The sequence below is a fragment of the Parasteatoda tepidariorum genome, chromosome 9, assembly GCF_982258835.1.
Source record: "Parasteatoda tepidariorum strain Cologne lab strain chromosome 9, Ptep-v5.0, whole genome shotgun sequence".
Lineage (NCBI taxonomy): Eukaryota > Metazoa > Arthropoda > Arachnida > Araneae > Theridiidae > Parasteatoda > Parasteatoda tepidariorum.
Genome location: NC_141763.1, coordinates 14,013,254 through 14,080,437, shown reverse-complemented (window position 1 = coordinate 14,080,437; position 67,184 = coordinate 14,013,254). Strand labels below are relative to the sequence as shown.

Sequence of the window (67,184 nt, the reverse complement as noted above, 5' to 3'; positions counted from 1 at the left end):
ATAAATAATAAAAATTTAAAATCGACTCTTACAGGGTTTCGAACTCAGGACCTCTGGGACTACAGATCCACCTTGCACACAGCGCTACCAACTGCACCACGCTTCACATGCTAGCCTCGCGAATATTTAGCTAAATACACCTACTCCCGGTTAGTCGACAAAACTTATTTTGGTCCTTTGTAGGGCTACTAATTAGTCTATAAAAAATTCATTTATTACAATTGTTTGTTATATTAAACTGTAATTCCCGACCGAGTTTGAAATTTATGGGGAGTTGCGGGGTGTGATGTGTGCGTGCCCCCTGTTACGACATTTGTTCCTTATCCAACCGTTATTCGCTCTTTAACAAAGAAAAATAATTATTTTCATATACAGAACACTTTATTCCCTTAAAAATATTGAAAAAGAAGTAAAAAAAATAACATAAAATAAAATAAATCAATAAATAAAAATTATCCTATATTTATTCGTTTATTAGCTATTATCCGCTATTTCCCAAAGAAAAAATAGTTATTTTTATATACAGAACACTTGTTTCGCGTTATAATATTCGAAAATTATATTTAAAAAAATAGTATAAAATAAATAAAAAAAATTTAAAATCGACTCTTACAGGGATTCGAACCCAGGACCTCTGGGACTACACATCAACCTTGCGCACAGCGCTACCAACTACACCACGCTTCACATGGAAGCCTCGCGAATATTTAGCTTAATACATCTACTCCCGGTTAGTCGACAAAACATATTTTGGTCCTTTGTGGGTTTACTAATTAGTCTATAAAAAATTCCATTATTACAGTTGTTTGTTATATTAAACTCTAATTCCCGACCGAGTTTGAAATTTATAGGTTAATATTATAGGGAGTTACGGGGTGTGATGTGTGCGTGCCCCCTGATACGACTTTTGTTCCTTTATTCAACCATTATTCGCTCTTTAACAAAGAAAAATAATTCTTTTCATATACAGAACACTTTATTCCCTTAAAAATATTGAAAAAGAAGTTAAAAAATAACATAAAATAAAATAAATCAATAAATAAAAATTACCATACATTTATACGTTTATTAGCTATTATCTGCTATTTCCCAGAGAAAAAATAGTTATTTTTCTATACAGAACACTTGTTTCGAATTATAATATTGAAAATTATATTAAAAAAAATAATATAAAATAAATAAAAAAGATTTAAAATAGACTCTCACAGGGTTTCGAACCCAGGATCTCTGGGACTACAGATCTACCTTGCACACAGCGCTACCAACTGCACCAAGCTTCACATGCTAGCCTCCCGAATATTTAGCTTAATACACCTACTCCCGGTTAGTCGACAAAACTTATTTTGGTCCTTTGTGGGGCTACTAATTAGTCTATAAAAAATTCATTTATTACAATTGTTTGTTATATTAAACTGTAATTCCCGACCGAGTTTGAAATTTATGGGGAGTTGCGGGGTGTGATGTGTGCGTGCCCCCTGATACGACATTTGTTCCTTATTCATCCGTTATTCGCTCTTTAACAAAGAAAAATAATTCTTTTCATATACAGAACACTTTATTCCCTTAAAAATATTGAAAAAGAAGTAAAAAAATAACATAAAATAAAATAAATCAATAAATAAAAATTATACTATATTTATTCGTTTATTAGCTATTATCCGCTATTTCCCAAAGAAAAAATAGTTATTTTTATATACAGAACACTTGTTTCGCGTTATAATATTCGAAAATTATATTTAAAAAAATAGTATAAAATAAATAAAAAAAATTTAAAATCGACTCTTACAGGGATTCGAACCCAGGACCTCTGAGACTACACATCAACCTTGCACACAGCGCTACCAACTGCACCACGCTTCACATGCCAGCCTTACGAATATTTAGCTTAATACGCCTACTCCCGGTTAGTCGACAAAACTAATTTTGGTCTTTTGTGGGGCCACTAATTAGTCTATAAAAAATTCATTTATTAGAATTGTTTGCTATATTATACTCTAATTCCCGACCGAGTTTGAAATTTATAGGTCAATATTATAGGGAGTTACGGGGTGTGATGTGTGCGTGCCCCCTGTTACGACATTTGTTCCTTATCCAACCATTATTCGCTCTTTAACAAAGAAAAATAATTCTTTTCATATACAGAACACTTTATTCCCTTAAAAATATTGAAAAAGAAGTTAAAAAAATAACATAAAATAAAATAAATCAATAAATAAAAATTACCATACATTTATACGTTTATTAGCTATTATCTGCTATTTCCCAGAGAAAAAATAGTTATTTTTCTATACAGAACACTTGTTTCGAATTATAATATTGAAAATTATATTTAAAAAAAATAATATAAAATAAATAAAAAAGATTTAAAATAGACTCTCACAGGGTTTCGAACCCAGGACCTCTGGGACTACACATCAACCTTGCACACAGCGCTACCAACTACGCCACGCTTCACATGGAAGTCTCGCGAATATTTAGCTTAATACACCTACTCCCGGTTAGTCGAAAAAACTTATTTTGGTCCTTTGTGGGTTTACTAATTAGTCTATAAAAAATTCCATTATTTCAGTTGTTTTTTATATTAAACTCTAATTCCCGACCGAGTTTGAAATTTATAGGTTAATATTATAGGGAGTTACGGGGTGTGATGTGTGCGTGCCCCCTGATACGACTTTTGTTCCTTATTCAACCATTATTCGCTCTTTAACAAAGAAAAATAATTCTTTTCATATACAGAACACTTTATTCCCTTAAAAATATTGAAAAAGAAGTTAAAAAAATAACATAAAATAAAATAAATCAATAAATAAAAATTACCATACATTTATTCGTTTATTAGCTATTATCTGCTATTTCCCAAAGAAAAAATAGTTATTTTTCTATACAGAACACTTGTTTCGAATTATAATATTGAAAATTATATTAAAAAAAATAATATAAAATAAATAAAAAAGATTTAAAATAGACTCTCACAGGGTTTCGAACCCAGGATCTCTGGGACTACACATCAACCTTGCACACAGCGCTACCAACTACGCCACGCTTCACATGGAAGCCTCGCGAATATTTAGCTTAATACATCTACTCCCGGTTAGTCGACAAAACTTATTTTGGTCCTTTGTGTGTTTACTAATTAGTCTATAAAAAATTCCATTATTACAGTTGTTTGTTATATTAAACTCTAATTCCCGACCGAGTTTGAAATTTATAGGTTAATATTATAGGGAGTTACGGGGTGTGATGTGTGCGTGCCCCCTGATACGACTTTTGTTCCTTATTCAACCATTATTCGCTCTTTAACAAAGAAAAATAATTCTTTTCATGTATAGAACACTTTATTCCCTTAAAAATATTGAAAAAGAAGTTAAAAAAATAACATAAAATAAAATAAATCAATAAATAAAAATTATCCTATATTTATTCGTTTATTAGCTGTTATCCGCTATTTCCCAAAGAAAAAATGTTATTTTTATATACAGAACACTTGTTTCGCGTTATAATATTCGAAAAGTATATTTAAAAAAATAGTATAAAATAAATAAAAAAAATTTAAAATCGACTCTTACAGGGTTTCGAACCCAGGACCTCTGGGACTACGCATCAACCTAGCACACAGCGCTACCAACTGCACCACGCTTCACATGCCAGCCTTACGAATATTTAGCTTAATACACCTACTCCCGCCGGTTAGTCGACAAAACTTATTTTGGCCCTTTGTGGGACCAGTAATTAGTCTATAAAAAATTCCTTTATTACAATTGTTTGTTACATTAAACTCTAATTTCAGACCGAGTTTGAAATTTATAGGTCAATATTATAGGGAGTTACGGGGTGTGATGTGTGCGTGCCCCCTGATACGACTTTTGTTCCTTATCCAACCATTATTCGCTCTTTAACAAAGAAAAATAATTCTTTTCATATACAGAACACTTTATTCCCTTAAAAATATTGAAAAAGAAGTTAAAAAAATAACATAAAATAAAATAAATCAATAAAAAAAAATTACCATACATTTATACGTTTATTAGCTATTATCTGCTATTTCCCAGAGAAAAAATAGTTATTTTCCTATACAGAACACTTGTTTCGAATTATAATATTGAAAATTATAGTAAAAAAAATAATATTAAATAAATAAAAAAGATTTAAAATCGACTCTCACAGGGTTTCGAACCCAGGACCTCTGGCACTACACATCAACCTTGCACACAGCGCTACCAACTACGCCACGCTTCACATGGAAGCCTCGCGAATATTTAGCTTAATACATCTACTCCCGGTTAGTCGACAAAACTTATTTTGGTCCTTTGTGGGTTTACTAATTAGTCTATAAAAAATTCCATTATTACAGTTGTTTGTTATATTAAACTCTAATTCCCGACCGAGTTTGAAATTTATAGGTTAATATTATAGGGAGTTACGGGGTGTGATGTGTGCGTGCCCCCTGATACGACTTTTGTTCCTTATTCAACCATTATTCGCTCTTTAACAAAGAAAAATAATTCTTTTCATGTATAGAACACTTTATTCCCTTAAAAATATTGAAAAAGAAGTTAAAAAAATAACATAAAATAAAATAAATCAATAAATAAAAATTACCATACATTTATACGTTTATTAGCTATTATCTGCTATTTCCCAGAGAAAAAATAGTTATTTTTCTATACAGAACACTTGTTTCGAATTATAATATTGAAAATTATATTTAAAAAAATAATATAAAATAAATAAAAAAGATTTAAAATATACTCTCACAGGGTTTCGAACCCAGGACCTCTGGGACTACACATCAACCTTGCACACAGCGCTACCAACTACGCCACGCTTCACATGGAAGCCTCGCGAATATTTAGCTTAATACACCTACTCCCGCCGGTTAGTCGACATAACTTATTTTGGTCCTTTGTGGGTTTACTAATTAGTCTATAAAAAATTCCATTATTACAATTGTTTGTTATATTAAACTCTAATTCCCGACCGAGTTTGAAATTTATAGGTTAATATTATAGGGAGTTACGCGGTGTGATGTGTGCGTGCTCCCTGATACGACTTTTGTCCCTTTTTCAGCCATTATTCGCTATTTAACAAAGAAAAATAATTCTTTTCATATACAGAACACTTTATTCCCTTAAAAATATTGAAAAAGAAGTTAAAAAAATAACATCAAATAAAATAAATCAATAAATAAAAATTACCATACATTTATACGTTTATTAGCTATTATCTGCTATTTCCCAGAGAAAAAATAGTTATTTTCCTATACAGAACGCTTGTTTCGAATTATAATATTGAAAATTATAGTAAAAAAAATAATATTAAATAAATAAAAAAGATTTAAAATCGACTCTCACAGGGTTTCGAACCCAGGACCTCTGGCACTACACATCAACCTTGCACACTGCGCTACCAACTACGCCACGCTTCACATGGAAGCCTCGCGATTATTTAGCTTAATACACCTACTTCCGGTTCGTCCCCAAACCTTATTTTGGCCCTTTGTGGGTTTACTAATTAGTCTATAAAAAATTCCATTATTACAATTGTTTGTTATATTAAACTCTAATTCCCGACCGAGTTTGAAATTTATAGGTTAATATTATAGGGAGTTACGCGGTGTGATGTGTGCGTGCTCCCTGATACGACTTTTGTCCCTTTTTCAGCCATTATTCGCTATTTAACAAAGAAAAATAATTCTTTTCATGTATAGAACACTTTATTCACTTAAAAATTTTGAAAAAGAAGTTAAAAAAAATAACATAAAATAAAATAAATCAATAAATAAAAATTATCCTATATTTATTCGTTTATTAGCTATTATCCGCTATTTCCCAAAGAAAAAATGTTATTTTTATATGGGTAATTCTCACAAAAACAGTCATTTTCATGTCCCCAGTATATTTTATGTTTGTTTTACAACTTACGAAAAAAAAATTTTCAGGGAAAGTGTCCTTCAGAATGCAAGCTAACAAAAGAACAAAAATAAAATTATCAATTTTTATTTTTTATTAATTTTAGGTAATAAAAATATACCAATATGTCATTCCCTCACTTGTCCCCACTGCTGATTTAAAAAAAGAAAAAAATTGTTTCTGATATAAATTTTTTTTTTTTACACATTTGTATTTTTTATTTGAGAATATTGAAATATAGAATTCAGAAAATCAATTTTAAATTTAATTTCTGATAAAAATGTTAACACAGCACTATTTTAAACTTTGTCCCCAGTGTTTCGCGTCATTCCCTCACAACAATGTTCTTATCACCTGCAATCATCTTAGAATAAAAATATTTTAATAAAAACTTCAGAAGTTAACAACTGGCATCATAGAACAAAATTGCAGTATGTTTCCATCTTCAACTTAAAGAAGCTTTGCTGTGGAATAAATTTGAATGAATCAAACCAGGTAAAATTTTTTACATTTGTCATTCCCTCATGTCGTTTTTTAGAGTAAAATAAAATACAACTTCATCGAGAAAGTGGATAATTATATGTTGCTTTCTTGTATGAATATAATTGTATGTGATTGACTTCAGAAATTAATAAAGCCTAACTGTTATTTTTAAATTTTATTGAATTCATCATTCCCTCACTAGTGTATAAAGTGAGGGAATGACGCTGAAGTGAGGGAATGATTCAAGATGAGTATATTATTAAATTTTTTTTTGTTCAATCGTGCCAGCCAATTTTATTTCCCAAACCTGTAAAAACTATTAAATATATAAGACTAAATTATAATAAATATTAGATATACTTAGTATGTTATCATTTTCAAACTTTAGGTAGATGTAACTTAGATAAAAACATGTATTAAAATAAAATATCATTCCCTCACTATTAGTGTCAGTCCCTCACTTTTTAAATAGTGAAAATAATTAATTTACTTATTAATTAATTTGAAAAATAGATTAATAAATTGATTTATTAAACTAATTAATTTATTTATTAAATTAATTAATTAATTATTAATTATTATAAATTAATAATTATAAATTAATTATTTAAAAAATTAATTAATTTAAATATTAAGTATAATTTATAGGATATATACTTTCTTTATTATGCCATTACATATTTCTATTAATATAGAAAGTTTCAGAGCTTTTTATTCACTTTACTTTTTTGGGATTTTATGAACTGAAAAATGACAGTTTTCGTGAGAATGACCCATATACAGAACACTTGTTTCGCGTTATAATATTCGAAAAGTATATTTAAAAAAATAGTATAAAATAAATTTAACATCGACTCTTACAGGGTTTCGAACCCAGGACCTCTGGGACTACAGATCTACCTTGCACACAGCGCTACCAACTGCACCAAGCTTCACATGCTAGCCTCCCGAATATTTAGCTTAATACACCTACTCCCGGTTAGTCGACAAAACTTATTTTGGTCCTTTGTGGGGCTACTAATTAGTCTATAAAAAATTCATTTATTACAATTGTTTGTTATATTAAACTGTAATTCCCGACCGAGTTTGAAATTTATGGGGAGTTGCGGGGTGTGATGTGTGCGTGCCCCCTGATACGACATTTGTTCCTTATTCAACCGTTATTCGCTCTTTAACAAAGAAAAATAATTCTTTTCATATACAGAACACTTTATTCCCTTAAAAATATTGAAAAAGAAGTAAAAAAATAACATAAAATAAAATAAATCAATAAATAAAAATTATACTATATTTATTCGTTTATTAGCTATTATCCGCTATTTCCCAAAGAAAAAATAGTTATTTTTATATACAGAACACTTGTTTCGCGTTATAATATTCGAAAATTATATTTAAAAAAATAGTATAAAATAAATAAAAAAAATTTAAAATCGACTCTTACAGGGATTCGAACCCAGGACCTCTGAGACTACACATCAACCTTGCACACAGCGCTACCAACTGCACCACGCTTCACATGCCAGCCTCACGAATATTTAGCTTAATACGCCTACTCCCGGTTAGTCGACAAAACTAATTTTGGTCTTTTGTGGGGCCACTAATTAGTCTATAAAAAATTCATTTATTAGAATTGTTTGCTATATTATACTCTAATTCCCGACCGAGTTTGAAATTTATAGGTCAATATTATAGGGAGTTACGGGGTGTGATGTGTGCGTGCCCCCTGTTACGACATTTGTTCCTTATCCAACCATTATTCGCTCTTTAACAAAGAAAAATAATTCTTTTCATATACAGAACACTTTATTCCCTTAAAAATATTGAAAAAGAAGTTAAAAAAATAACATAAAATAAAATAAATCAATAAATAAAAATTACCATACATTTATACGTTTATTAGCTATTATCTGCTATTTCCCAGAGAAAAAATAGTTATTTTTCTATACAGAACACTTGTTTCGAATTATAATATTGAAAATTATATTTAAAAAAAATAATATAAAATAAATAAAAAAGATTTAAAATAGACTCTCACAGGGTTTCGAACCCAGGACCTCTGGGACTACACATCAACCTTGCACACAGCGCTACCAACTACGCCACGCTTCACATGGAAGTCTCGCGAATATTTAGCTTAATACACCTACTCCCGGTTAGTCGAAAAAACTTATTTTGGTCCTTTGTGGGTTTACTAATTAGTCTATAAAAAATTCCATTATTTCAGTTGTTTTTTATATTAAACTCTAATTCCCGACCGAGTTTGAAATTTATAGGTTAATATTATAGGGAGTTACGGGGTGTGATGTGTGCGTGCCCCCTGATACGACTTTTGTTCCTTATTCAACCATTATTCGCTCTTTAACAAAGAAAAATAATTCTTTTCATATACAGAACACTTTATTCCCTTAAAAATATTGAAAAAGAAGTTAAAAAAATAACATAAAATAAAATAAATCAATAAATAAAAATTACCATACATTTATTCGTTTATTAGCTATTATCTGCTATTTCCCAAAGAAAAAATAGTTATTTTTATATACAGAACACCTGTTTTGCGTTATTATATTCGAAAATTATATTTAAAAAAATAGTGTAAAATAAATAAAAAAAATTTAAAATCGACTCTTACAGGGCTTCGAACCCAGGACCTCTGGGACTACACATCAACCTTGCACACAGCGCTACCAACTGCACCACGCTTCACATGCCAGCCTCGCGAATATTTAGCTTAATACACCTACTGCCGGTTAGTCGACAAAACTTATTTTGATCCTTTGTGGGGCCACTAATTAGTCTATAAAAAATTCATTTATTACAATTGTTTGTTATATTAAACTCTAATTCCCGACCGAGTTTGAAATTTATAGGTCAATATTATAGAGAGTTACAGGGTGTGATGTGTGCGTGCCCCCTCATACGACTTTTGTCCCTTTTGCAGTCATTATTCGCTCTTTGACAAAGAAAAATAATTCTTTTCATATACAGAACACTTTATTCCCTTAAAAATATTGAAAAAGAAGTTAAAAAAATAACATAAAATAAAATAAATCTATAAATAAAAATTACCCTATATTTATTCGTTTATTAGCTATTATCCGCTATTTCCCAAAGAAAAAATAGTTATTTTTATATACAGAATACTTGTTTCGCGTTATAATATCGAAAATTATATTTGAAAAAATAGTATAAAATAAATAAAAAAAATTTAAAATCGACGCTTACAGGGTTTCGAACCCAGGACCTCTGGGACTACACATCAACCTTGCACACAGCGCTACCAACTGCACCACGCTTCACATGCCAGCCTTTCGAATATTTAGCTTAATACACCTACTCCCGGTTAGACAACAAAACTTATTTTGGCCCTTTGTGGGCCCACTAAATAGTCTATAAAAAATTCCTTTATTACAATTGTTTGTTACATTAAACTCTAATTTCAGACCGAGTTTGAAATTTATAGGTTAATATTATAGGGAGTTACGGGGTGTGATGTGAGCTTGCCCCCTAATACGACTTTTTCCCTTTTTCAGCCATTTTTCGCTCTTTAAGCTAAATATTCGCGAGGATGGCATGTGAAGCGTGGTGCAGTTGGTTGCGCTGTGTGCAAGGTTGATGTGTTGTCCCAGAGGTCCTGGGTTCGAAACCCTGAAAGAGTCGATTTTAAATTTTATTTATTTATTTTATATTTTTTAAAAAAATATATTTTCGATATTATAACGCGAAACAAATGCTCTGTATATAAAAATAACTATTTTTACTTTGGGAAATAGCGGATAATAGCTAGTAAACGAATAAATATAGGGTAATTTTTATTTATTGATTTATTTTATTTTATGTCATTTTTTTTAACTTCTCTTTCAAAATTTTTAAGTGAATAAAGTGTTCTATACATGAAAAGCATTATTTTTCTTTGTTAAATAGCGAATAATGGCTGAAAAAGGGACAAAACTCGTATCAGGGGGCATGCACACATCACTCCCCGTATATTAATCTATAATATTAACCTATAAATTTCAAACTCGGTCGGGAATTAGAGTTTAATATAACAAACAATTGTAATAATGGAATTTTTTATAGACTAATTAGTAAATCCTCATAGGGCCAAAATAAGTTTTGCTGACTAACCGGGAGTAAGTGTATTAAACTAAATATTCCCGAGGCTGGTATGTGAAGCGTGGTGCAGTTGGTAGCTCTGTGGGCAAGTGTGATGTGTAGTCCCGGAGGTCCCGGGTTCGTAACCCTGTGAGGATCGATTTTAAATTTTTTTTTTATTTATTTTATATTATTTTTTTTATATAATTTTCGATATTATAACGCGAATCAAGCGTTCTGTATATAAAAATAAAAAATGCAGAAGCGTTGAATCAGACTCGCAATACTTAATCCAATTTTAAACTATTGCGTCCGATTGTCGTTAACAATCACTTCTAGCGGTTCCCATGATTAGAGTATGGCATCAGACTATCCCACATTTGATTTAGGACACGCTAAGTTTAGGCAGAATTAAGTGTTCAGAATTAAGTGTTCAGAATTAAGTGTTCAGAATTAAGTGTTCAGAGTTCAGTGTTCAAAATTAAGTGTTCAAAATTTAGTGTTCAGAATTCAGTGTTCAGAATTCAGTGTTTAGAATTAAAAGAATTAAGTGTTTTTCTGAGACGGAGACACCCACAATATTCAATATACCGTAATACATTCGAGCTCTTCTTTACTGGAAATACAGAGCTATAAGCTAACGCATAGCGCGCGTCGCACTTTTCTACAATATGTTTCTACAGCAACAAAGCTTTCTGTTTTGTAATCATAAAGCAGTATGATTTCGATAAAACTTTTATCTTTGTTATCTCTTTTATTTGACTGATAAACTGTGGATTGTGTCGTGAAGGTGTAAACTCTGTATTATCGTGCTGATAAATATGTGTGAAGCATGTGCGGTGGCTATGGATGACAATTTCAAAATCTTGAAATGAGAACAATGATTTTAGATCTTAACTTCATTTTCTTGACTCTTGTCATAGGGGCATTTGCTTTAGGCTTATATTTCCGTAATTCAAACATTAATCGCTTTAGTTTATATGTGAGTACATTAAAATATTTCTATTGTGTGATATTTCCATTGAAGATTTTTAAGCAGTGTTGTGTTTTATTACGTAGAAATACACCAGTATGTTTGCAGTTATTGCTGATGGAATTCTTTACGTGATGTTATTCAATAATTTAGAGTAATCACTCGTCCCTTTTAAATAGGATCACTACTCAGTTATATATGCTTGCCCCTATTACCTTTGCCTTTTTGTTATTACATTTTGTTAAAAAAAATTTAATAAAGTGTATTCAAATTAAAAACGACAACGCTAAGAATGTGTTGTGCAGGGTATCTGTTGCATTTTAGATTTTCATGAATAATTCCAGGAATTTTTCATGACTTACCGAAGTTACTATTTTCTCCACGAAGACACAACAATAAATAATAATAATAATAAAAAAAAGCATTATAATAACATTAATTGAAATGATAGGTATAACAGAAACTGTTATACTCTGCATCTTCATATTTACAGATTTTAAACTTAAAAAATAGAGTAACGAATGAGTCGAAGCAATAAAATAGCTGAAAAAATATACAAAAGCAAATAATTAAATACTGTCAGATACACGTAGTTATTTAAAACTGTATTATTTCTTCTTTTAAGTAAGTGTAATATAGAAAGCCTAAACTAGAATTTTAAATTGATAAAATATAAAATTAAATAATAAATACATAAAATAATTCTGAAATCACAGAAGTTTAAAAGATAATTCGCTCTAGAAATGATGTTACTTCTTTATTTTTTGAAAGCACACCATAATTTTTAAAGAACAGGATAAAAATATTTTATATTTTAATCGAATATGACTATGAGGGGGATTTTGGTACAAATTTAGACATTTGGAACACTGAAATTGGGAGGGAGGTAAATTTCATTTTAAAAATTAGATTTTTCAGTGACCTGAACCGATGACTTTCCATTATTTTTTTATAAAAATAGTTAAAATCATGACAAATTTTGTTCAATACCGAGATCCATGATTTTTCATGACTTCTCCCGAAGCATATTTAAAAATCTTCTGTGTCAATTTGTGTTAGCATATTTATTTAACAAAAGTAGATATTTTGTCTTGAACTGCATCTTAAATAGTGTAAAAATTGCATAATTTCTAATATTTTTATCGCTCTTTCCTTTAAGAACTGTTAGCAGTGGTGAAGGTGAGGTGAAAAAAAAATAAAAAAGAAAATTGTCATCTAATCATATTTCCCACTTTCTCAATAAAGTGGTAAAAGAAGTTGTAATCTAGTTATGATCCCCATGTTCTAAAATGATACATTTCAGCATTTAATTTTTTTAAGGAAGTACAATGAAAAAAAAATACATTCGATTTATCTTACTTAGATGCAAATAATATGTTTATTTAATTTTAATTGGTTAAATTTTTTCTTTAAATTTTTCTACTTTATGTTGAATTTTTAGTTGTTTTTATTTAGGAAGGAGGCTTTGCTGTGGTTGAATTAGTGAAGGTTTTAAAAAAGGTAGCTATTTTTCCATTATAAATATATTTTTATATTTGTACTATATAATTGCTAACAACATTAAACTTTATACAGGGGTGATTGTATTCCGGGGGTACACCGGAATTCCAGTTTTTTTTGGTTTGCTTTTTATTTTCGTATTTACCTGATTTAAAGGTTATACATTGTGATTAGTATTTACACAATTTTAAAAATCCTGCATTGCGATTCCTATTCATGTGATTTAAGAGCCAAATATCGCGATTGGTATTCATGCCAGTTTAATATCCAATATCAAGATATATATCTTGTCATAACAAAAACGATTTTTGTATTTATACATGATTTAAAAACTATATATTGCGATTCGTATTCCTGCGATCTAAAAATTATGCATCGTGATTCGTATTTATGCAATTTAAAAATTCAATATCGCAATTTGTATTTTCGCGTTTTTAGAATCCATTATAGCGATTCATATTCACGAGGATTTCAAAGTCCAAATAGTGATTCCAGGCCCCTCTTCCCCACTGGGCACTATGGGCACGTGCCCAGGGCCCCGCGATCGAATGGGGCCCCCTAGTTCCTGCCAGATTACCAAATGATAACCGATACATTATTACCGAAAAACATTAATTTTGAAAAATCTGATGATAATGACTTACTACAATACCTACGCTTATTATATTAGCTTTAGTTTGCCGCATGCGGATAGCTATACCTTGTACAACATAGCTTGAACTTTTTGACAGATGGGTCAGTGATGGGAAACAGAAAATATCTATTGGTGTGAAAAATGTGTTGGCTAAATATGTGGCTGTATGTATGTTTTAAACTATTCAAAATAAATAAATTCATTCGTCAATCAATTTTATTGCACTAGACATAAAAACATTGGGTAGGTAAGAAACCATTGTTTTCAGTTTTTCTATTTAAATTTTACCTCGAAGCAATAAAAACCACTTAAGACTTTCGGAAAATGCTTGAGTCCTTAACAGGTACTTTTATGTTGTGTGTCTATTCTTATGATTATTATCAATTTTTAATATTATTAAAATAAGAAGATATTGTTCGTCGTTGCAAAGTTATATCGATTTCAGATTTGACATCTGTCAAAAAGAAAGATCAAACTAATAAATAAACAGGGTATAATACTCCACTCTCTCTCAAAAATAAGTTTTTCCGATATTAGTATGTTTAGGTTAATTTAAATACCTATATGTAAGTATAAGAATACAATTTTAAAAAAAATTATTAAATTAAAAAAAGAATTATTTGATGCGGTGTGGTTTATGTCTTAAAGAAACCTATTCGAACGTCATTCGTAATACCAAAGACAAAAAAGGGGAATTCCCGATTCCCGATCGTCGTTTGACTTGACGAACGGGAATTCCCTTCAAGTATTTGTCTGCGATGTTGTGGCGTTTGTTTTGTTTGTAGTTGTTAGTTTGTTACTGACTGTGCTCGAGCTCTGATAAAAAAAATAGTATTGTTTGATTAAATCGTCGTTTTGTCTGTTTTGTGTTAGCGAATATTTTCGTTATAAAATTAATTAAATAGTGAATTATAATATAAAATGTCGAAACGGTCATATCCTAGTGGATCTGAAAAAAGGAAAAAAGCTCTACATCAGAAAGAAGTAATTGAAAAGTTACCAAAATTAACATCATATTTTACTACTACTACTGGAGAAACTTCTGTAAGTAGCAATCAACTCATAAATGTTCCACATGATGACTCAGCTCAATTACAAATTGCGGGAATTTCTAAACCTTCATGTTCCAATTTTGAAAAAGAGATTGAATCAGAAAGCGACTATTCCTACGACGAAAGTGCAACGACTTCAGTGACTTCACTAAAACCGACAACTCCAACTGTGTCAATTGAACAGCAGTTTTCCAACACAGAAGAATTAATATCGCACGATCCCGCCGATTATTTTCACGAAAAGTTTGTTGAAATAAATCGCGAAATTTTAATTCGTAAGGGACCAGTATATTTTCAAAATAAAGATTCTGACTTTTCCGAGGCATCCAGAACATACAAAGATGGTAATAAATTAGTAACGAGATATTTCAACAAAGCATTATTTATTCGCAAATTAAAGAACAATGAAAGCGTCGAAAGAAAATGGTTGCTGTATTCGCCTTCCAAATGCTCTGTATTTTGTTTTTCATGCTGCTTATTTAACCCAACTGATGTTAATCTTTGCTCTCGGAATGGATGTAATGATTGGAAGCATATTAATCACATAATTTTAACACATGAAAATTGCCCAGCGCATAAGCAATCTATGATGACTTATCTGGCACGAAGTAAAGCGGTTGGTAGAGTAGATATAGACTTATTATCTCAACATCAAAAGGAAGTGGATTACTGGAGAAACGTACTTAAACGGATTGTAGCTGTTGTAAAATTTTTGGCATCGAGAGGGCTTCCATTTCGCGGCGACAATGAAATCCTAGGATCTCCAAACAATGGAAATTATTTGGGTTGTGTGGAATTATTGAGTGAATTTGATCCATTTCTTGCAGATCACTTAAAAAAATTTGGGAATCCTGGAAAGGGTAACATTTCTTATTTATCAGCAAATATCTGTAATGAGTTTATTGAAGTAATGGGAAAACAGGTTCTAAAAAAAATTATAAATGAAGTTAAATCAGCAAAATATTTTTCCATAAGCGTTGACAGTACGCCCGATCTGTCTCATATTGACCAGCTAACTTTCATCATTCGATACGTAAAAGACTGTGTTCCTGTTGAAAGGTTTTTGAAATTTATACCTATTAAAGAACATAAATCTAAGTATTTAGCGGAGACCATCTTAAATTTTTTAGAGATACATGATATTCCCTTAAAAGATTGCAGAGGACAAAGCTACGACAATGCTTCAAATATGTCGGGAAAGTATAGTGGTCTACAAACAAGAATCAAGGAAAAATGTGAATTTGCCACCTTTATACCATGTGCAGGACATTCACTAAACTTGGTAGGTGTCCATGCTGCTGGGTGTGTACCGGAGGCATCACAGTTTTTTGAAATAGTTCAGAAAGTGTACAACTTTTTTTCGGGCTCTACCCACAGATGGAATATGTTAACAGAACATTTAGGTTCAAAAAAAGTTGTTAAGAGTCTTTCACAAACCAGATGGTCAGCCCGAGCTGATGCAGTAAGTGCTTTGCATGGGGGTTATAAAAGAATATTAGAAGCTTTAATCACCATCGCAAACGATACTGAACAGGCACGAGAAACAAGAGACGAAGCCCTTAGTCTGTCTAGAAAAATGGGAAATCTAGAATTTATTATACTGACGGAAATCTGGAGCACTATATTGGAAAGAATAGACAAAACAAGTAATTATCTTCAGAAAGAAACAATAACACTGGACGTTGCAACCAATTTGTTGACTTCACTTTATGATTTTATTACTAACCTCAGGGATAAATTTGATAACTTCGAATCATCTGCCAAAGAAAATAACCCAGAATCTGACTACAAGGATCTATCTCAAAGAACAAGACGTAGAAGCTCACGGCAGAGTTTTTTTGATGGCTCTGCGCCATCAGTCCAATTGAATGGAAAAGAGCGATTCAACGTAGAAACCTTTCTCCCAATAATCGATACCTTGAGTGTTCATCTAAAACAGCGACAAAGTTCATATGAGATCGTCAGTCAACGTTTTAGTTTATTTTTTCACTTAAAAACTCTGAATTCCGAAGAGATACGACAAGGATGCAAAGAATTTTCTCAAATCTATCACGAAGATGTAAATGAAAAAGAGTTAGAAATAGAATGTCAACATTTAAAAGAATACTTAATAAATGTTCAGAGTGAAAATGAAGCATCTAACAGTGTACAGGAAGTATATAATCTATTAAAGCAAAACAAAATTGAAGACACATTTCCTAACGTAGAAATTGCATTGAGAATATTTTTAAGCATGATGGTAACTAACTGCAGCGGAGAACGCTCCTTCTCCAAATTGAAACGAATAAAAAATGAATTAAGAAGTACAATGCTTCAAGAGAGATTAAATAGTTTGTCGCTGATGTCCATAGAATGTGATATTCTCAATACCATAGATTTTGAAGAAGTGATTAACGATTTTGCTCATCTTAAATCTAGAAGGGTACCTTTGCAATCAACATAGAATTAATCTAAGGATTTTAAGTTAAGCGAGTTACTTTTGTAGATTATTTTTTATATTTCCTATTTTTTTATAGCTAGTAACTAAATAAAAATAAATTTAGAACCTTGTTTGTCTTTCTTTATCTATTGTAACTAAATAGTGTTTTCTCAAGGTCATAGGGGCCCCATGATCCTAATGTGCCCAGGGCCTCAAATAGTTTAAAGACGGCCCTGAGTGATTCTTGTAATAAGTAAGTGTTTTCTTGGATTAGTTACTCTAAAGGTGTAGTATTCTGCATACGTAGCTAATTTAATTATTAATGATAGTTCAAAAAATTATGTTAAATATGAAACATGTATGGCATATAAATTGATATCGAATTGTAGCACATAAATTTCTTAGGGTTTTGGGCTTTGTGTTACTATTACCTCTGCTTGTATCACAAACTCAAAGGGAGATACTGTAAAGTTCATAATGTTAAAAACCATAAAGTTTTTTATATTTTTATCAAAATGCGGAATATGTTGTCTATTTTAAATTTCTTGTTTCAGGAAGAAGAGTGAGTTAGTAAAAGCTTTTAAAATGGTTCAGCTAAATTCATTGTTTTAACACTAAAATGAACAACATTTTTACCTACTTGAAATAATTTGGGCTGCAATAAGTAAACAAACATAAATATTTGATTTTTAATCAAATTACAGTAAAACCTCTTTTACAATGTAGGAGGGATATAATATAACCATACAATATTGGATAATATATGGTTATAGGAGGAACCTTGATGAAATAGGGTTATAACAGGACATGCTTAGGGTTTTTTTCTACCAAATATATTCTTAAAATTATTTTGTACAATTTAAGCTTTAAGCACTGTTTTTTATTCTTTTTTCGTGAAATTTTTTTAACTGTTAAATTAGATTATCTATTTTTAAAACATTTTTTTTTAACTTTTGCTCCACACCGGTAAGTTTATTTTCTGCTTTCTTTTATTTCAAACTCATTTTTAATTGCATTTTTATTTTTTATCAATATAGATTCGTTATAGAGAGTAAATTTTTTCATTGGATAATTATTCTTTATTCAGAAATATCTCATTCATAGTAAAGGATGTGTTCTGATGAAGACCCTTACGTGTTTTCATTAAAAAATTTTCTATTTTATTTTATTCTTCTTTTTGTTAAATATATATATAAATGTATATTTATGAATATATATATAAATATATATTTATGAATATATATATAAATATATATTTATGAATATATATATAAATATATATTTATGAATATATATATAAATATATATTTATGAATATATATATAAATATATATTTATGAATATATATATATGATATATTTTTAGGCCTGCCCAGTGCAAACTAGTAATAAATGGAAACTCCTGTCATTATCAGAGAGTCATTGTTTTAGCAAAAATATTTTAATGCCTGGTCTCAAAAGCAGCTTAAAATTGTATGGAGCTACCTGTGCTGTTGCTTGTTCTACTATGGTAAGTTTTTATAGCTTTATTTCTTTTAAATGGTGATTTTTTAAAACTATTTTTTTCTATTTATGCAAGACATTCTTCTATTATTTTTAAACTTGTTTAAAAATAGTGGATAAGTTTTCACTTTTACCTAAAATTTGTATTGTTTTTTAAAAATGTAAAAGAAATTTCTAGTCTATAAAGCATAGCTGCCAACTGTTCTGAACTTTTCGGATTTGTTCCTAATTTTTAAATCAAATCTGAAAATCTGATATTTTTATAAAAAATCTGAATTTTCATAAAATTGCAGTATATTTGCTTTTAAACCAATACCTTATTCTGATCGCTGCAACAGCGCTTCCTGTGTTTATTGTGCTGAAGTAATTTTTAGTAGCTTTTTATTTGAAAGTACTATTCCAATAGCTGTTGCTGATCATTTCACTAAGATGAATCTTTAACAACTATTATTATTTTTTAAAAAATTTATTGTAGTATTTTAACACTTGCATCAGAAATATTTGTTAGTGATGTAGATTATTATTTACCTGTGTTTTATAATTTTCAGAAGAATAATTATGTATTAATAGGTAATGGTTGCTTTTAAATTATTATACCGGTATTCATAATTATAAAATATTAATATTATTAATTTCCCACACAAGATAGTGTTTATAGTTTTGTTTTACTAATTTACATACGGTATTTAAATATATGTCTATTAGTGTTATTATTTAATAGTTAAATTTTGGTCTTACTCTCCTAATTTTTGCGTATTATTTTGTCGCATATAGTGTTCCTAATTTTTGATTCCTAAGGTTGGCAGCTATGATAAAGCAGAACTTAACATAAAAAGTTCCTTTTTTCATTTTTATTTCCGATATACAGTGAACGCTCGCTACTGTGATATCCGATATAACAATAACTCCCTTTATTACGAATATGTTTCATGGTCCTGACAAACTTGCATATGAATTAATGTCATGCTTGTCTCATACGATATTCTCTGAAGCAATAAACCCCTGTAAAACTATTTTTTTTCCAAATTTCAACCTTATTTTCTCCATTTCTTATTGGTTTTCAAATAATGCGAAAAATCTTATTTTATAATCTTTTGCCATTTTTCCCCATCTTTTCTGACAAGAGAAGACTCACTGCTCAAGAGTTTCCATTCTTAGGATTGCCTCCCTTATCTCTTAAGAAGTCACATTCCTATCTGATTTCATTACCTTTATGTTAAAAGCTGATCATGAGTCACAAATGACCACAAGCATCACATTAACACCTGAAAGAGAATTTTTTTTTCTCCATAGAGGATGGGTAGAGCACCATTCGCAAACGAAAATCATTTTCATGCTTTGGACTCACTGCATACTTTGTTGGTTGACTTGACAGTCAAATAAATGAATAAACAAACAAAAATATCAGATTATTTTTAATAAATACTGTTTTCAGTTGTGTTTACTACCTTATTTTCTGAATTTATTTCAATCGTTCTTAATATTTAACCATAATTACTACTTTGTAAATTAATTTTTTGCATGATATATAAATACATTTATAGTTAATACATTTATAGTTAATACATTTATAGTTAATACATATACAGTACAGAAACCTTTATCCGGAAATCAGAAAATCGGAAAACCAAAAAGCCTGAATGAAATTCGATAAATTTACCGCCATTTTTTTTTGAAAAATGTTTTTTTTCCTCATAAGGTTTTAGGATTCTTCTTTCTTTTTTGAAAGATGTTTACCTTACCATTATTTTGGAAATAATCATTATTGTATTAATTCATTGTTTTTTCTTCTTTTTAAGATTATCTCCAAATATTTAATTTTTTTTAGTTGGGTTTAATAATAAAAAAACTGGCTTTTAGTAGCAATTCAGAAAACTGGAAAAATCAGTTATCCAGAATAGTGATTGTCCCGATCGTTCCGGATAATCGGTTTCTTACTGTATAAAATTAAATTTTAAAAAAATCCCAGGGATGTGATTCTTCCGCGGATTCGCAGATTTCCGCTGAAATTTTTTTTTGCACAAGTTAAAATATTTTATGAGGAATTAAATTTTCCGCTACGCGAAAGTATTGAAGTCCTCATTCCTACCTCAAACATTGATTTTCGTAATTACCTGATTTAAAAGTTGAACGTTGTGATTCTTAATCAGGCGATTTAAATGTCGTACACTGCGATTCTTATTTACGAGATTTAAAAATCCAATATCGCGATTTGTAATTACGCTTTTTTAAAGCCCTATATAGCGATTCATATTCATGCGAGCTTAAAATCCAATGTCGTGATTCGTTTTTGCGGTTGTAATATCAAACATCCATTTTCCTATTTATGTGTGCTTTAAAAATTAGACAGTGTAATTCGTATTCGCACTATTTAAGAATTACACATCGTGATTCGTATTTACGTGATCTAAAAATTAAGCATCATGATTTGTATTTTCGCATTTCTTAAATACGATATAGAGTTTCATATTCATGTGATTTAGAAGCCTCATTTCGGGATTCATATTCTCTTAATTTTAAATCATGCATGTAATTCATATTCTCTTAATTTCAAATCATGCATGTGATTCATATTCTCTTAATTCAAAATCATGCATGTGATTCATATTTATATATAAATGCAATTTTAAAATTAATCATCGGGATTTATAATCACATGGTTTACAAGTTTAAAAATTGCACTTTTTTGTCAAATTTTTGTGTATATATATATATATATATATATATATATATATATATATATATATATATATATATATATATATATATATATATATATATATATATATATATATATATATATATATATATATATATATATTCATTCTTGAATTTCCTCTTTTTTACTTTCCAACTACTCTCATCCCTGGTATCCCCAAAGTATGTAGGTCCTTGATATAACAATATATCCCTCTATAACAATATATTTATTTGGCCCCCAAAATATTGTTGTAGCAAGGTTTTACTTACAGAAAATATTTATTTAGAAAAAAAAAACATAATTTCCTTGATTGTCTTCCTCCCATTTGTTTTTAAGTTTCAATTAATACTTATTGAATGATCCTATTCTATTTTTGTTTTTTTGAATTTCATCTTGAAAAGATTGGGTAGTATTTATTTACTTTCCTGATTAATATTCATTAATTTATGTCCATTAACTGTGTAAAATGCAATCGCAATGCTCTATGGCTCTTAATAATCACAATTTAATGTCACACAGTTGCAATTATGCAGATCCACTCTGAGTGGAGCAGTGAAGCCCTGTGTCAGGATTTTTTCTGGCTTTCTGCAACAAAATTCTCTAGCACTAATATCTTTCTGCAAGATACTTTCAGTTATAACAAAGATGTATGATACTAATTTAAGGTAACAAAAATGCTGGTTTACAAAAAAAAAAGCAATATATTTTTTTTAATAGAATATGTATTATTTTTTTGATTCTAATATACTATAGGGGATATTCTCGGATTTTGTTCGTGGAGGGGAGCACACCAATTATTTCCATTGTCGCATTTTGTAAATCATCATCACATTAAATAAATAAATATCATGAAATCGGTAGCAAAAACAGATCGACGACGAAAGCACGCAAATCAAGACTCTTCAGAAAGGGGTTACTCGAATGTCTGTTTTGTTTCAACATTTAATTGTTGTGATAAATAATAACTTTCAAAAATATTGGGTTTTAAAAACAGTGTGGACATTTTAAGCCACAACTGCCAAAAAAAAAAAAGAATTATGGAATCATTGCCTTAAAAAGTAAATAATCAAAAGCGCGATTTGAATTTCCCATGTTGCCTGAAATATATCGGAATATCTAAAGGCCACATGAAAATCACTGTCAATAACTTTCAAAAATGCAATCAAAATGGATTTACAATATCGGCGTTAATTGAGCGTTTAAAAATGTGATTTCAAATTTTATGTGTAGATTTCTGCAGAAAAGCACACCAATTTGTTTTTTTTAGAGGAGATTTTTTTTTCTTTCTGCAAGAGCTATGCAACATTCCGTGACCATGTCGCCGCAATTCTACCACAGGGATCAGAAGTTAATATATGCAATGAAAAAAAAATTTAACAGGGTGCATAGCATTTTTAAAAAGTGCTTAAAGGTGCTTATTTTGGATTTTTGTTTCTTAAAAACCCTTAAAGGTGCTTTTTTTATTGGGTGTTTTTAAAAAGCGCATAATTTTTCCTTTTCGAAATTTAAAATTTAATTTGAATTGAAATTTAAATTGAAAATTTTTTTTCTTTGCCATGTAGATTTTTGCCACGTATTATGCAAAAGCGTATTTTACAGATTGTTCTATTCAATGTTTTCACAAATCATTCAAAGTCAATGCATTTCGGCGTACTTTCATTCTGTAGCGTATGATAGCGCCAATCATTTTACATGTTTGAGGAAATATTTGCTGGTCCACATATGCATATACTGAGCTGGATTCAGTGGGAATTATTCTTGCCCTATCTTGTGCAACTTGGCTGCATTTTGCACGAGATTCTCAATTTCCGACTTCATTTTCCTCCCTCTTAAATAGAGCCGAAAAATCTCTTTATCTTGGCTAATGTAATCAAGAAAAAGAGTTCTTTGACAGAAACTAGTTATTTTATCATGTAAAGTCTTTGAAAATTATTTTGCATTTTGTTAATGTATATAGTGCTTAAAAATATTTTTTAAGTGCTTAAAAAGTACTTAAAAGGTACTTATTTTTTTCCTGAAAGCTTTGGTTACGCACCTTGTTTAATCAAAATGATTCTTCGTATTTCTATTGTAGTATGCATTTTCCTTGATTTCTGATATTTCCAAATGGAGTGAATGGGAGCCATGTGGAAACTTGATGTTGATGCAACTAAACACTACTGAACAACTGAAATCGGATCGTTTCATGCAAGCTAGCTACATAGTGGGCATTCAAAGGGGCCTAAATATACAATCTTATACAGCATTTTACCAGTAAGTATATGCACAAAGACTGATTAAATGTCAGAGAAGAAATTTTTAAGTGTAAGGTTGATTTTTGTGGGCATAAATATTGAACCCTGGGAAATAATTAAAATTTCTTGTGAATGTGATCTTTTTTCATCAAAAATGTAACGTTATAATATTACTTTTATACGTAAAAATAACTGTCTCTTTATTTATCTTCTATGTACATAAAAGATCAGGGGTCTGTTTAGAAGACATTTGGGTCTGTTAACAGACCCTTCACAAAATATCTTTTCATAAAAACGAATCCTTCATAAAATATTTTAACTTAAAAATGGACCCTTCACAAAATCATTTATCTTTTAATCGGACCCTTCACAAATTTGTTTATCTTCATTATTATTTTGTAATTTTGTAATTCAAATAAACCCTTCCCAGGAAGGGGGAGAAAGAAAGACAGATGTAATAGAACTAAGTTTTGTCTTTGGCAGCCGCTTCTTCCTTTATTCATCCGAAATGAATATTCTGCGTTCAGCAGTATAGCCTAAATATCAAATATTTGTATGTTGCATCTCTATATTAGTAGCAGAAATTGCTGTTTATTTTTGAAAATGTAATTTTTTTAAATTATAGTTTTACAGTGTTGAGCATAATCTTGTATGTCTTTACAATTTAAAAACTTCTTGAAAAAGTTTTTTGCAATGACAGGACCCTATTTGCACAAATTCACAAAAGCAGGACCCTGGTTGAAAGAATGTTACTTAATGTTTATTTTATATTCACAAATTGTGAGTAGTTTTTTCACAATTTTACAAAAACGGACTGTTCACAAAATGTCTGGACAGACCCCTGAAGATAGAAAAAAGAAAGAAAAAAAACTACACTTTGAAAAAAAATTCTGATGATTTATTTTTTCAGAAATCACATATCGGTATATTATTTAAGAGTTGGTTTCTGTATTCATGTTTAACAGTATTGGATTATTGAAAAATTCTCATACGATTTGTAATTATAAATTCAATATGTGTTTATCAATAGTTTATGTATTTATTTTATAATTTGTTTACATAGTATTATTAGTGAAATTTCAGTATGTTATTTTGTCGAATATTTATATAATTATAAAATTAAATTTTAATATACTCTTTTGTGTAATGTATAGAAGAAATACAATTTTGTTTATTTATTTATTTATTTTTTTTAGAAATTTGTAAAAATAAATTTATCCTCCGAATTGTTGCTTTACAGTTGTGGCTTATTTAACGACTATATATGAAATAGCTTAAAAATTAACCCTTTTATCTTAACTAGATTACAATTCCAAACTATTTACAACCTGTTTTAATATGTATTTCCTTTTTTTAAAAAAGAGTTTCTTCCATTTCTTTCACTTGGGTTGGAAGAAACCTATTTCTTCTGGGGATGCTTTTCCCACAGTTTTTTCCTTTGTGGAAGAGACTTATTTCCTGCTAAAAAAAACTATGAAATTCGAAAGTTCTAAACATTTAGGCAAAAAAAGAATTATAAAGAAAGAAAAGAAGATGATATTTTTTATTTTGAAAGTTATATTCACCAAAAGGTTTTTATTAAACGATTTATAATAAGCTTTAAATAAATGATAATGATTTTATTTGATAATAATGATTAATTTTATTAAGGGATGCTTTTAACAGAGATTTTTCAGTTATTTTGTTCTTACAGGTTTGATTGTAAAAAGTGGCTAATTTTATAACTCACTGATTTTATTGGTGGCAGTATATATATATATCTATCCAGTCAGACTTCTATTTAACGAACTTCCACTTTGAAAATTTCTCTTTTTTGCGATTTTTTTCGATGTTCCAAGAAAATTTTGGAAATTTCTTCGTAATATAGCTTCCAAATAACAAAGTGAATTTTCTATTTCACGAACTTTTCATTGATATCTATTTTCCCTATTTCCCAAAATATTTCCGAACATTTTAAACTTTAATGCATTTTATGGGGGAAGTGACCTTGAATTGATTTTTGCATCCTTTTATAGAGAAATCAGTAAAATCTCTTTTCCTTTTTGTTTGCATTTCAAACGAAAAGCTCAGATGAAACCGATTTAATCAGTAGCAATTAAACTTAAGAACGCATGTGGTAATGAACGTTTAAAATTACTTTTATAATAAATGCAGCTATAGTTTTATACGTAAATTTAACTTTTTTTAGTTGAAAATGTATGTAGCATGTAGTGGATAATGTTTTGCTCTATTCTTGCTTTCCATGCATATTTCTTTTATGGCTAAGATTTATAAAATAAATAGTAGATACTAGTTTTCATGAAAAAGGTGTATCAATTGCCATTTTAATTATGTCTAGTGTTTATGAATTTAAAACCTGCTTTGTGTTTAAGTATTTTAAAAGGTGATTTTCTATTTAATAAATTTTCCACATAATTAACTTACACAATCCAGTCACATTAATGTGACCACCACCTACTTTCGACGTCAATCCAGGTTGCAGGAGGGAGCATTATGGTTTGGGGAATGTTTTCCTGGCATTCACTGGGTGCACTTATCAAGACATGCTGGATCAGCACAAGTACGCATCTGTCCTTGCGGACCATGTCCACCCCTGCATGCAAATGGTTTTTCCTCAGAATGATGGCATCTACAAGCAGGACAATGCGAGGTGTCATACAACTCGCAGTGTATGCGCATGGTTCGAAGAGCACCAGGATGAGGTTACCGTACTCCTCTGGCCAGCAAACTCACCGGATTTAAACCCAACTGAGAATTTGTGGGACCACCTCACTCGGGTTGTTCACGCCATGGATCCTTAACTGTGTAAAATCTCGCGCAGCTGGCCATGGCACTGGAGACTGCATGGTTCAACATCCCAGCGAACACCTTCAAAAACCTAATTGACTCTCTTCCTGCATGTCTCTCAGCGGTCCGCTCTGCCAAGGGTGGTTATTCTGGCTTTTGACAGGTGGTCACATTAATGTGACTGGACTGTGTATTATCGGGATTTAGCAACTTCATTAAATAGAGGTACCACTGTTTATATACATATATTGCGAGTAATTTTTTTTATATATTGCAGATTTCTAAGCTTCCCTTCCAAGTGCACTAAATGGATTTTATTCTGGAATGCCAAACAGTTTGAATTTATGTTTTTTCTATTGCAACCAGCTGTTAGCAAAAATTGTAAGTCAAAATTTTCTGTTTCAAATTTGATATAAAATTATGTGCTAAAAATATATCTGATTTCTGTCTACAAATCAGAGGTATGCCATTCTCTGCAATTTTGCTATTTTTGCTTGATTTATATCATAAATTTAACAATTATAAAATTGCAATAATTGGTTTTGTTGAACTTTGGGGGCATCAGCAATTTATATAAAAGTGATTAAAGAACCTTATCTATTCTATCAAATATGTTGTTTCTATGTTGTTGGACTCTGGAATTATGTTATAAAGATAAAATAATAACTTTTTTTTAATCCTTAAATTTAAGAAGATTGAATTCAAGGTCATATGCTTACTATTTTAAGAAGAGGAATTTAGTATGATAGAGATAAATAATTTTTAAAATTTGAATTGATTTTTTTAACACTTTATCTAAAATTATTTTTATCTAATTATATTCAATAATTATGTAATTGTTTCTTAAAAAATAGTCAATTAAAAGAATTTTTTTAAAAAATTAATTCCGCCATCGTCTTCTCAGACATAAGGCGTCTTGCTGTCCAATACAACACTGAAGTAGCTCCAGAAGGTAAGAGGGAACGAAAGCCATCACGGGAACGAATGTCAAGAAGAGAGGGGCAATCAAATAGATGCTCCCCAATCATAGGCGAAGTGTAATAAAATTGTTAAATAATTTAATATTAAAAGATTGTTAAATTAATTTCTTTAAGAAAAATGCTAAGTTTTATTTAAAACTAGGAAAACAATTTCATTAAATGAAATTGTAATTTTCAGCAGATTATTAAATCTTTAGATTAACTCAATAAACTATTCCTATTGAGATTTCAATAAGTAATGATAATTAATAACTAACAGTACAGTTTTGTAATGTGAAGGGAAATTTTTAAATATGTTTGTAAAAAATATATTTCTTTAATTTAATTTGTATTTTATTTAATATAATAATTCCTTTAATTTATATTTTTTATTACAGTTCTATTTTTAATTTCAAAAACATGTTTCAACATGCATAGTTCAACATTTTTCCTAGAACTGTTTTACATATCTGTAATCATGATCTATTGTGTTTAAATAAATGTTCAGAGTTCAGTTAAATCACTCTATTTCTTCACTGTTCAATTTTTCTGCTTCTAAACTCATACCAAACTTCAATCACATGTAACAACCAGAGTCCTCATGATTTAAATTACTTGATAAATTATTGGATACTACTAGATTATTTGATTTAAAGAAAGGCTTCTGATTTAAATCACTTGACTTTTTTTATAATAAAAATCATTGATTTATGTTGAAAATATACTTTATTAATGAATATTTATAAATGTATTTTTAAGGTCGTGATTTTTTTTAATAGTCTGATTTCATTAATATTCAAGGTATTATCCTGACGAATAATGTCGAAGGGTTATGCATGTAAATTATCTTTTGATTATCAAAGGATAATTAGACTTTCTTTTTAAGGCTAAATGTAAACTAAAGTGATTTGAATCTTTTAAATGATTATTTTCCATTAGTAATAGGTAAATAATTTGTCATTCAATAAGCATATTTTAATTATAACAATTTAGATTCATTTATATAAATAATTTTGAAATTTCTTAAACATATATAATGATATTTTTAGGTATTAAGTCTATAAGTAATGATATTAATGAATACATAATTTATATATAATAATGAATATATGATAAGAATGATATTTTGAATTTATAAACAATGATATTTTTGGCGAAAGACTTGTTTTGTGAAGAGTAATTTAGAATAATTGAATTTTTTTATGCTTCCATGTCTAAATTTATTTATTCTTTATTTGATATATAAGTGACAGATTAGTCTTTGTCTTTAGAAATTCTTGGAAATATTGAGCTTGTATAAAAACAACTATTTTATTTTTTCAGTGATTAGTTTGTAATTAATACATAGTAATTTTAACAATTTTGGTTGGAAGTATTAATTTAGTTATAATATCATTTTTAAATAACATTAGGTTTTATTGGTTTACCTTATCAGAGCTTTTAATTGGTATATGTAATAAAAAAATATCTGAAAATTAATTTATTAACACTAAACATACCAGCACTTAATGTATACCTATTTCTACCCATAGCCGGTCAAATGAGCGATCTTTATGTTTCTTGATTGAATGTATAAAATATGGATGTTAGGAAGGAAATAAACTAAAAAAACTTTGCTATAATTAAACAAAATTGTATGATGCCAATTCTTATGTATTACAAACACAAGGAATAAGAATTTTAATTTATTGTTTAACGCATTTTTTACATATACAGGGTGTTTCCATTGTACAGTCCGCAAAAAAAAAGATATCACCCTGAATAACTTTCGTTCTAATGATCCGATTTTCATGAACTAAGTGTCAATCTTAATGGTTCCTGGGGGTGACCTCAAATATGCTAATTAATTAGTGCTAACTATTAATTAAGTTACGAAATCAGACACAAAAACGTACTTTCTCTGAATAAACATATATTTTTTTTTACATATTTGGAATCTAGACACTTGAATTAGGGGGGGTAGACAAAATTTTAAAACAATTGGGTCGTAAATTGGGTTGCAATAAAGGTTTATATATTTGGCAATAGTCCAGAAAACCGTCAAAAAAGTCGCCTGCGCAAATAAATATTTTAAGATAACCCTTGACTGATTCAAAAGAGAAACGCTTAATTTTACTAGGTTGCTAGGCAACCAATTTCTGACTGTAAAAAAATTGAAATAATGTTTTGTGATTGCTCTGAGAGGTTTAATTAATAGTTAATAGAAAACACCTCGAAGTTTCTAGGCAATAGACAATTTTTAAGTTCGTTTATGTCCAAAAAGCAAAATAAATAAATAAAAAAAAATTATTTTAATCTCTTTTGAAAAGAAAATTTGAATCGATTTATAAGTTTTCAGAATTTAAATACATGAACTTTTTATCTGATATTATTTAGATTATGCTATTTTTGCTATGTTTATTCGAGGATTTCATACTAAAATCAAATTAACATAACTTATAATAGCTATATACAAAATTTTAGGGATAATGATTTTTACAGCTTTAATCGAGTCTTCTAGGCATGAAAGTTTGAAGAAAAAAAAAGTGCATGAAAAATAAAATGTAGATTGTATAGTAATTCTAATGCACATTCACAAGGTTTTCTGTAATTTACGATTTCTTTTTTCTATAACTCAATGAATTGCTGAAAGTTTAGTGGCATTTTAAAAACATTGAAATATGTTATGTTTAAGAATAAGATATTGAAATAATATGTTGCATATTGTATGATTCATTGTTTAAAAAATTGCTTCATTTTGCTAGATATTTACGTTACATGGTTTTCTTTGGATAAAGATGATTAGCAAATAGCATCCACATGTTTCGATACATTCTGAAACTTACGTTCGCAAATTCACCATAAAATGTCGCACAGCATATTCTTCAATTACGATAAGCTACATTTACCACCAAATACTGCTACTATGATTATTTTTGTTATATATATATATATATATATATATATATATATATATATATATATATATATATATATATATATATATATATATATATATATATCTGATATGATACTCTCTTTTTAAACAGAGCTCGTAAGGCCCTTAAGATACTGAAATGGGGGGCACGAAAACTTAAAAGATTTTTTTTTTCCTAATGCCCGCCTGTGTTAACATCAGTCTATTCAGGCATCTACAGGGCGACAGATATCTGTGTGGCCTAAGGATTCCTAACGAGCATCAAACATTCTCAAAATTAAGTGTTCATTCACTGGAAAATTTAGTGTTTATTCAATTTAAGAACTGTTCCTTCACTTGGTTATCTTACTACTTATTATTTAAACCACCAAAAGCTTAAAACAATATTATGTAAGTTATCTAAATTTTTTTTACATAATTTGCATTTAATAACAAATATGTCGACATACATTTAATAACAAATACATCATTTAGCTAAAATTACAAATTTTGAAATTTTTATGATTTTTTTTAAAGACAAGCTAAGCTTAAGTATTCCTTCACTGGTTAGTTTACCCCATAAAATTTTGAGAAATTTGCGATGTTGTGAGAGATGCTTAAAAATGTTGACTGCGTATTTTTATTAATATTTATAAAATATATATTCATGAAATTGATGAATATTTTATTCCAAATTTATTCATGCGTATGTATATTATTGAAATTTTATCAGTTATTGAGAAAAAAAAAATAAAAAATAATCACATTAAAGAAGCACAATCTGTTGTATAATCATATTCTATCAGAAGCATGCTTTTATAAAACTCCACATTCTCTGAATAAAATGTATTTTATTCAATAAAATGTTTTATTCAAATTTCTTTACTAAATTGCAAATAGAATTTTAGACGACTAAAGAAGAAACATCGTATTTTATAGCTTAAAAAAATGAAAATGAAAAGATAAGCAAACGATTATTAGCGAAAAAAATATGAATGAAATTTTATGCTAAGCGCGCGAAGTCAAGTTCCTCGCAAGTTTATCACATTTTAATATTAATCGCTCCATTTAATCATTTCTTCATTGTCGCCAAATTATTTTTTTAAAAATAATTCATTTTAATTTTTCTCAGCTTCTAATAAATAAAAACAGTTGAAACTTTAGATTTTTCAATTGAAAAATATGTAGATTAATATGGTATAAAAAAATTAATATGGTATAAATTATTAAAAATTATTTTTTTCGTGAAATTATCTTTGGGTAAATGAGTTTTATGACTGGGTGAAATTTTCTTCGAATTGCTTTATTAGTTTTTAAAATATGACTAAAAACGTAAAAAGTGAAATTAACATTAAGGGGTACGAACTTTGGATCGCTCTCCTGACCAAACTATGGGGACCATATTTCCCAGATTGCAGCTACCCCCTATATTTTGAAGGTTAAGAATCCAAATATGTAAGAAAAAATATATGTTTATTCAGAGAAAGTACGTTTTTGTGTCTGATTTCGTAACTTAATTAATAGTTAGCACTAATTAATTAGCATATTTGAGGTCACCCCCAGGAACCATTAAGATTAACACTTAGTTCGTGAAAATCCGATCATTAGAACGAAAGTTATTCAGGGTGATATCTTTTTTTTTTTGCCGACTGTACATTTTCCACAAACATATTTCTTCTAATTATTATTATTTCTATTATTATTCTTATAATTATAAGAATTTATAAGAATATATAAGAACTATAATTCTCATAATTATTCTTTTAAATAATACTATTTCTTATAAGAACCTGTGCTATCTTGATTGTTTCGACATTTTTCTGGGTAAAAACTAACAGTTAGTTAGAAATGAAGTAAAGCTGTCAAAATAAATTATAAGCTACTTACCAAAACATTCAGTTTTTGTTACTTTTTCTTACACAAAAATGTCAATCTAAGATTTTAGGTACTTTCTTGAAATTTGAATTCACGGTTGTTCTGATTGAACCAGCTACGCAACAGTCTTTGCAGAAATGTGCAACTCATCCAATGCAATACGTTGAACGCATATTACATCGTAATTTCTGATCCGATAAATTGTTCTCCCGGTCAAATAACTGGTGGTGGTAGAAATAGGTAGACAACAAGTATTATTCGAAACAAACAAAATACGAAAAGAAATAGTAATAATGGAATATTAACTGTATGTAATTGTTAGAAAAACTCATGAAGTGCTGCTCTGTAAACACACAACTTTATTTAAATTTTATTTAAATTTTATTTAATTTTATTTAACTATTTTTGAGTAATTTTTATTTAAATTATTTTTGAGTAAATTTATATTATTACTAGTTTATATGATTTGAATTTGGTTTTAGCTGCCTTGAGCGCTATTCCAATTTGAATTAATGTATTTAAGGTTGTTTTCATTTTTACCTTCTGTTTAATTAATTTCACTTAAGAATTTGAATTTACGTTTGGATGTACTATTTTCATATTTTGATTTGCTGCATTAGCGCAATCTTGTTTGGAAATTGATTTTTTGAGTAATTTTTAATATTTTCTATTATATATTTTTTGTTTATTAATATTTTTTAGGAGTTTCTGGCCCTGGTCCCATAATGGTTTATTTATCATGTCTAATAATATTTATTTCTTTTCAGGTTTCCAATTTTTAATATGGTTAGCAAAATTACTGATTATTTTATACCACATGACCCGTCGCGTGGGTTAACAAGGGGTCCTGCAGATAGACTTGGTCAGGGGTCTACTGTGGTTAATAAGTTACCTGATCAAATGTTTTGTTTTAATAAACATATTGAAAAATTAAAAAAATTTAAAAGATGTAAGAATAAAAACTGTCTTACTTGTCCCGCCGCACATTTAGATCAAATTTCTGATTCCAGTAAATTAATTTTTTGCAAACAAAAAAATATTATTTATCTCATTGAATGTAATACCTGCTCTTTAAAATATATTGGACAGACAAGCACTGAACTTAACAAAAGGATAAATAGTCATCGCTCAGTTATTAAAAACTTTCAGAAAAATAATAATTCTGATATCGAAATTATTCACTTCCAAAAACATTCTTTTAAAGACATTAATATACTTATTCTTAAACATATTGAAGATTTGAATCTGAGATTGGATCATGAAAATATTTATATTTGCAAATTAAAAACTTTAAACCCTTACGGACTTAATAGTAAACTTAATGGAGAAGGCAGCCATGATTTAAATTCTGTTTGCATTTACAAAAAGTTGAATATTTTTAACGACAGGTTTGTCAAAAGTTTAAGAGGTAGTAGGGGTAAGCATAAGGACAAATCTCATAGAGATAAATTTAATATGGTACTTTTTGGAAATTTGTGTTCTTTGGATGTTAGTGATGCTAACATAAAAAAGATTAAAAGCTTCATCTTCAGTATTAGGAATTCAGTGTTAAAATGGTTTATTAAATCTCAAATGAAACTTGTCAAATTTTCAAATTCTCATTTAAAATTTATTGTTTCAGATCTTATTAAATTTAAACTTAATATCAACAACTTTGATACTTTTAATGTTTCAGGATCTAATAAGGAACATTGTGTTGTTAATTTTCTTGATAAGGTTTTCGAAAAAGGTTCATTACCAATGGTTGTTAATGGTTTTAATAACATTTTTCCTATTAAGGACAAGACTAGTGTTTCAATTTGTTTCAAATATAGCAAGACGTTGAAGAATATTATTTGCAATTACAATTTTTTCTGTCAAAATTTATTGGAACTTGAGGATATCTGTTTGTGTGAACAATTGCATTATAAAGATTTTGTTGATAAAGATCACGGACACATTGTAACGGGTAACCTTGACCTTGTTACTGATAAAAATCTAAGATTGCTTATGGGACTTGGTACAAAATTTAGACCAAGAAGAAATTATAATTTGCCTTTTATCATTTCCTCAATTAGTAAAGATTTGGACTGCTTCATTGCAAAGTGCTCAAGGAAATATAACTGGCCCATAGAAGTATTTTTCGAATGGAAATATAAAATTTTATATAATTTTAAATTGAATTTTTTAAATAACAACACAAAATACCAAGGTTTTTATTTGAATTCTAATATTGTTAAATCTATAGAAGTATTGAAAAGGAAATTTATTATTTGTGTGGTTGATAAAGCTTCAAATAATTTTGGCTTTATGTGCAAAAAATTCTTTAGAAATATTATTGGTTTTGAATATGATAATAATGATACTTTCCTTAAGATTAACAACTCTAAGAAGGAAATTGAAAATAGAATTTTGGCTTTTTATAAAAAAACTGGATTAAAACCAAATAGTTTTAATTTCCCATACTTATTTCCAACCATTAAATTTCATAAAACACCTGTTAAATTTAGATTTGTTACTTGCTGCACAGGGTGTTATAATTCTGTTTTTGGTAAACGATTTTTCAAATACTTAAACATTATTTTAAGCAAAATTATTTCTAATGATAAACATTTCATCATTAATAACAATCAAGAAGTTATTAAATATTTAAACAAAAATCGAGTTAATACAATTCTTACCTGTGATTTTGAAAATCTTTTTACCAGTATTCCTCACAATAATTTAAAAAATATTTGTATTGAAATTTTTGAACATTATTTGATTGATGAAGGTATTGACAAGGAAGACTGGATTAATTTATGCAATGTCAACATTTTTGAGAATTATCTTTTTAACGGTATTAGTTTTTACAGGCAAATTAAGGGTATTTCTATGGGTAATAGTTATTCAAGTGCATTCGCTAATATTTTCCTTCACTTTTATGAACAAAAATTTTTGCAGAATAATTTTTTAAAAGGTTTTAGGTTTATTGATGATTTAATCATCTTCGATTGTAGTGATTTTGATTTGATTAATAATATTTATCCTGAAGAACTGAGTTTAATTAAAACCAATTCACAAGACTCTAGTGCTTATTTTTTAGATCTTGATATAAATATTTCTGATAACAATAATCGCATAGGGGTTTATGATAAAAGGAAGGATTTCAATTTTAATGTTATTAACCTTACGCATTTTTATTCCAACCTTTATTATAAAATTTTCAAGAATATTGTATTTGGTCAAATATTGAGATTCAATTTCATTTGTAATAACCGTATTGATTTTTTGACCGCTATTGAGGTATTAAACACAGTTTAAAGAAAAATAGATTTCCTTTCAACTTTAATAATTTTGATGTTTTGATAAAGGAAATTTTAAACAAATCATATTAACTTGGCCGATATTGAAGCCCGTCTAAGCAGGCCTAGACGGTGAAATATTTGGTTTTCATCTTTTAATTTTTGGATTTAAATTTAATTGGGATTATGTTTTCTTTTTCAAAATATTCTGTTGAGGTTTTTTAGACAGATGGCAGCACTTGGATTCTTTAGCTCTTTGGTTTGTCTATTTTTATCTAGGTGTCAGCACATTATTTTTTGAGCTGATTTGGAATATATAAGGAATTTCTTTTTTCATTTTTACTAACTGTAATTGTTTTATATGTGCTTTGGGGGCGGTGCATTTGATGTCTTCTAAGTGTTTAGTATTTTTGTTTCAGTAAACGTGATTATATTGCAAATTTATATGAATGTTGTTATGGTAAATATTTATTTAATGTGGTAATTATTATTATTTTTATGCTTGTATTTTCATTAGGGGCCTCGGGGCACTGTTAGTTTTGGCTCTGCCACTAACAACAGAAAGGCTCCTGTGTGTTTGCAGACAGTGTGTCCCCTGATGAAATGCTGCTCTGTAAACACACAACTTTATTTAAATTTTATTTAAATTTTATTTAATTTTATTTAACTATTTTTGAGTAATTTTTATTTAAATTATTTTTGAGTAAATTTATATTATTACTAGTTTAGTTAGCACTAATTAATTAGCATATTTGAGGTCACCCCCAGGAACCATTAAGATTAACACTTAGTTCGTGAAAATCCGATCATTAGAACGAAAGTTATTCAGGGTGATATCTTTTTTTTTTTGCCGACTGTACATTTTCCACAAACATATTTCTTCTAATTATTATTATTTCTATTATTATTCTTATAATTATAAGAATTTATAAGAATATATAAGAACTATAATTCTCATAATTATTCTTTTAAATAATACTATTTCTTATAAGAACCTGTGCTATCTTGATTGTTTCGACATTTTTCTGGGTAAAAACTAACAGTTAGTTAGAAATGAAGTAAAGCTGTCAAAATAAATTATAAGCTACTTACCAAAACATTCAGTTTTTGTTACTTTTTCTTACACAAAAATGTCAATCTAAGATTTTAGGTACTTTCTTGAAATTTGAATTCACGGTTGTTCTGATTGAACCAGCTACGCAACAGTCTTTGCAGAAATGTGCAACTCATCCAATGCAATACGTTGAACGCATATTACATCGTAATTTCTGATCCGATAAATTGTTCTCCCGGTCAAATAACTGGTGGTGGTAGAAATAGGTAGACAACAAGTATTATTCGAAACAAACAAAATACGAAAAGAAATAGTAATAATGGAATATTAACTGTATGTAATTGTTAGAAAAACTCATGAAGTCAAATGTCCAAAAACGATAAGATAATAAGCGTATTTTCGATGCAAAAGTTCTTAAACGGTCATTTGACCGGTTATGATATGTTTAGTGTTAAATCTGGTAGCAGCTGACTCTAATGATTAAAAATTGGTTTATTTCAGCTGATTCTCACTGTGTAATAACTCATCTTTATAGTTCAAGTTTGTCATCACTTCATACTCCAAATCTAGTTTCACAAAGATTAAAAAATCTCAAAGAATTTCTGAATTTGTCTCAACTAAATATTAGACCACTCACTTCATTACCAGAATGTCCCACAGAAGAAACAGGACATCGTCCTCACCAGCCAGTTTTTCAAGAAAACAGAAATTTCTCTTTCATTTTCATGCTGTTACCTGTCTTTTACTTGGTAAGATTTGCCTCCAAAAGAATAAAAGGCTACAATTTAGTGCTGGAGAAAGTGAACGAGACACCACTATCAAAGAGACCAGTGATGAAAGTAAGTTTTAGAGGGGTGGTGGGTTTTGTTTCTTTAATGTTCAGGCTCTTCAATGTACAATTAGTTTACATATTTACTTATTACCCATCGGCAAAATGAGTGTAGTTTTGGGTTGGATGGCATGCGAACCTTATTTGGATGCCATCACACTTTTCAGCCGTGTTCAAGAGTAATAGTAAACAGTGTGCATGCGTTGTTATAGCGACCGCTGCTGTTTGTTAAATTTTTAATATTTCTTTTTTCACTTTTAATTTGGTTATGCATTAAGTGGGTGAGATTATTTTTGAGATATGGGACTAGAGAGATTCCATAAATACTTCTTCAGTTGTGAATAAAAGATAATTCCATCATTTGAACGATTATTTTGTTTTTATTGTTTTAATTAAGAATCAGAAATTCTAACTTACAGTTCAAACTGGATCGTTTGCCTGGACTTAACAATGCCTGGACTTAAATTACCAAGACTGAAAAAGCCAAAGAACGTAGGCGGGAACAATAAACGAAATTAGATAACAACCATTTTGCCAATGAGTGGCCTGTGATCACCTGTCGGCGATCACAATTTTTTTAACGTTTGCTTTTAGTATATATGAGACTATATCAATAAGTAATATTCTTAATGTAAAATTAAAAAAACAACACAAATGATTAGGAAAATGTTTGGGAAAATTTGTGTATCTTACTATTCAAAATTTTTTTTTATCATTAATAAATTATTGATTTACTTTATTGGAGCTTTTAATTGGTATATATAATAAAAAAATATTGAAACTAATTTAAAACGTTACTAATTATAATTAAACGAGACACCACCATCAAAGAAAGCAGTGATGAAAGTAAATTTTAGAGGGAAGATGGTCTTTGTTTCTTTAATGTTAGGGTTTTTCAATGTATAGTTAGTTTAAATATACAGTACACTCTCGATTATCCGTGCGCGGATTATCCGGTTTGCGGATTATCCGTGCTCATTCCGGAGTCACATGAAAAATATAAAGAGAAACATTTTCAAGATTAAAAAAATTTTATTCATGAAGTTGTAACACTACCTAATTTTTGGAAGCAATATTCGTTATTGGATTGAAGTATATGGAATATCAGCAGCATGGTCAAAGGTAAAATCGTCTACTTTATCACGCTTCTTGGAGAAAGATCACATCGCTTGATGAACAATCTTCTTCAGATGTTCAAGAAAAATATGATTGCAGTATTCTCGAACAAGCAAAAGAAATCTGAGGTTTCGAAATTCTTGACGAAGAAAATTTTGTAGATTTTTTTCAAAGTGATGCATGTGAGCTTGACTTATTTGACAGATGAAGACATCGTTATGTTGTTAAATCAAATAGTAATGATAGTAACTGATGCAGAAGATGTAGTAAATGAGGGAAATACAATTTCTCATTCTGCTGCTCTGTGGAAATTTTATTAGATTATATGGGAGGATTTGATTACGGTGACATTATAGCGGTTCGTAAAACATGTGTATCGATATATGACGAAGACGCATTACACAATTTTTTAAAAGGAAAATTCCTAGTTTGATGTTATACAGCATGCAAATGTCAGTAATTTTTATATTTTTTGTACTGATATTGATTTTTTCTCTAATTAAAGAAGTTTTCGGATTATCCGTGTTTTTCGATTGTCCGTGCGACTTGTCCCGGTGATTAACCCGGATAATCGGGAGTGCACTGTATATATATACTTCATTTTTACTGTGTACTTCATACTTCAATGTACTATGTACTTCAGTGTATAGGTGGGAAAACAATCCGGATAATTGGACTATCTGACAGATAATCGGTGCTCTACTGTTTTTCTTAGATTGGTTTATAAAATGTGTCAATCAAGAAGAGCATAATTTATGCGTTCATGGCGTTTTTACAAAATAGTTTTTGGCTACTCAGAGAAAAAGTTAAACAATATTTCTTTCAGAAGTTTGCAAATTTTATAAATTAAAATTAAACATAAATTTTGCTTTAGGCAAAGTTATACCTTTTATTTGAGTTTAATTCTAAAATTCTTAAAAATAGTTTAAATTAAAGTTAAAATATGAATAAATTAAAATAACATAAAAAATCAAAAAAGAGCTCTACTTTTTTGCAGAAGTATGGTCAGGGGTTTGTGACTTGCTTATTTCTGCTGACAAAGGAGAGTCAAAGAGTGCCAAAAATAATTAGATTAGGTAATATTTGAATGGTGCCCTAGAATTGTTAGTTTGTCAAGTTTAATGTTGGTTATTAATCAATATATTGATGTTAATATGCTATTTTTAAACAATTAGTAAAATTATCCACTTTACACTACTCAACAAGAACCTGAAATTATTTGAGAATTTTAGTTTGAAAAAAAAAGCTATTGAACTAAATGCATTTAAAAAAAAAAAAAAAAAAACAGGAAAAATTCTGAAATTGACTTGTAAAATGGATTTTCATTGAATTCATGGTAATAATAAGTAGCTAATAAAGTTTAAAGTAAGGAACTCCAGTCACCAGTGTAAGTTTGTACAATAAATAATTAATAAAATAAAACGTTTTTAACTATTTTATGCTTTAATTTGTTTTCTAGATTTAGTTATTGAATAACAAAGATGTTTTCAGATGTATAATTGACAAAAGTATGGTCCAGAATTTTGTTGAAATGTCCTAAGAAAGGCCAATTTATACCTATCAGCCCTGTGGCAGAATCGAGACGACATTGTTACAGAACGTTACAGAGTTCTTGCAGAAAGATTTTTCGTTTGAAAAGTAAAAAATGTTACTTTTCTTTTCTACAGAAATTTACACGTAAAATTTTAATCATACATTTAGATAAAAGCTTTTTGATGCTCTTAATTTACGCCGATAGTATCGTAAATCGATGTAATGTTTTGATTGGATTTTCGGCAGTTACTGATATTGATTTTCATGTGGTTTTCAAGTATCTCGATATGTTTCAAACAACATTCGAACCGTGCATTTGAGTATTAACTTTTTAAGGAAATAATTGTACTGAATTTTTGGCAGTTATTGCAATTTATTTCTTCATAGTTTTTAAATTCGATATTTTTTATACGATATTATTTATTACACCAACCTAATCTCGTAACGTAACACACATTTGAGGAGTCCGATTCGCGTGTTTTTGTCGCTGATCTTTTTCCCGGCTATTACTACTATTTATTTCGTTATTTTTAATTATTTTCTTAAATTATGATTATTTACAAAATGCAAAGAAGGAAATAATTTGTGCTTCCCCCCCCTTCCCCAACAAAATGCAAGAATATCACCCATACTATTATAATAAAAAAATTTTACATGGTCAATTTAAAAAAAAATTATAGTTTTTTATGTAAACACTGCGCTATTGTTATTTTAAATTAGTGACATGCACGTTTGTTATTATTAAAAGTATCTTATTGAAAGATATCAGTGCCAGTGAGTTTTGTCGCAGATAGTTCAAAAAAATTCTGCCGCAGGGCCCATCAGGTACTGCAAGTCCATAATTTTGTCAAAATGTCCTAAGAAACGCTAAAGAACCCCAGTTTATACCTATCAGCTACTAGCTTGTACTGTCTTAATTGAATATGATTTGTTTTAGGATGTTCCACCGAGAAAAGCATGTGCCCACGATAACTTGAGGAGAACGGTTTCAGACATGAATATCCCTGCCAAAGAAAGTAAAAGTTTTTCTTTGAGTAATGTACCTGAAGACATGGAAGCGATTGAGAAAAGCTTGCAAGTGCCGCTTTTAGAAATGAAACAGCGCAGTTTATCAGTGCCATCCATTGAAAAGACTGTTTGCGAAGAAGAGAATTTAAAGAATCTTCCATCGATTCAAGAAGCAGAAGAAGTTGGGTGCGATTGTGTCGACAAGAACGAAATGTTTTGCTCTTCGACTTCTGATTTTGAAATTTTGGATTCAAATCAGCAATTTTTAGGTACAAATATATGAGTTTTTTTAATGCTGTTCTTTAAATGCTCTGTCGTCATCTGAAATATTGTTTTTTAACCAATAACATGCTGGTTTTATGCATGTTGTGGGGTTCTAACAATTATTTATTCATAATTGGATTAAGCTTTGTCTATCATAAGCCAGTACTAATACAGAGAAATGAATTAATTTTGAGTTTGAGGTACATAAAAATTCAATATTTTTCTAAAATGTCTTGTAATATTTTTTTAAAAATTGTTTATTTTCAATTCTAAGAGCCAGTGTATGTACTTTATACTATATTTGATGTATGAGAATAAGGCATATAACTTAAAAATTAATAATAAAATTTAGGATACCAATTACGAAAATCGGGGATAAATTGTACCTGGAATTTTCCTGTAAAAGAGGAATATTTTCCTAAATGTTTGTAATCACAGTTGGTGCAAAATATGAATAAGTAAGAAGCTCTCAGTTTCGAGGAAATGAAAAGGATTTGTGATCTTATTTTTCAATAGTGTTATTCTAACAAAGCATTGTTTAGGCTCATTAAAATAAGCAAAATTTCAGAACCATTTGATTAATCTAAGTGGTGAAGTCTTTCACAATTAATAATGTAAAAAAAAAAGGAAAGTTGATTTTTTACATAAATATTTAAAATATTTGTCTCCTTTTTAAGTCCAGTCATTTCATTTTAGTAAGGCAATGTACATAATTTAAAATAAAATCTTCGCTTTTAGTTTAATTCGCTTAAACTGAAGCCTATTAAATCACATTTTATTGTGGTTTGATAACTTTCATAGTTTTATTTTATAAATCTTATTATATTTAAGTGAAAAAAGGCTTAAATGTAGTGGTACATTCTTATGTTAATGATGAGGATAGGATTTATATCTCATATTAACAAGTATTTAACTGCTACTATTATTTGGTTAATTTATACCATTCATATCCATAATAATTTATATGCTTGTATTGCTTATGGAATTGCAATGTCTTAACTTTCAAACATGTTTACAATATCGAAGCTTCTGTATTGTTAAATCTCAAGTGAAATCACAGAAAGGGACATACTGTAGTTTCTGTTCCATAAACAAGAACCTTCTTGAGTGTCTAAATGCTACACTCTTTTTTGTGTGTTTAGACATTGAGGACGGTTCTTAATTATGGACTTTTGGGTTATGTTTGTGCTTTATTTTGTAGCTATTTATATCCCATATTTGTGCTTTATTCATGTCTTGCTTTACTCATACACAGCACAAAACATATCCTATATTCGTTTTGTTAGTTTTGTTCTTTATTTTGTTAAACATTTAGGAAACAACAGTCACACGCAATTGCAGTAAATGCTCTCAGCTCATTACAATATGTCAAATTAAGCAATTTCTTTACAATTTCTCACCTTCTTTTGGCTATAGTTTGGCTCATTTAAAATAGAAACATGAATCTTAACACCTTGCCAAAATGATTTGAATCATATCCTGAATTGTGTGCTCGTTTGTGTGGTTGATTTCCCTATTTTGAGAACATCAAAATTTGTTGTATTTTAGCTATGGATGAATATTTATTTAGCATTTTTAATTTCAAGATGAAATCCGAGGTAGCGAATTTTTTCAACATCATAATGTATTCCTGTAACAGAAAAACTCCATATGACAGCAGGGGGATGGGGATGCAGATTATTTTTCATCTCATGTTAATATATATGCAACACTTACTCAACTGGTCCTTAACAAAATGTGTTTGTTATTTTGCAGACAAGAAAAAGAAAAGTTATGACTTTCAAAAAATGTTCTTTAAATAAGTAAAAATTTTTAATGTAAACAATTTTAAAAAATAAGAAAAAAGGAAAATATAAATTCTTACTTTCTGCTAACTCTAATGGCTTGTCTCTCGATTGACATAACATATTCCAGTCTAATCTTAAATACAGGCTAGACTTGATTGCAAACAAAAAACAATTTATTTTTAACTCAGCAAATAAAATTTAAAAAAAAAAAAAACCCTGTGACAACTCTACAAGAGAGGATCTCCATCAAGCTTACTATCTTCTAAACTGAAACATCACTGATTGACTGAGTTAACTGCTCATGCGCAGTTTATTTTCATTCCAGTTGAGGTTACGGGGGATATCACAAGGTATAAAGACTAAAAAAATTTTTTAAATTTCAATAATTTCCGTATCTCATTCTTTTAAGAATGTATCTAATTTTTTAAAATTGAAATAAAGTTTAAAAAAATTTTTTTTTATAATTTTTTTCCTGCCTTATATGTGCTAATTTTAGTGTACACATAATGAATATATAATATAACATAAGCTAATTTTACTGTACACATCTAAGATTTTCATAATGATAGTCTCTGCAGATTCATATCAACCAGCCATCGCTGGGGTTCGAATACCGGCGATGGCTGGTTGATATGAATCTGCATCCGGCTTGCACCAACCACAGGGCTGACGTGAAATATCCTCAGAGGTAGACGGATCATGGGTTATAGTCCCCTTGCTGTGAGGCTAACTGTGAGAGGTTCTCGTGGTCTTCTTCCCCCTGTAACTCAAACGCAAATTAGTTCCATCAAAAAAGTCCTCCACGAAGGCAAATTTCTCCCAATACTTGATTCAGGGGTTCCCTTGTCTTTTGTATTGGGTTCAAAATGACAAGGCTACGTAGTTGAATATTAGTAGTCATAAACCCAAAAATTGGGTTGGCTGTTCGACGACAGACATAAAATAAAATATAAAATAATAATCTCTGTCTGATTGTGTTAAGGATGTGTATTTGAATTCTGATTGTGATTATTTGTGCATTATTTTGATTTTGTGTTTAAATTCTCTAAGATTATATACTGCAGATTGACTTTGAGAATTCCACTGCCATTAACCAACTTGGCATAGAGAGATATTCAAAGTACAGTCCCTAGCCAAATAATTAGACGCACTATAATATTCTATGAGAAATCTTAATTATCAGGTGATACTATACAACTTCAATGTTTTTACGCTGTTTGTAATTGATTACGTTTCGTTATCAATTGGTTAAAGTAGATGATATATTACATAAATTCGACGATAGATTATATAAATATGGAATATTTATTATATCAAGCATTGTATTAGTATATTGTAATAATTTGATTAAATTATTAGACGCACTGTAGTGTCTTAATAATGACAAGTTTTGCATGAGTTTATATGCAATTCTTTTATATTTAAACACACATGCATGGTTTTTTATTCGGGAGATTTTTTATTTACTTCCTGTTCGTATTTGTTTTTAACATATTGCATTACTATGTTAACCGATGGATACACGAACTTAAACAAGTACAAAACGCTTGAACAAGTACAAAAACAAACGCTTAAACAAGTACAAAAAGTAAAATTTTTTTATTGAATTATTGTTTTGTTTCATGTTAATATGAATTTTTTTTCTAGATTCCAGGAAGGCAGATTATCTCACCCAAGGAAATTATGGTGCTTCTGTTTTGCAAACAGAGGTAAGACGCTTTATTCTATGATTTTAAAGTTACTTTATGTTTTGACTTTTAAAACTGAAAAAAAAAATCTTTCTCTATAGTCTTTCTTAAAGTCATTGTGCACTTTTGATCTTTACACTGATTAAAAGTACACCATAACTTTATGAACACACTGTAACTTTACTTTATGTACCCAACTTATATACCCACCATAACTTTATGTACCCAAAACAAATATGTATATATTTGTCTTTTTTTTTTCTTTCTTTTTTACAAATTTGGTGGTATGCACAGCTAAAAAAAAATTTTTGGCAACCACTGTTATAGAAATAATGTTTGGTAACTTGTGTAAAGTTACAAGTAATTCTAAATTCTTGTAGATCTAAGTTAAAACGATGCTGAAAACCTTACAATTAAATTTTTTCCTTTTCAGATGATGTTAGCTTCTCAATATGATAGAACTCAGATAATCGGGAATCGTGTTGCTGGTGGCTGGATGTAAGAACTATTTATTTTTTATTTTTACTGTGGTATCGCAATATACTTAACACAAGTACTATAGTACTTTATATAGCTATGGACAGAATTTCTTTTTGGAGATAGTCCAAATTCATGTGTGTGCTTATAGTTAATTATTTTTTCATGTCTGTGGTTTTGTAATCAAGTATTTTCTTGTAATCAACTATTTTCTGATGTACCCTCAAATGTTTCCTGCCCCTGTTCCCCATGCAATTCTTAATCATTTTCTACATCGATGTAGCAATATTAACTGTCAAATTAGCCTGAGAAGAAATTTATTGTCAATTAAAATTTCAACCTCTTTCCAACTAGCTAGAATGGACATATTTTAACAGGAACACTGTGTTGAATGACAAAACAAGTTAAATTTTGAATTTATTTCCACCTTTTTTTAAAAGTCTTTATCATCAATCAAATTTCTGACATTTTATTCATTACATGGTGCATAGCATTTTTAAAAAGTGCTTTAAAGGTGCTTATTTTCGTTTTTTAAAAGCCATTGAAGGTGCTGTTCTATTGGGAGTTTTTAAAAAGTGCTTGATTTTTCTTTTCTGAAAATGAGAATTTTTTCTTTACCATGTCAATTTCCACCATGTATTATACAAAAGCGTGTTTTTCACATTGTTCTATTAAACTTTTTTACAATTCATTCAAACACAATGCATTTTGGCGTATCGTCCGCAACGCATGAAAGCGGCAATAATTTTACATGTTTGATGAAATACTTGTGGGTCCGCATGTACATATACTGAGCTGGGTTCGGTGAAATTCTTACACTCTCGTGTGCAACTCTGATACATTTTGCAAGATATTCTTCATTTCAGGCTTCATTTTCCACCCTCTGAAACCGAACAGAAAAATCTTTTAATCATTTTATGGTGGCTAATATAATCAAGAAAAGAGTTCTTTGTCAGAAACTAGTTATTTTATCATTATCAATCATGTAAAGTCTTTGAAAACTATTTTGCATTTTGTTTATGTATATAGTGCTCTTGAATATTCTTTTAGTTCTTAAAAAGTGCTTATTTTTTGTTGAAAGATTTGGCTACACACCCTGGATTAGCTAGGGTGCTGAAGGCTCACTGATAGCTCTATCCTAATAGCAATACAAGTTTCAAATAACTTGGTAGTCAGATTCATGTCAAACTAAGAGCTTCTCAACCAAACATGTGCTTATTTCTTGGATCTTCCTAAATCCTATTCTTTGGACAGCTTCTTGGGTATCGTTGAAGTACAAAGAGTATTTGTCCTCCTCAATAGTTAGAGAAATCTCAAAAAAGTCCTTTCTAATATACAGAGAGAGAGATATGAGATAATTTTAAGAGAGATTCTAAACTTTTTGGCAAATATGAGATGAGTTTCAATAAGATTGCTATCAGTGAGGATGAGGTGATTGCTGGACTGTAATTGTGTTTTGTCCTCCTAAAAAATTAGATGTCTGTGGACTGCTTAAGAAAGTTAATGAAACTATGTGGAAAGTGTTTCTTCAACTTTCTTAAGCAATCCGCAGTCTTAAGCAGTTTTCAAAAGAGTTTATATTGGGGAAAAATTCTATATTGAATTGTTAATGTTCTCATGCGAACTGATTAATCAGTTGTATACAATCTGTCGTTATATAATCTACAGTATTCAATCCACAGCAGTTCTATGCAATTCATAGTGGAGTAGTTGTATACATTACAAAGTATGTTGTGCAGTAATGTACAATTCACAGTTTGGGGTACTTTTCTTAACAACTAAAATGTGACTGCCATTTTCACTGTATTTCTGAACACTATGTGTCTATTATCATTTGGGTAACCTTTATGATATAAAAGTTACATATATATTTATATTTATGATATTATGATATGATATATTATGATATGATATATTATGATATATATATTTATGATATAAAAGTTACCTTATACTATAACTGTTTTTTTAAGAGGATAACTGATATAAGGCTGTTTATCTTTAAAAATAATAGTTTATGTTCATCAATCTTTTAAAAATACCAAATTTTTAATTCTTTCATGCATTTACAAGTTTTAATTATTATTATTTTGTTACTTTTCAGCCACTCATCAAATCATAAAGGAATTCCAGTTCTTACAAAAAGCATTAGTCTAAAAGTCATGAAAATTTTTAGGTAAGATATATTTCAATGCTTTACCTTTTTTTTTATTCTTTATAATATTTTTCATTTATTCATTACACAGCTATTTTTTTCATCAACTTGAAGTTTCCATTCATGGCTTTTTAAAACTTTTGTCTGAGACATATTTTTAACATCAACTAAAGACATGTAATAAAATTTAAACCAAAAAAAATTTTTTTATCCTGGCAATTGAATTTAGAAAATATTCATGGCTGCTTTGAAATATTGTTTGTTTAAATAATAAAACACTTTTGCTTTTCTAATAAAATAAAAAGTACAGTTGAATTTATATACTAATGCCTTAAATATGCTAATTAATTATTAGATGTGTATTAATTAGTGCAGAGAGCATTATAAGTTACAAAATCAGATAGAAGAACATATTTTCTCTGAATAAACATATTCATTTTCTGTCAAATCCAGATTATTTTCCCCTCAAAGTCTGGGCATGGATTGCAAGTTTCTTCCTTAGTGAAAAACTATTGAACAAATCATACAAAAAAGCTGCTCGAGAAGAAATAGGATTCTCCAACTTAAGTGGAAGAAATGAAAGAAACTCTTTTCCAAAAAGAAGTATCTAATATTTAAACAGATTTCTAAACATTTTATATTTGATGTCTAGTTTAAATAATATCAAGTTATTCATTTTAATTTTTAAATAAGTAAAATTAAACGAGAAGCAAGTGTAAAATTTTTTTTATCACTTTCTTAAAAAATTAATATAACTAGTTTTTTAATATTTAATGCTAATGAGTAAAGTAAAACCTAATTTTATAATTCCATAAAAAAACTGTTGAAATAACATTATCAAATTTTATTAACAAAACTAAATTGAGAAATTATGTGCTAAACATAGACACTACCAAAATACACTCATTAATTCCAAATAGCATGCTAATTTTTATAAATAAATAGTGTTAAGCATGAATACTCAAACTGACTCTTAAATAATATGATATATAGTTTAAAAATTCTACGTAAAATTGAAATATAAATAAATAAAAAAGTTACTTTTTTAAAAAAAAAGTAATTGTGAAAAAGTTTAAACTTTCTGTTGCTATGTTAAATTCAATTTATTTAAATTCAAATTATTTTTATAATGCTTAATGCTGAACAATTGTATTGGTTATTTTTAGTTTCTTCCATTTTGTTCAGTTCTTTCCTTGAGCCTTGTTTCGCAGTTTTTGTCTGTTTCTTTCATTGGCCAAGAAAAAATATGTTTTTTTTTCCTGGATGAAATGATAACCTCTGAGTGAGTATGGGAGATAATTGTTATCTAGAATATTGCTATCTAGAATACTGCGTTAAAATGTATCTATCAGGAAAGAAACTTAAAGCTTCAGATCTTTGATGTTATTTAAATTTTTTTTTATACCATATTTCTGGAACTATCATCCTTCATCATCATCAATGGCTTGACAGCCCAGGGTCCCTCAACAGCCCTTGACCTTCTCAAGAAGTTTTTTCCATGCTAACCTCTTTCCTGCTAGCGTTTTTTCAATTTTTAGTTTTTAAGACTAAAAGGTCTTTTTCTAGGCCATCTATCCATCTTAAATTCAGCCTGCCTCTTTTTCGTGTGCGAACTGGTCTGGCATTGAAAACTCTTTTTGTGTTATGGTCTTCGTCCATTCTGATAACGTGGCCTGCCCATTTTATTCTTTGTCGTTTAATGAACATAAGTGATAAAACTCTAAATTTGTTCTTCTAAGCCACACACCATACATAAGAGATAAAACTCTAAATTTGTTCTTCTAGGCCACACACCATACATAAGTGATAAAACTCTAAATTTGTTCTTCTAAGCCACACACCATACATAAGTGATAAAACTCTAAATTTGTTCTTCTAAGCCACACACCATACATAAGTGATAAAACTCTAAATTTGTTCTTCTAAGCCACACACCATACATAAGTGATAAAACTCTAAATTTGTTCTTCTAAGCCACACACCATACATAAGTGATAAAACTCTAAATTTGTTCTTCTAAGCCACACACCATTTTTTAGAATTCCTCCAAAAATACTTCTCAAGACCTTTCTCTCAAAGGTACCCAACATAGCCTCATCCGTACAAGATAGGCTCCAGGTTTCAAAAGCATATGTTAAAATTGATCTTAAAAGGGGATTTATTTAATAAAACTTTAGTTTTTCTATGAATTACATTAGATTTTATGTATTTTTGAATTCCATTAAAGCATCTATTGGCTATATTGATTCTCCTTTGTATTTCTATTGTAATATTGTTCCTGTTGTTGATTAAAGAGCCCAAGTAAATGAAATTGTCAACAACCTCAAATTTATATTCTTCAATATTATATTCTGGAACTAAAAAAATAATTTTTAATAACCCTGACCAAAAAGGGTTGATACATAAACTACTTAAATTAATTGGTGCCATTTTTAAAGACAAAGATCAAAATTTGAACAAAATCTATTCAATAGTTCTTGAGAAATTTATATTTTAAAAAAAGACTGTTTAATTAAAATTTAATTTTTCTCATGCTATTAAACAGATTTTATTTTAAAATTTAGGATTTTTTTGCCCTTAGGAGATATGTTTAATGAGAGAGACTTTGTTTTTTGTGTGTGTCCGATTTTATAACATAAAATATTGTCTACACTTACTGATACGGTTTTTATTATTCTTTAATCCTTTGTTTCCCAACCTTTTTTAGTTGATCGCAGGCTAAAAATGTCTGGAATTATTTTCAGAACACCTGAGTGTTAAAAAAATGGAATAATTGTATGGTAACGAAAACACAAGTTAAAAAATTTTGTGCATTTATTCAATGAAGGGGTAGAAATCAATCAGTACATTTGACAAAATTTCACGACACGCTAGTGGGCTGCAGCATACAGGCCTAAATAACAGTGCCTTTAGCCGATTAATTGATTCATTTCAATCAGATTATATTATATATAATCTGATTTTCACTGGATGCTTATGTATTTGTTAAAATCCAATGGCTTTAATTATTTTAAGTGTTTAAATTGTTCTAAATTTACTAAGTTCTAAATTTATGAACTGATTTTTTTGCAGTACTTGTATCATCATTTTGGTTTCTTACAGTTTGTTAGAAGAATTACTTTTAGAATATTAATTACATATTTAGTCCTAGAATATTTCATGTATTTTTTTTCTTTCAGTTTTTTGTGCCAAACTGACATACCCGTAAATTATAAAGATGCTTGGAAATGTGTTAAAAATCCTAGATTTAGATTTATCTCAGACGAGACAGTCAAGGTAAAATGTTATTATTAATTATTTTAAATTAATTATTGAGTATCTTTATTAATTTTTATATTTCTTTTGTTAATTATTAAATTTCTTTAATCAATTGTTAAATTTGTTTCATTAAAAAAAATAAGTTATTTCGTAGGTAAGAACATTTAAAGTTTGTAGTAAAAAGTTAGTTTAAATTATTGTTTTAATTCATTTATATTATTGATTTTTAAATTAGCTAGCCTTGAAAATTATTCTGTGCTTCTGTACAAGTTGAAGTACAAATTAAATTTTGTTAGAGTAAATTCTATGATACTTTCAAATTTTTTTGAAACAGTTAAAGTGTAAACCTTATTTATCACATCTTGTTTAACTTTTTATCAGACTTTCACATTCTAAGAGTTTGTCCTTAAATAGAATAGTGGTTCAATTTCACATATAAAAGAGTCTCACTTCCATATATCTGTTTCAGAATTTTCTTAAATTTGTTATATTTTAAGTAAGACTTTTGTTATATTCTTTAATATGCTATACTTTAAATAGTTTGCATACCTCCAGCTGATTTCTACTACTAAACTGAGAACACCGACAATCAGATTAGATTGGATAAACAGACTTAAATGTTCTGTGTCACTACATGAATAAAGAATGAATTATTCTATTGATTCAAACAAGGCCTATATGAAGTCGAGGCCCCGAAAGAATTAATCCCTATTTACCGAGTTTTGCAAGTAAACACTGTTTTCTTTTTCTCTGCTTAACAGAGTGCCAAAGCTCTATATTTAATGGTTAATAAACCTCTTTGATTAACAAATTATTTCAACAATTAAAGAAATACTTTTTTTTAATTTTTAGTTAAAGTAAATATTTGATTATAATAATATATATACAGTGAAACTTTGGTGAAGCAGACATTCTTGAGATCGAAAAAAATGTCCATTAATGAGAGTCGTCTGCTTATGGGAAGGGTACCTTAATAACGAAGTAAGTTGTTTTTAGAATATTTCAAAGATATAGAAATAATTAAATAATCAGCAACAACTATCTACAAAATATTTATTAAAACCTTAAAAAATATTTTTTCGATGAAAAAATATATTAAAAAGCTTAATATAAATACATAATTCTAGATGTAGCTACAGATAAATGAATTTAATTTTCTTTTTAGCACAAATATTCAAATTAGACATATGATACCGAATAAGAGCTTTTAGTCCTAAGTCGGTTTCAATTATTAAGTTTACATCCCGTAATGCCTACCTATCACTTGATAGGAAACAGGGTTAATACCTCCTTGAAAGTAAACCTCCCACGATTCACAGAAAAAAAAAGCTATGCAAACTTGTAAGTCATGAGGACCTATGGAGTTGATTATTCACAATTGATCATCTATCTGAGTGTCTTAATAAATGTTTCATTTATATGAACTCCTCAAATATTATACTTCTGTTCTTTCTTTTTTTTTTACCTCAGCTGTGTTGAATAGTCTTCAAATTGATAAGAAAATTAAAGAAATTTTCAGTGGGAAAGAAGCATTAAGAACAGAACTGTGTCTTACAGATGAAAAGAACAAAGATGCCGCTGTCCGAATTATTTCAGGAGAGCAGTATCATTTTTTCTCCTTTCTTTGCAAAGATAGAGCAAGGGGACGGGTGAAAGATTGATTCTTTAGTAGTGAAATAGCTTAACAATATTTTTTTTTATGGATAAGGCAAAAAATTTACATGCTTTAAAAATGGTGAAAAGTTGTATTTTTTTTTGTCTTGCGATTTAAAACAGAAATAGTTATTTTTTTAAAATTTAGGAAAAGTAGTGTCCGGTTTGAAGAGGTGGAAAATAACGTTTCAGGGCAAAAATGACTGTCCGCGTTTGGTTAAGGGAATGTCCGGTTTGCAGAGAATGTACCCAATGGTTTATTCATAGAAGATTCCCGGGGAATTAAAAATATGCCGTATTGAGAGGCGTTCGCTCTGCAGGAGTGTCCATAACAGGAGGTCTCGCTGTATATAATAATATACGAGTATATATAAAATTGTAAATATATGAGTTTGAAAAATATTTGATTGCTTTTTGAATGACTACAATATACATCTTGACTGAAAAAAGATTGGCTTTAGATGGTTATGTAATGATGGAGAGTCTATTTGTACATTTGAAGTTGATGAAATTCCTCGTTTATTTAAATGATACTGATGCAGAAGTCAGTAATAAATCTCCTTATAAAATTGTTCTTTTCTGTGACGTTTTTCATTATTTGAAAACTCTGCAAATATGCTTTTTAGAGAAAGTTAGAATTTTTATTTTTCCCCCTGATAATATGAATAATCTTTATTTAACCTTTAAATTTTTCAATCTTGATAAATTTTGGTCTGTATGTTATTTATTAAATTGCAAAACTGCTAACAATTTTTAAATTGCAAAATCAGATACCAATAGTTTTTGTTTCGTAACCGATACAGATTTTGACTCTACAATCAAAAATATAGTGTCTATAATTTCATTTACAGAGAGGTTTAGTTATTCAATTTTAATTTTACCTTTTGAATATGGGTATATCTTTAAGTATTTATGCAATTCTAAAAACTTTTGTTAGCAGGTAAAAAATCTAGTTAATAAAAAAAAAAGTTTAAAAATTATTTATATTTATTTATTTCATAATGATCAAAACTGATTTGTAATTATTTTATATTCTTACATGGTTCATCCCATTTTTACATTTCATCAAACGATTATGAAATCTTAATTCTTCTTTTTAGTTATAATTTATTGCTTATATAGTTATAATTTATTTAATAAGTTTAGTTATAATCTATTCAATACTTATTTTTAATTTTAATTAAATTTAAATCATATGTTGTGTAGTTATCATAAGTTGTGTAGTTAAATCATAAGTTGTGTAGTTGTATAAGTTGTTTTAAACCATAAGTTGTGTAATCAAAACCATTCAAAGATTAATTTTTCTTTATTATTGCTTAAAAATAAAATCAAGTTTTTTTTATTTATTTAGACTGTGCAGATTATTGATAGAATTTCAGATTCACAAAGACTAAGTGAGTAATAATTTTTTTCATTATTAATTATGGTATTTTTAGCAATTTTGCATTATATTGGTTTTATTAAATGTTCATTTTATTAACTTTCATCCATTTACTGTGCAACATGATAATAACAACACTAGTTACTGAAGTATTCAATAAAGCAGTATTTCCCAAATAGTGCTCTACCAAACCTTACGATTTTGCGGAAGATTTGTTCCAAGAGTTAGGATTTTTCTTAATCTGTTATAATTTTTGAAATCATTAGTTATATTCAGATCAAATCAATAATCTATTATTTATTTAGTAATTTAGTTGTATTTAATAAATTAATGTAAAATTCCAGTAAAAATTTGTGAAATATTTTTTTTTAAATTTAATTTTCCTTATTTTTTTTCTTAATATACTGAATAAATTATGAAAAGAGCATGCATTTATAAGAAATTGCCTTATTATTTCCCATGACAATTTTTAAATCAAAATAATTTAACTTAATTTGTTAATAAAAGAATATCTTTCCCTAATAACCATTTTCAATGTGCATAGAATTTTTTAGTTTTCATTTCAAAGAGAATCATAGTTCAGCTATACACATTCAGCTATTCATTCAAAAATTCTATGCTGTTTCTACACTGTTGATTTTTTGAATAAAGAATGAAAATTAAAAACACATCAAATCTTCTGCATTTTAAATAATTCTTTTTTTTAAGCAAATTAATTTTTTTTAAAGAGGAATGTTTTATTACTGCCCTTGTTTATATTTCAAATTTTGAACAATCAAGAAAGGAATAAAATTTTTTTTTAGTTGGCCTATTGGGCAGTGTTAGTTCTCTATTAAAAAAAATTTTTTTTTTTTAACAAGATTCATAAAATAATTTTAAAATAAAATTATTCTTCCAGTTCATGTGTATCATGAAATGAGTGGTATATTGAGGAAGGAAGCCCTTGACTTCTGCCTTTTGCAGACAGAGAGGGAGGAGACGAGTAGTTTTTATTCCGTCTTCCAATCCATTGAATATGAAAAATGTCCTTTTATGCCAGCAGTCACTAGGGGAACTGTGAGTATATTTCCTTTTCTTGAAATTAAAACTAGCCTAATGCCATCGTGGTGGGTAGCCTTTCTAAACAGTATTTAAAGATGCTTATTTTCGTTTTTTTAAAAGCCCTTAAAAGTGCTTTTTTTTATTGGGTGTTTTTCAAAAGTGCTCAATTTTCCCTTTTGAAAAATAAGATTATTTTCTTTACCATGTCGATTGTCGCCACATGTAATGCAAAAGCGTGGTTTTCACATTGTTCTATTCAATGTTTTCACAATGCATTTCGGCGTACTGTCGGTCCGTAGCCTACGGAAAGCACCAATCATTTTACATGTTAAATACTTGGGAGACCGCATGTGAGCTGGGTTCGGTGAGATTCTTGCACTCTCATGGGCGATTCTGCTGCATTTTGTAAAATGTCCTCAATTTAATTTTCCCACCCTCTGAAATGGAACCGAAAAATCTCTCGATGTTTTTATGGTGGCTAGTATAATCAAGAAAAGAGTTCTTTATCAGAAGCTAGTTATTTTATCATGATCATGTAATTGTCTTTGAAAACTATTTTGAATTTTGTTAATGTATATAGTGCTTAAAAATATTCTTTGAGTGCTTAAAAGGTGCTTATTTTTTGTTGAAAGATTTGGCTACTCACCCTGGCCATTATTTGGTTCATTTTGCTCATAGTCCATATGATGGGGGTGGTCAGTCGAATTTAATGGTTAGTTAAGTTAGCCTCATAGTAGTATTAAGCATATTTTTGGCCGTTTCAAATTCATTTTAATTTGGATATGATGCAGGAATAATTATCCCAGTAAAATGAATAAAATCATTCAGGAAAAATTTATTTATTAAGTAAGTAGTAAATAGAATATGTCCGCATTCAAAAATTATATAAATAAGGAAAAGAAGTCTTTTAAAAGGATCTAGAAAGTTACTCTTTTCACATCAAGAATATATTTGTAAAAATATCTATTAAGAATCTTTCCATTAAGAATGAAAAAAATTCTGCAATGACTAATTGATATTATAAAAAGTAATTTCAAAATCTATAAAATTTTCAAAAAAGTTGACTACACAAATGTTTTTTAGAAGAGGAGAATATCGCCAATAATAGCAAAATATGTTTTCTTTTATATCTATGGATAACAAAAAAATTCTTACATTTATAATTTAAGTAAATTATATACTGTTCTATTCTATACATAAAGGAGTTTTTTTAAAAAAAAATTGTCATTTTTATTTCTAAGCAGAAAGTGTTTCTGTTACTTGAAATTAGTAATATATATATATATATATATATATATATATATATATATATATATATATATATATATATATATATATATATATATATATATATATATATATATATATATATTTGCTACTATTAAAAATGTCTTTCAGAAAGGTTTTAGTGCTAGAGAGAATTGTCGCTCAGAGATCTAAAAAATTCTGCCACTGGTGTGCTGTGACCAGTTTCCTTTCATGTTAAGCAATAATCAGCTTGAAAATTTCATGTTAAACGTGTAAAATACAAAAATAATTGATTACTGACTCACGGGACCAAACATGTGTCTCGTTTAAAGTGATATTTCACGTTAAGCGGTTTCACGTTACTGAGGTTCAACTCTATTTCTATAATGCTAAGCATTATTTTTTGTTTTTAGTTGAAGCCTAGTGGTTGGACTGTGCAAGATTTAACGCCAAAGACTTGTAGAGTTACTTATTTAGTTCAGGTAATGATTCTTGTATTCATTCATTCATTATATTTCAGATAAGGAGAAATCTAATTTCTTTTGAAATATTTAGGTTTGTTTTATTTTGAAGAACATGACATGATTTTGATTATTGTGATTTCGATTATTATGATTTCTTGTGTGGGGTTGTGATTAAACTGTGGCATTGTCTTAGGTTTACAAACTTTCTTAGTAATTTTTGATTAATGCAAATATTTATGACAGATGATTGTGCTTTTGCTCTTTGGGGTAGCGGTGACGACGTTACCGAGATTGAGTCGAGACTCAACAACTCATTAGAAGCCCTGTCCAAGTACGCAGATGAATTCAAATTGAGCTTCAACCCAACCAAATCGATAACCACCTTCTTCACTACTAATAAACGACTTTATAAATATGAACCATCCTTGTTTCTCAAACACCAGAAGCTCTCCTACGAGAAACACCCAAAATACCTAGGATACATTCTCGATCCCGAATTTACAAGTAACAAACATATTGATTATATTGTCTCGAAGGCTAGGAAGCGCCTAAATATTATTAAGTGTATCGCTGGTAGGGATTGGGGAGCAGATGCAACTACTCTTAGGACTTCCTACCAGGCTCTTGTTAGACCAATTCTTGAATATGGCTATCCTGTCTACTGCTGTGCTTCTCAATCTAACTTAAACAAATTGGAAAAGGTTCAACTGAGCGCCGCTCGCATCATCACTGGACTGAAACGTAGCTGCCCTTCAGAGATCGTTCTTTACGAAGCAGATCTGCAACCTCTAAATTTCAGAAGGCAAGCTAATTTAGTGAAATATTACAATAAACTTTCCAGTTTAGACCAAGGCAATTTAACAGCTATTTACCTAAATAATTGGACCTGCAATCAAAGGCTAAAGAAAAACAGTCCTTTTAGTCATGTTAAATCACAACTGTTAATCGCTGAAAATATTGAACCTCTTTATCTTCATAGCAATCTTAGTACTTGCTTGGATCTTTCCAATGTTAGTTTCCATGAAAGCCTCCCTACCATGCTTGACAAGAAAGACTGTGTGCCTGACTTCCTCAGACAGTTGTCCCTGGAAATCATCAATAAAATCCCTCCAAACGACATCAAAATATTCTCTGATGGCAGTAAAATGGATAGACAGACTGGCAGTGGGGTATTTATTGAAACACCTCGAGAGAACTACACTCTTCATCAACGAAACCCCGATTTTTGCTCCGTCTTTCGAAGCGAACTAATTGCAATCAACAGGGGACTAGAGAAAATCTTGAGTGAAGGGCACCTTGGAAATACTTGGATACTATCTGACAGCCGTAGTTCAATTCAACACCTCAAAAATTGGGCCCTCATTGGAGATAAAACCAGTTTTTCGATCCTACAAAAAGTAAAGCTCATTTCCCAACAGCATGAGGTCCACTTTCAATGGATCCCGTCCCACGTCGATATCCACGGCAACGAGTTGGCTGACACTCTTGCAAAGAAGGGACTAGACCATCCAGTTCCCTCCACCTCAGAGCTTACATACCTTGAACTTTTTGCAAGGCAAAAGGCCCAGAACAAACAAAAGTGGCTGCTTCCACCTATTCACTACTGGTATAAAGCAGAAAGACCAGGACTCTCTCTATCTCTCCCTGGTGATAGGCAAACCAACACCTGCTTATCCCGACTGGCCAGTGGACACCTAAAAAGTCTCACATTTTCTGCAAATCAAAAAATCTTTCCTCTTTGCCCTAAATGCCAACAAAACCAGGCATCACCTGAGCACATCTTGAACTGTTTAGGGCTGGACTGGAATGACATTCATTCCTCTCCCATTCTGGTTTCGGATTTTCTGAATGTCAACGGATTCATTGATCTGGTCTGACCCCGTCAGACCAGATGGGAATTAGCAACAACAACAACAAAAATCCTTATTTTCAGATTTTTCGCCTAACTGCTATCTGGAAGATTCAAGAAATCATCGATTACATTTATATTTAAAAAAACTTTTTTTTTTAAATATTAGACTATTTATTATTACATTTTATTCAAAAATATTGGAATATTTATGCTTGGCAATTTGTAAATATTTGTTTCTGGTAAAATAGTAAATGTGATTAGAGATAAAAGTAAATTTATGCATAGTTATTCATTTAAATTAAGCTGAATTTAATTTATTTAGAATTCCATGTTTTGGAAATATCAATGATTCAAATTTATAAAGGCATTAGTTTTTTGAAATGCGTCCTTAATGATTTTTCTCAAGAAATTTTCAGGATTTTTGAGTTGAACTCACAATCGCCCCTGATTTACTCACTGGTAACTTGGTTTTTTCCTTTTGAATTATAAAATTTGAGGTTGCATTTTTCGTTGCATAAATTGAATTGAAATTTACTGGGTTAATACATTTCATTGAAAACCTGAAAAACTCAAAAATGGGGAACTTAAAAGTAGCTTAAGCTCAGGAAAAATGAAAATTTTGCTGAAAACCTCAACAAAAAGAAGTTAACATCTTGGAAAAATTGATACTTCAGACATTTTTTTCTTCAATAAAGATTTTTTATTTAATTGTCATGATTTTATTTTTACTTAAAACTCTCTCTCTCACAGATTATTAGTTTTCCAATGTCGATTAATGAGGTTATTTTCATTAATATACCATTGATTAGTTTAAAGTCTTTCTTTTTAAAGAACTTTATAAAAATTTAATTTTAATTAATCAATGTTTGAAAAACTTTTCTCGATGAAATTATTACTTAGGTAAAAATTTAGAATTTTATTTTGAATTAAAGGTAAGAGTTTTAATTTTTATAAAATTTGTAGATTGTTAATAATAATCAGTCCTTTGTTTGAAATTTTAACAAATATTTGAAATTATTTAAACTCAATAGTTTTAATTTGTAGGTGTCTCACTGTATGGGTAGTGATCATAAAAGCCGCATTATTTTAGTAGTTAACTACACTTGTTTTTCTTACCAATTTAGTTAAATACATCGCTAATTATTATTTTTTAAATATAGTCACTCCCTCACTGTTTTTAGTAGACAAACTTCCCAGGCGAACTTAATTTACACCCATGTTCAAAATTGTTTTGAATAAATAATTGACTTATTTAAATATGGGGAATTTTTAAGAAAAATTTATTCAGGCCTCACCTCCAATTTTGCATGTCTTTCTCGACTGCGAATATTTAATTTAAGAAATATGAGGAAATTTTGCAGTTTTGTTTAATGTTTAATGCTCTTTATTTTGTCTTAAATAAAGTAAATCTGAAATTATAGAGAAAATATGTTCTCTTTTGAAATAAAATTAATTTTACATGATTGAAGTTGTGACCGAAATGATAAATTATTTGTGATGACTGCTTTAAATATTAGTAATACATAATTCTTATTAATGCTTTGCCACATTCTCATTTTATCCATTAGGGGACAAATGAAGGTTTTTACTAATCTGATTCGAAAAATTAATCGCGTTTAAAACTTGTTTCTTTACTCAACTAATGTTAAAACTAATTGCCATAAATTGCTACAAACTAGTATTTTTTTTTATTACACTACTTATTTCATTCAATCACTGTGCATCCGTATATCATTCTATTGTAAAAGCCAACCAGATGCTTTGTGTGAATGATAATAATTTTGTATTGATTTTGATGCATAAGAATTAATTGTTTATGCTTTAAAGATTTTATTGACGTTTTTCATCTATAAATATTATCATATTTTCGCCATCAACATAATTGCATTTTGGCGTGTATTATTTTTTTAGATAGCTGTTGATAATCAGGGAATTTTTTCTCAGATATTATGAATGAATCCTGTTATATTACTCAGCAACTGATCTTTGCGCATCACTTACTAGCACCAGCAATAAGTGTTCCTGATAATAAAAAAGGCTAAAATTCACTGTTTTTTTTAATATCTTTTTAAATATCACTGAATGTGATACACATTTATTGCCCGAAACTAATGTCTGCCTGTGTTGTTTTGAAATTTTAAAAAAAAATTGTATTCTATTGAGTATAATTCTTAAAGAAAAATTCATTGTGATCTTTTTGAGATTCCTTTATTTTATTTCTGCCGTTATTACATTTCACGTAAAGAGAAAATATTTTTTTTAAAAAACCATTTTGTCACTTTTCATAAAATGTATTCAGAGTAGCAGTCATTAATATAGATAAAAAGTGGTAGTGTGTATGTTACCGTAAATGACCAAAATCAAGAGAATGTCGACTTTTACCGGTGAATGTCAACAATCACATAGTTGCTTTGGTGAATGTTCAAAATATTTGTTATATCCGATTTTATATTAATTTATTCGTCGATATTATTATATTTATTCGATATTTTAATATCTTCTGAGGATAGATTAGAAGATACATCAGTGTTTGGAGTACCGGGTAGTGGCACTGAACCTTAAAAAACTTCTGTGTAGGGTATACCGGGCACTTAACTAGACCTGGTATTTATTTCGAACATTTACCAAGGCTACTATGTGATTGTCAACATTCACCGTTGGAAGTCAACAACCACCAATTTCTGTCATTCCCAGTAACATATATAAAGATGTGACAAATATAATAGAGTTGTTTTTGCTTTCACTTTGTTTCTACCATATTTCAATGTACAGTACAGAACCTGTTATCTGGAAATCAGAAAACCGGAAAACCAAAAGACCGGAACGAAATTCGATAAATATTCCCGTTATTTAAAAAATAAACTTTTTTTTCTTCATAAGATTTTAGGATTTTTCTTTCTTTTTTGAAAGATGTTTACCTTACAATCATTTTGGAAATAATCATTAGTGTATTACTTCATCGTTTTTTCTTCTTTTTAAGATCATTTCCAAATATATTTTTTTAAAGTGGGGTTTAACAATTAAAAAAACAGCTTCTTGTAGCGATTCAGAAAACCGGAAAAATCAGTTATCCGGAATAGCGATGGTCCCGATCGTTCCGGATAATCGGTTCCCTACTGTATATTACTTAAAAGTGTACTTATAAAAATTAATTTTGAAATAAGTAGTGGCCAATAAAATTTATTCAAACATTCTGCCCGCAAATAAATTTATATCTAAATAATTCAGCCACCACTTTTTTTTTTTAATTCTGATTTTCTCCACCCTGGTAAAGTATGTAATTGATATTTTTATAATTTCAGATTTTACTGAATAGTCCAGATAATGTGTTTATTCAGGAGTTGAACTCATTAGTCCCTCAATCTCTGTATAACCTTAGACAATTCATAACATCAAGACCAAAGTGAAAAATATTTTTTAGTGTGTTTTTTTCTGTTATGTATATTTTGTAATTGTGAGTGAGTGTGTTGTTTTTTATACTTTTTATAAAGCACTAATATAAATAAAATTGTTTTCATTTTTACACATACTATTACCATTTTTTGCTTTCATTTTGTAAATTAAAGACATATACATCTGTGGGGGATGAGTTGTTATAGACCAGGGATGGCGAACCAATGACACGCGTGCCATTTTTGGCACGCGACACAATATTTTGGGCATGCCACCAATCACAAAGTTCACTATGAAGCATATTAACTATTAAATTAGAATTCACAAAAAACAAAAATAATAAATAAACAATTATTAACAAAAAAATTAACAATTAATGCCAAAAAAACAATTAATAACCATAAAAAATAACTAGCAAAAAAAATAAAAATAAATAAACAGTCCTGCTTAAACTAACATCTTACAACCTAATATAAATTATTTGTCATCTAATCTGCAACAACAGAAGTCACACTGATGTTACTTTAAGTTGAATTTCGCATATGACTGAGACATTGCAAAATGTGTGTTTTTATATTTTTTTAAAATAATAAATAGAGTTTTGAGTTGATACTATTTTGTATTATTATTTTCCCAATAATCACGAAGTCAAAATTATTTGACGGCACGCCTATGGCCTCATTAAACAATTTTTTGGAAATAATGGCACGTTGGTGAATAAAGGTTCGCCACCCCTGTTATAGACAATGTCAACCTTCGTCTATGTAAAGGTACCCCGACATGGAATCGAGTTAACATGTCTTATATACTAGTAAATTGGAATGGTATTTTTATAGTGGTAGATACACTACAGTACTGCCCCACCAGAATTATATCTCTGATAGAATGCGATGAACGGATACCGCTAGTTGATTCATTGCTGTTTTGTGAGAAACCGGGAGAGCTGTAATTAGATCATCGTACTTTTTGATTGCTGATTGTGAGAGCTGTATTAAGTTCACGATCGTGGTTGCTCCTGTGTTGTCATTAGCAGTCGAGTGAATGTGTTGTACGTTGCGTGTGATCGAAACTGAGTAGCAACATCATGAGGATGTGAATAATGTAGCAGTCACAAGTAGCAAGTCAACTGTTGACCATCCATCGAAGTGGGCGTTTCTGCCAAGATAGGCGTGTTCATATCGAAGCGGGAGTTACTGCCAAGGTAGGCGTGTTCACATCACGTCCGAAGGTCACCAATGTGGGGGATGAGTTGTTATCGACCATGTCAACCTTCATCTATGTAAAGGTACCCCAACATAGAATCGAGTTAACATGTCTTAAGTACTAATGAATTTGAAATATATTTTTGTAGTGGTAGATACACCAGACATCTTTCTATTTTTCTTGGGGAGTTCTTTCTATTTCAGTGGCTTACTTTGTTAGTGGGATTGAGAATATTTTAAAATTATCTTCAGCGGCTCTGTGTTCTTTTTATTCCGGTAATTTTATCTAGCACAGGCCATGGCAGTATTTGTTAGCCACCATTGCAGCCGATCAAGCCCTACAAATTTTGAACTTTTAACATCCAGCAAAGTGTTTTTTTTTTTTAAATTTTTTTTTTTTAAATAAACTTTGTCCAGGGTGTGTAGCATTTTTTAAAAGAGCTTAAAGGCACATATTTTTGATTTACGTTTTTTAAAAGCCCTTAAAGGTGCTTTTTTTCTTTGGGGTTTGTAAAAAGTGCTTAATTTTCTATCTTTTAAAAAGAGACTTTTTCTTTGCCGTGTTGATTGTCATCATAAATTACAAAAAATGTGTGATTTTCAAAATTTTTTCTGTAATATTTATCAGAAATTAGTTATTTTATCATGATTATGTAAAGTTTATAGAAATGTTTTTGAATTTTATTGATTTTATGTTTATAAATTAAGAACTTTAAACAATAGAAAAAAATAATTTTTATTACTACACAGATCCTAATTACAATTTTTTTTTTCGAAAGTGATTAAAACTATTTTTGAGTGTTTAAAAAGTATTTAAAAGGTGCTTATTTTTTGCTGAAAAGTCTAGCTTGTTGTCAAGTCACCTAAATGGTAGATGGGTGCCACTCTTCAGTCCCAAAGACTGAAATCAGTCTTGAGCGGAATGATTTTTTGTCCTCGAATAAATATTTATTTTCAATCATATAATATATGTTATATTTATTTTCATTTTATATTTATTTTCAAGTTCAGTTTTCATTTACAAGTTTAACTTTTTCTCTGACAATGTAATAATTATTTTGTGCTAAAATAAATTAAGAAATTATTACTATTTATGAAAACATTGTTTTTTTTAATAATTATTGCAAAATGATTAAGTAATGATGTCGTGGTACAACAATGAAAGAATGGAATTCTCGACTTTCAAGATCTACTTGTCTAAACAAAATATTGTTAAATCTAAACCTGCTTGAAGTTGTATTTGTAACCCCAACATTTTCAGATAGTGAGCTGAAAGTTAAATTAGCATTATTTTTTAAAATATCACATTTATAGGTCTACAACAAAACATTAATGATGATGAAGTGTAAAATAAGTAGAAGTATGCATGGCTCTAAGAAAAAATTAGTAGTGTATTTTAGCAAGCAGTGTAAAAAATTGTACAAAGTTTTTTTTTTAGCGGTAAAAAATAGTTAAATGCAGAAAAATATGCTTTCTATAACATGTGAGCCATTCTCATGGAAAGTGAGCCGTGAATTTCTGAAAAAATCTTCGAAATAGCGCTACACCTTATTATTATTTTTTTCATAACCGTCGTTGAGCAGACGAAGACAATAGAACTCCTGGATCAAGTAGTGGGAGAAATTTACCTTCGTGGAGGACTTTTTGATGGAACTAACCTGCCTTTGCGTTACATGGAGAAGAAGACCACGAGAACCTCCCACGGTTAGCCTCATGGCAAGGGGACTCTAACACGGTGCAAGCCGGATGCGGAATTCGTTGCGACTGGGATTCGAACCCGGTATACCCGGTTCTCATTTGAAGATGAACGCTCTATCCTCTGAGCCATCGCGGCATACAACGTATTAATTGGTGAAAGAACAAGTTCAGTCTTGAAATGTTTCTGGAGTGACACCCATGATAGTAACCTTCGCCTTCTACAATGTCTGAGGATGAGCCATGGTGGCTCAGGGGATAGAGCATTCGCTTTCCAATCAGGTGAAACGGATTCGAATCCCAGCGATGGCTGGTCGATACGAATTCCGCATCCGGCTTGCACCGACCACAGTGTTGACGGAAAATATCCTCAGTGATAGATGGTTCATGGGTTAGAGTTCCCTTGCCGTCAGGCTAATCGTGGAAGGTTTTCGTGGTCTTCTCCATGTAACGCAAACGTGGGTTTGTTCCATCAAAATTTGCTCCACGAAGGCAAAATTTCTCCCCATACTTGATCCAGGAGTTCCCTTGTCTTCTGGATTGGGTTCAAAATTACAAATATACGGACTTGAACATTGATAGTCGGAACATACGGTTATGAAATAAAATGCCTGAACATTTGTTAAATGTCAGTTTTCACTGGTATGGGGTCTTCTAATCTCTAAGTTATATCAAATGATTTTAATGATGTTAGGCATTTTGAAACATTGCTTATTTGCTTGCAGGAAATTGCACGCAGAAAAATTATTAATCAGCCTAATTATTTTTCGTAAAAATAAATCTCTTCAACCCTTTATCAGGCCATTTATTTTTTGGTAATGTTATTTTAAAAAAATTTTGGGATTGAGTTTGATTCATGAAAATTAATTTATTTAGTCTTCTTTTTACCTAATATTAATTAGACTATTTTTCGTGGTGAGTAAATTTTTAAAATTTTACCTTCTGTAAGAAATTGGCCATAAATTTGAAGTTTTGTGCTTATAAATAACCGATTTATAAATTTTGTGTTTTATAAGTGATGAGAAATAAATGAATGCATGACACACTCGAGAAAATAGCTCCTCAGTGTAAATAGTTTACGCCCGCGCAAATGGAAAAACCTTCGAACAACCTTCTTGACCAATGTAAAAAAAAATTTTCAGCCTGAACGCAGTTTTAATTTTACCCCAAAGTTCTAATTGATACTAATTCAGCTGTTTTATCAAATATACTTTTCCGCTTTAATTTAGGATTATGCTTCACATGCAATCTTATTGTGTTTAAAAGCAAACCTCGGATATATTAGAAGCCAGCCACAGAAACGTACATTCTCTAAATAAACCACTTTTCCGACCAATTCGTATTCTCAATTTGGGGGGGAAGGGGTTAGTCTCCTGGTATAATAATAAATCCTGATCCTGAATAGTAGTATAATAGTAAATCCTGATATAATGAAAATAGGGTCCTGGTAGTTTAATCAGGTGAGAGGTCGAAAGTTAGGACCCTCTGACGATAACCTTAGCTTACCAATATTTCGCCTGCACTTTTGTGACTATATAATATAAATGAATAAAATAATACATGCAAGAATAATTTTTTATAGAAAACAAAATTTTTTAATTTAATTTGATAGTAGCCGAAAAAATTTTGAATTATGATGTGTTCAAATTTTTACACTGTTTTAAATTCTTTAATTTTAAATGACAAAATATGAATTTTGAGCTGGACCATCGCAATTTTGATCCTCTGCAGTGGGGATAACATCCCTGGTTTCGTAGCCCGACGACCTGCGTTTATAATAGAGCACTTATGATAGAACAGTTTAACGAGGGCCAATACCGCACACCCTCGGTCCCTTCGTAGACTGATCCAAGTAGTCATCCACCCGCACATTGAAAAGATTGATGAATAATGATACTGAATGAATTTTACCAAAGAGGTCCCTTAGACACTTGTTTGGTTTTCAAAATAGTTCCTTTCCCTCCCACATAGTGAAATCTCATTCTGAGAAATGAAAAGGGTTCAAAGAAGAAGAAAAAAGCCAGTCGATCTGTTCTGATAATATGTTTTGTTTGGAGATTCTTTCCTCAATAAGAAAGAATATTTTACTTCCTTTCTGAAATAAACATTAGTTTTAGGAGCATTTTTTCGATCATGAATTTTAAAAAATCGAATTAATGATTAAAAAAAAAACAACTTGTTAAAAATTTTTAGCGCGGTTAATCTCTGAAACCCTATCCAGGGTGCGCCACTGAATATTTTAATTTCAGCAGTTTTTTTTTTAATCTCTTAAAATTTCCAATTTTTTTTAAAAAGGCATCACGTTTTCAAAAGTGGTTACCGCTAAAAATGTTACAAATGACCTCTAGCCGGTAGAAAAGTCTCCAACTTCGCCTTATATAGACCCAGTAGTACACCGAAGTCGAGCAACACTGGCTGAGGCCAGTGAGCGGATGGATGACCACTTGGATCAATCTGCGTAGGGACCGAGGGTGTGCGGTATGGGTCCTCGTTAAACTGTTCTACCATAAAGTGATCTCTACTTCACGCGCAGGACGTCGGGCTACCAAAGCGGGGGTGACATCTCCTATGTAGAGGATCAAAATTGTGATGGCGTTTCTTCGGATCATCCTCCGGGATGTTTCCCAGACCGTCGCCAATAGCCCATTGTGAAGCTCTAGTGCGATATAAATAAAGTACCCACCTACTCGTGTTCCAGGAATGTTTGCTATGCTCTACTGCTGTATTAGCGAATATGATGGTTACTGATTGCAACTGATTATTTTTTTTAAAAGTAAAATAACCAAGTTTAAAAGGAACTTTTTTTG

General features: G+C 29.4%; 2 protein-coding genes across 3 annotated transcripts; both read left to right on the top strand.

Moving 5' to 3' along the window:
- Nucleotides 1-11,150: 11,150 nt before the first annotated feature.
- On the top strand, nt 11,151-61,616 carry LOC107439362 (uncharacterized). 2 transcript variants are annotated; one of them, XM_087150906.1, is made up of 15 exons: nt 11,151-11,466; nt 12,913-12,957; nt 18,428-18,571; nt 23,340-23,518; nt 26,564-26,667; nt 36,835-37,172; nt 40,749-41,088; nt 44,518-44,579; nt 44,992-45,056; nt 47,140-47,211; nt 50,370-50,466; nt 53,453-53,495; nt 54,381-54,538; nt 56,185-56,253; nt 61,390-61,616. In XM_087150906.1, the coding sequence occupies exons 1-15, from the start codon at nt 11,356-11,358 to the stop codon at nt 61,492-61,494; spliced, it is 1,932 nt and encodes a 643-aa protein (XP_087007032.1). In that variant the 5' UTR covers nt 11,151-11,355; the 3' UTR covers nt 61,495-61,616. The 2 variants fall into 2 exon arrangements, with proteins under 2 accessions (XP_087007032.1, XP_087007034.1); XM_087150908.1 differs by lacking the exon at nt 61,390-61,616 and adding an exon at nt 59,999-60,249 and having other exon boundaries at nt 11,164-11,466.
- LOC147803325 (uncharacterized) lies at nt 56,354-58,208 on the top strand. The gene has a single exon (XM_087150909.1). The coding sequence runs from the start codon at nt 56,460-56,462 to the stop codon at nt 58,110-58,112; it is 1,653 nt and encodes a 550-aa protein (XP_087007035.1). The 5' UTR covers nt 56,354-56,459; the 3' UTR covers nt 58,113-58,208.
- Nucleotides 61,617-67,184: the final 5,568 nt, after the last annotated feature.

Bases quoted from the DNA above. Each gene is read 5' to 3' on its own strand.
- LOC107439362 (XM_087150906.1), top strand. From the start codon at position 11,356: ATGAGAACAATGATTTTAGATCTTAACTTCATTTTCTTGACTCTTGTC. The intron at 23,519-26,563 runs GTAAGTATATGC...TATATATTGCAG, and splicing joins TCTTATACAGCATTTTACCA to ATTTCTAAGCTTCCCTTCCA. The intron at 26,668-36,834 runs GTAAGTCAAAAT...GGTTTATTTCAG, and splicing joins ACCAGCTGTTAGCAAAAATT to CTGATTCTCACTGTGTAATA.
- LOC147803325 (XM_087150909.1), top strand. From the start codon at position 56,460: ATGCAAATATTTATGACAGATGATTGTGCTTTTGCTCTTTGGGGTAGC.